The 58,164-nt window shown below is 40.5% G+C and overlaps 1 protein-coding gene and 1 pseudogene across 3 annotated transcripts; one reads left to right on the top strand and one right to left on the bottom strand.

The window, feature by feature from the left end:
- LOC102186942 (dihydrodiol dehydrogenase 3-like) lies at nt 9,992-44,784 on the bottom strand. 2 transcript variants are annotated; one of them, XM_018057314.1, is made up of 10 exons: nt 44,636-44,774; nt 43,523-43,717; nt 40,799-40,966; nt 31,144-31,260; nt 28,708-28,785; nt 28,178-28,300; nt 14,224-14,333; nt 13,129-13,294; nt 12,858-12,940; nt 9,992-10,258 (listed from the first exon to the last, which is right to left on the bottom strand). In XM_018057314.1, the coding sequence occupies exons 2-10, from the start codon at nt 43,613-43,615 to the stop codon at nt 10,216-10,218; spliced, it is 981 nt and encodes a 326-aa protein (XP_017912803.1). In that variant the 5' UTR covers nt 43,616-43,717; nt 44,636-44,774; the 3' UTR covers nt 9,992-10,215. The 2 variants fall into 2 exon arrangements, with proteins under 2 accessions (XP_017912803.1, XP_017912804.1); XM_018057315.1 differs by lacking the exon at nt 40,799-40,966 and having other exon boundaries at nt 44,636-44,784.
- Nucleotides 23,132-24,087, top strand: LOC102186674 (annotated as a pseudogene). Its single transcript, XR_001919015.1, has one exon. The product of XR_001919015.1 is annotated as a 14-3-3 protein zeta/delta pseudogene (transcript).

Raw genomic sequence — 58,164 nt, 5'->3', positions numbered from 1 at the left:
TTTTGTTCCATTGATCTATATGTCTGTCTTTGTGCCAGTACCATACTGTCTTGATGACTGTGGCTTTGTAATAGAGCCTGAAGTCAGGCAAGTTGATACTTCCAGTTCCATTCTTCTTTCTCAAGATTGCTTTGGCTATTCGAGGTTTTTTGTATTTCCATACAAATCTTGAAATTATTTGTCCTAGTTCTGTGAAAAATGTGGCTGGTAGCTTGACAGGGATTGCATTGAATTTGTAAATTGCTTTGGGTAGTATACTCATTTTCACTATATTGATTCTTCCGATCCATGAACATGGTATATTTCTCCATCTATTAGTGTCCTCTTTGATTTCTTTCATCAGTGTTTTATAGTTTTCTATATATAGGTCTTTAGTTTCTTTAGGTAGATATATTCCTAAGTATTTTATTCTTTTCGTTGCAATGGTGAATGGAATTGTTTCCTTAGTTTCTTTTTCTACTTTCTCATTATTCGTGTATAGGAATGCAAGGGATTTCTGTGTGTTGATTTTATATCCTGCAACTTTACTATATTCATTGATTAGCTCTAGTAATTTTCTGGTGGAGTCTTTAGGGTTTTCCATGTAGAGGATCATGTCATCTGCAAACAGTGAGAGTTTTACTTCTTCTTTTCCAATTTGGATTCCATTTATTTCTTTTTCTGCTCTGATTGCTGTGGCCAAAACTTCCAGAACTATGTTGAATAGTAGCGGTGAAAGTGGACACCCTTGTCTTGTTCCTGACTTTAGGGGAAATGCTTTCAATTTTTCACCATTGAGGATAATGTTTGCTGTGGGTTTGTCATATATAGCTTTTATTATGTTGAGGTATGTTCCTTCTATTCCTGCTTTCTGGAGAGTTTTTATCATAAATGGGTGTTGAATTTTGTCAAAGGCCTTCTCTGCATCTATTGAGATAATCATATGGTTTTTATTTTTCAATTTGTTAATGTGGTGAATTACATTGATTGATTTGCGGATATTGAAGAATCCTTGCATCCCTGGGATAAAGCCCACTTGGTCATGGTGTATGATCTTTTTAATGTGTTGTTGGATTCTGATTGCTAGAATTTTGTTGAGGATTTTTGCATCTATGTTCATCAGTGATATTGGCCTGTAGTTTTCCTTTTTTGTGACATCTTTGTCAGGTTTTTGTATTAGGGTGATGGTGGCCTCATAGAATGAGGTTGGAAGTTTACCTTCCTCTGCAATTTTCTGGAAGAGTTTGAGGAGGATAGGTGTTAGGTCTTCTCTAAATTTTTGGTAGAATTCAGCTGTGAAGCCGTCTGGACCTGGGCTTTTGTTTGCTGGAAGATTTCTGATTACCATTTCAATTTCCGTGCTTGTGATGGGTCTGTTAAGATTTTCTATTTCTTCCTGGTTCAGTTTTGGAAAATTGTACTTTTCTAAGAATTTGTCCATTTCTTCCACGTTGTCCATTTTATTGGCATACAACTGCTGATAGTAGTCTCTTATGATCCTTTGTATTTCTGTGTTGTCTGTTGTGATCTCTCCATTTTCATTTCTAATTTTATTGATTTGATTTTTCTCTCTTTGCTTCTTGATGAGTCTGGCTAATGGTTTGTCAATTTTATTTATCCTTTCAAAGAACCAGCTTTTGGCTTTGTTGATTTTTGCTATGGTCTCTTTTGTTTCTTTTGCATTTATTTCTGCCCTAATTTTTAAGATTTCTTTCCTTCTACTAACTCTGGGGTTCTCCAACTCTTCCTTTTCTAGTTGCTTTAGTTGTAGAGTTAGGTTATTTATTTGACTTTTTTCTTGTTTCTTGAGGTATGCCTGTATTGCTATGTACTTTCCTCTTAGCACTGCTTTTATAGTGTCCCACAGGTTTTGGGTTGTTGTGTTTTCATTTTCATTCGTTTCTATGCATATTTTGATTTCTTTTTTGATTTCTTCTATGATTTGTTGGTTATTCAGAAGTGTGTTGTTCAACCTCCATATGTTGGAATTTTTAATAGTTTTTCTCCTGTAATTGAGATCTAATCTTAATGCATTATGGTCAGAAAAGATGCTTGGAGTGATTTTGATTTTTTTGAATTTATCAAGTTTAGTTTTATGGCCCAGGATGTGATCTATCCTGGAGAAGGTTCCATGAGCACTTGAAAAAAAAGTGAAATTCATTGTTTTGGGGTGAAATGTCCTATAGATATCAATTAGGTCTAACTGATCTAATGTATCATTTAAAGTTTGCATTTCTTTGCTAATTTTCTGTTTAGTTGATCTGTCCATAGGTGTGAGTGGGGTATTAAAGTCTCCCACTATTATTGTGTTATTATTGATTTCCCCTTTCATACTTGTTAGCATTTGTCTTACATATTGCAGTGCTCCTATATTGGGGGCATATATATTTATAATTGTTATATCTTCTTCTTGGATTGATCCTTTAATCATTATGTAGTGGCCTTCTTTGTCTCTTTTCACAGCCTTTGTTTTAAAGTCTATTTTATCGGATATGAGTATTGCCACTCCTGCTTTCTTTTGGTCTCTATTTGCGTGGTATATCTTTTTCCAGCCCTTCACTTTCAGTCTGTATGTGTCCCTTGTTTTGAGGTGGGTCTCTTGTAAGCAGCATATAGAGGGGTCTTGTTTTTGTATCCATTCGGCCAGTCTTTGTCTTTTGGTTGGGGCGTTCAACCCATTTACGTTTAAGGTAATTATTGATAAGTATGATCCCGTTACCATTTACTTTATTGTTTTGGGTTCGGGTTTATACACCCTTTTCGTGTTTCCTGTCTAGAGAATATCCTTTAGAATTTGTTGGAGAGCTGGTTTGGTGGTGCTGAATTCTCTCAGCTTTTGCTTGTCTGTAAAGCTTTTGGTTTCTCCTTCGTATTTGAATGAGATCCTTGCTGGGTACAGTAATCTGGGCTGTAGGTTATTGTCTTTCATCACTTTAAGTATGTCTTGCCATTCCCTCCTGGCCTGAAGAGTTTCTATTGAAAGATCAGCTGTTATCCTAATGGGAATTCCCTTGTGTGTTATTTGTTGTTTTTCCCTTGCTGCTTTTAATATTTGTTCTTTGTGTTTGATCTTTGTTAATTTGATTAATATATGTCTTGGGGTGTTTCGCCTTGGGTTTATCCTATTTGGAACTCTCTGGGTTTCTTGGACTTGGGTGATTATTTCCTTCCCCATTTTAGGGAAGTTTTCAACTATTATCTCCTCAAGGATTTTCTCATGATCTTTCTTTCTGTCTTCTTCTTCTGGGACTCCTATAATTCGAATGTTGGAGCATTTCATATTGTCCTGGAGGTCTCTGAGATTGTCCTCATTTCTTTTAATTCGTTTTTCTTGTTTCCTCTCTGATTCATTTATTTCTACCATTCTATCTTCTATTTCACTAATCCTATCTTCTGCCTCCGTTATTCTACTAATTGTTGCCTCCAGAGTGTTTCTGATCTCATTTATTGCATTATTCATTATATTTTGACTCTTTTTTATTTCTTCTAGGTCCTTGTTAAACCTTTCTTGCATCTTCTCAATCCTTGTCTCTAGCCTATTTATCTATGATTCCATTTTGATTTCAAGATTTTGGATCATTTTCACTATCAATATTCGGAATTCCTTCTCCGGTAGATTCCCTACTTCTTCCACTTTTGTTTGGTTTGGTGGGCAACTCTCCTGTTCCTTTACCTGCTGTCTATTCCTCTGTCTCTTCATCTTGGTTATATTGCTGCGTTTGGGGTGGCCTTTTTATATTCTGGGAATTTGTGGAGTTCTCTTTATTATGGAGCTTCCTCACTTTGGGTGGGGTTCTATCAGTGGCTTGTCAAGGTTTCCTGGTTAGGGAGGCTTGTGTTGGAGTTTTGGTGGGTGGAGCTGGGTTTCTTCTCTCTGGAGAGCAATGGAGTGACCCGTAATGTGTTACGAGACATCAAAGGTTTTGGGATAATTTTGAGCTGCCTGTATATTGAAGCTCAGGGGAGTGTTCCTGTGTTGCTGGAGAATTTGCGTGGTATGTCTTGTTTTGGAATTTGTTGGCCCTTGGGTGGAGCTTGGTTTCGGTGTAGGTATGAAGGCATTAGATGGGCTCCTATTGCTTAATGTTCCCTGAATTCAAGAGTTCTCTAATGTTTTCAGGCTTTGGATTTAAGCCTCCAGCTTCTGGTTTTCAGTTTTATTTTTACAGTAGCCTCTAGACTTCTCCATCTATACAGCACCGATGATAAAACATCTAGGTTAAAGATGAAAAGTTTCTCCACATTGAGGGACACTCAGAGAGGTTCACTGAGTTATAAGGAGAAGAGAAGATGGAGGGGGTAGTTAGAGGTAACTGGAATGAGATGCGGTGAGATCAAAAGAGAAGAGAGCAAGCTAGCCAGTAGTCACTTCCTTATGTGCGCTCTATAGTCTGGACCGCTCAGAGGTATTTACAGAGTTATACGGGGAAGAGGAGAGGGAGGAAGTAGACAGAGGTGACCAGGAGGATCAGAGAGAGGAATGAGTAGGAGAGAGACAAATCCTGCCAGTAACCTGTTCCTTAGGTGTTCTCCACCGTCTGGAACACACAGAGATTCACAGAGTTGGATAGAGGAGAGATGGGGGAGACAGAGGCCACCTGGTGGAGAAAAAGGAGAGTTCAGAGGAGGAGAGAGTGGTCAAGCCAGTAATCTCACTCTCAGGTAAACTGGGATAGTGAAGTTTGGGTTTTTAAATGTACAAAATTGACCGCAAAAACCTAAGAGCAAAGATTAAAAATCTGTTTTTGTAGACAATGATCTGCTTTTCTGGTTGCCTGATGTCCTCTGCCAGCCTACAGAAGTTGTTTTGTGAAGTTTGCTCAGCGTTGAAATGTTCTTTTGAGGAATTTGTGAGGGAGAAAGTGGTCTTCCCGTCCTATTCCTCCGCCATCTTTCCCTCTCCCCCGCTTCATGACTTTAGATTTGGATATGTCACCAAAGTAGAGGCGTGCATGTGTGGTAATTTTCATGTTGCAGGCATGTCAGACTCTGTGCGACCCATGGCTCCTCTGTCCATGGGATTCTTCAGGCAAGAATACTGGAGTAGATTGCCATGCCCTTCTCCAGGGGTTCTTCCTGACCCAGGGATTGATCCTGCATCTCTTAATTCTCCTGCATTGGCATGTGGGTTCTTTACCACTAACGCCACCTGGGAAGCCACTAGTGTAACCAGAGCACAAGGAACAGAAGAAAAATAGGTAATCAGTATTCATCAAAACTCATCAAATAAGCTGCCAAGAGAGTGAAAATCAATCCACAGAATGGGAAGAAAAACCTTTGCAAATCATATTTCTGATAAAGATAAATTGACTGGAACTTCCTGGAAACATCCTAAAACTTGATCTGAAATTGCCTGATTCAATTGCCAAGGTCTATAGGTGACCTTTGCTCTTTATTTTGGCTAATATTTCCATAATTAATCTTCTGATTATCCTTGCCTGTTGATGCAAAATTTACAGTTTTTGTATTTCCTCACTCCTTCTGAGTTTTTCTTGACTACCACCATTTCTCTTTCTTACTGCTTTAAAGCATTTTCTAAGAGAGTTTGGATTTAAATCTTGAACTAGTCTTAGTGTTTTCAACTAGCAGAAATGGATATGGTAGAAAGTTTTACACTCTCTATGTGAAGAGCTGACACTCAGGAATGGAAGCATATTGTTCCTCAAACATCACACAAGCACTCTGGTGTATTCTCCCCATACCTCCAGTAGTCACCTCTGTTTCCCTTCTGTTTTTCTTTTGACTCCAGTTTTCTACACAGTGCATCCCAAACCAAAGTAACTGTGTGAAGAGGATGATGCTAAGCTCCAGGTGACAGTGACCCAGGTGCTTTGGTCATGCCCCCTCGTTCTTGCTTCTATTCCATCCTCTCCACGTCTCAGAACCACCACCTGTTCTTCATCTTTGTATTCTTGTGCTTACTGGAACTCAGAGTTTGGGGGAACTCAAAGACCAGTCACAGTCACAGAATAATTGTGATCATATCACAACAGTAATAAAGTGTGATAAGCATCTTTATTATAGAAGGAGTTCATCATAATGTAAAAGAAAAGGTCAATTCTCAAACAAGTTTTCAAGGAGTTCTTCTTATGTAACTTGCATCCTAACATCAGCATGTTCATCTAATCTCAACTTCAATGAGAACAATTTCTTCACGTCTTGGCACAAGCACACCTAGTATTCTTGATCTGATAACTACAAACATGTTTCATCATAATGTTCATGATTTCCATTCACAAATTTAATGAGTAAGAAGAAATCCAAGTTCTTAGTTTTTCTTGGAATTGATTTTATTTGGGCTGTTTCGAAATTGATCTTTCTTGGAAAACATAGCTGAAGAACATACTGCATTCTAGGTAAAAAGGCAAGACTTGAGGGTGACCTTGATCATCGGGGATTAGCTCTGAAACCAGGCACAAGTTTCTGTGTCTTTGTTGTTTGAAGTGAAATGCTGACTCAGGAGTTAATGATTGAGAAATGTGAAGATGCAGAAACAAAGAATAGCTGTAGTGGAGGGAACTGGTAACAAGATAGAGTATAATTCTGCCACATTGCAGATTCACCAACTCTCAGTTCCCTGAAATTTATAGACAGAGGTTTGACATACATTCCTAAATCATTTTTACAGTAAGCAGCCCCCACCAAATGAGAACTGGTGACAGCAAGCATGTAGACCCTAGACTTGTTGAAAGCAGGAGGTTGATAATGCTTGAAACTTCACCTTGAAGCCAACAGTCCAAGGACTGTGCATGAGCTGGTCTTGCCCTGATCCTTAAACACCATGAAGCTCTTCACTAACTGCTCCAGGGAGAGTGACACGATCTTGAGGGCGTTAGTCCTCTGTGGCTCCCTTTGCCTGGTAAAGCAACTCTTTGCTACTTCACCCAATATTCTGTCTCTGTGTTTCTATTTGACACCAGTGAACAAGCGCAGAGTTTTGGTAACAGCTGCGAGAGACATGCATTGTCCCAAGTTATGTGTTCCATTCAGGTACAGCTGCCTGAATGGTGGTCAGCTCAGCTCCAAAGGGAATAACGGGGCTGTGGCTTCAAAGTCTCAATGTCTCAATGTTGACATAAGAGGGAAACAAGCAAAAAGGCTTTACATAATTGCCTATATGAGTGTGAGGATGGAGGACAGCTGGAACCATGCTGGGAGAAAAGACCCCATATCAGAAGACCCTTTTATTATTTTCCAGACCACAGAGAGTCTCACTCAGACAGTATCTAGAAGGTTTCATGTGAATTTTGGCAATCACAGTAAAAGCTATCAAGGACTATTTGCTCAAATGTATAGAAATTCAGTGTTATTGATCTTATTATTTGATCACAAACTTTTTTGGGTTTTATTTTTAGTTGGCGGATAATTGCTTTACAATGTTGTGTTGGTTTCTGCTGTACAACATGTACAATATCAGCCATAATTATACGTAGTCTTCCTCCCCCTTGACCCTCCCTCCCACTCTCTCCCCCACCCACCCCTCTAGGTCCTCACAGAGCGCAGAGCTGAGCTCTCTGTGCTATACAGCAGCTTCCCACTATCTATCTGCTTTACACATATATAATAGATAGTGTATATATGTCAATGCTTCTTCCTCAACTCGTCCCAAACTTTTGAAATTGCTTCCAATCAGGACTGTCTTCCTCATCTCTAAAACATCTTTAGGTCTCCCTTTTGAGAAAGAACCCTGACCTCTTCGATACACAGCACGTCTAGGGTACACAAACGTGCAAGCGGGATCCCAGTGAGACAGCTCATTTCTTATTCACCAGCCAGCAAACACCAGATTTACTCTCACATATACACAGACTCGGCTTTGGGCGAACTAACAGAAAGCTGATTTTGCAACACATGTTGAGTTCCAGAGTCAAAGACACAAAGCCTGCACCTATCCACCCTGTACAGCCCAAAACTATAGTAACATTTTCTTAATTGGTAAGATTTGAACTCATATCAACCCATGAATATTCAAGGGGTGGACTAACAGGAGAAAAACCTTGCGTCTAAGGATCCTGGATCAATGGCAGTAGGCACTCAGGATCCCTCTCATTCTCAGGAGGGAGATGTTTTCTTTACATTACTGCACAGCAAACATGCCCTCCATGTCTCTGCAAGGAGCCAGTGTCTCTGTGTTGCAAGGGTGTTTGTTATACAGACAAGTACTTGTGTGGGATGAACGGTACTTGGTGCCTCTGCCTAATAGATATACAGAAATGGGAGAGATTTTGTAGAAATATCTCCTAGTGGCACTTACCCATTTCTAAGAGCTAAATTCTAACTTCATTCACAGTGTCACCCTCCACTAGACTATCAACTCAAGAATTTATTTTAATTTATTCTTCTCTATTTTATTTATTGATAAAACAATGTCTTCCCTAAAGTGTTCAATAAACTTTTGCTGAATAAATCAAGGAATGAATGGCAAAACATATGAGAACTAATCAAAATGTTTTCCATAAAAAGGCATGAGGTCGCTTCAGTCATATCCAACTTTTTGTGCCCCTTTGGACTGTAGCCTTCCAGGCTTCTCTGTCCATGGGATTCTCCCAGCAAGAATACTGAAGTGGGTTGCCATTTCCAGACATATCTAAATCATTTTCCTGTACAGCAGAAATTAACAGAACATTGTAAACTAACTACAATGGTAGTTGAAGTATTACAACTTCAACAAAAATTTTGAAATAAAAAACTTCTAACAGTTTTAAAAAATTAAATCGATAAGATGCACTGCTTTGTAATATGCGTGCATGCTCAGTGGCTAAGTTGTGTCCACCTCTTGTGACCATGGACTGTAGCCCACAAGGCTTCTCTATCCATGGGCCCTACCAGGCAAAAATCCTGGAGTAGGTTGCCATGTCCTTCTCCAAGGGATGTCCCCGACCCAGGGGTGAACCGGAGTCTCCTTCATTCTTTAGAATTCCTTACCATTGAGCCACCTGGGAAGCATTAAAAGAAACAAAATATAACACTGGAACTATTTCATTGCATTTTTATTGAGATATAGTTGAATTACAATGTGGTGTTAACTACTGCAGTACAGCAAAGTGACTCAGTCATATATATACATATATATGTGTATATATATATATATTCTTTTTCATTTTCTTTTCCATTATGGTTTGCCATAAGATATTGAATATAGTCTGCTGCGCTGTACAGTTGGACTTTGTGTTAATCCAATTTATATACAATAGTATGCATCTGCTAACCCCAACCTCCCAGTCCAACTCTTTCCCAAGCCCTTCCTCCCTGAAAACCATCAGATAATACTTGATAGCTTACAAAAATACTTACACTAAGTAAAAAAAAGTGTAAAACCTGTATATTGAAGATTATTTCAAATTGTAAATAAACATCCAAATATTTTATATAGGACAGTCATGAAAGTATGAAATTAAATTTATATTTTATGGCAAGAAAAATTTAAACATGGAAAACTTTTCTCTACCTTTGCACTCCTTTCCCTCACTGTAAGTTGTGTGTCTGCATGCTGCATGGACCAGACCTCCCACATCAGAGGGAAGACCTGCCTGACCTTGAAGAGCAACGGACTCCTAGCATCAGTAAGCTCCTTAAAAGATAAATTCCTTCTTGACTTTGTAAGGGGTCACATGACCCACCATGATGGTGCTTAGATCTGGATTATGTACACTATCAATAATGTCTTTTCATGCAGAGCCCTCTGTCTCCAAAACTTACATCCCTGTGCCTTGACTTCTAGAGGACAGAACAGTTCTCAGGCTTTCTGAGATGCTCTTCCTGGATTATAGTTCTCAAATCTGACTCAAATAAAATTTTCCATTTCTTTCTCTTACTTTTTCTTTTTTTTTTTCCATTTCACATACGATATTATACATTTATCAATGCCATTCTCCCAAATCATCCCACTCTCACCCTCTCCCACAGGGTCCAAAAGACTGTTCTATACATCTGTGTCTCTTTTCTATCTTTCATACAGGGTTCTCGATAGATCAACTAATTCATTTTTGACAAAAGAAAAGGCACAAGGAGGTTATCTTTATTTTCTATTCTTTTTCTTTTATTTTCCAATTATTTAGTTATCAGAGAAAACTAGAATTCATATTTGAAGTCTTCTTTATTTCATAAAAAAGTTTTAATGATAAACAAGCTTCAAAAGTTCAGACACTTCTTTTAAACATCTCCACCAAGTACAGAAATGCTCTTCACAACCCTAGAAAAGAAGTTCTGGTAGAATGCATGGTGGACAGCTCACAGTCAATATTCTTCAGAATATGGATACTCAGGATGATCGACAAAACTGAAAGAGAAAAAGGAGAAATAATTTATTAAATCTGTCATATTGTCACAGAGAGCATTACTCTGTGGATACAGTCAGGATGGGCCAAAGCTCTAAATCTGTAAACACATCCCATCTTCTCCCCCAACAAGCACACATCAGGTGTCTGCTCCATGAGCACATGGCACGTGCATGTCCAATGCCAACATTCACGTGTGATATTCACCCCACAGTGACAGGTCGTTTGAGTCAGGTTACAATTTATAAGAGGGCACAGACCTAAGGATAACTATGGAGGTCATTTCAGACACAGGTGGAACTTTTGCTGTTTTTCATAAATCCGTTCAACAGAAAAAAAAACATGTCAAGCACCCCTCCAATACAGGGTGCTTCCATTAAGGAATTACTATTAAATTGAAGAAATACCACATACACCTAAACAGTCTTACCTATAAAATGTGATTACTGCTTTCTTAATTTGTATCATATAACTACACTCTTTATTAATTAATATTACTGCTGTTTTCCTTCCTTATAGTCTGATTTTTCTTTCTAAATTTGTTCTTTTGAACTCAGTTCATTAAAGAGTGCATCCTGAGCCATTCCATGTGCCAGGAGCTGTGCTATCGACATAAGCCTACAAGGATGAGTAAGTCTAGGCATTCACAGAATAATGAAGGAGAGCACAGAATATACATAAAGCTCTTGAGGACAGAAAAGTAACTTGCTATCTTTTCTCTTTTTTCAGAATCATAATATACATATACATAAGTAAGCAGGCATACTAAGTCGCTCAGTTGTGTCCAACTCTTAGTGACCCTATGGACTAGAGCCCACAGGCTTCTGTGTCCATGAGATCCTCCAGGCAAGAATACGGGAGTGAGTTGCCTGCATTCCTCCAGGGATCTTCCCACCCAGGGTTCCAGTCTGCATCTCTTATGCCTCCTGCATTGGCAGGCCGGTTCTTTACCACTACCGCCCCCTAGGAAGCCCATGTATATGTGCATGTGTGTTGTGTGCCAAGTCGCTTCAGTCCTGTCTGACTCTGCATCTCCATGGACTGTGGCCCACCAGGTTCCTCTTTCCACAGGATTCTCCAGAAAATACCGGAGTGGGTTGCCATTTCCTTCTCCAGGGGATCTTCGCAACCCAGAGCTCCAACCTGCACCTCTTAGGTCTCCTGCATTGGCAGGTGAGTTTGTCACCATTCGCACCAACTAGAAAGCCTACATGTAAATGTACATATAAACATATATATCTTCTTTACATACAAGGAGGCTTCCCAGTGTCTCAGTGGGTAAAAAACCTGCCTGAAATGCACGAGACACAGCAGACATGGATTCAATCCCCAGGTTGGGATGATCCCCTCAAGATGGGCATGGAAACCCACTCGAGTATTCTCGCCTGGAGAATCCCATGGGCAGAGGAGGCTGGTGGGCTATAGTCCATAGGGTTGCAAAGAGTCAGACACAACAGAAGCAACTGAACACTACAAACAAGGAGAGTTGTAAGATTTTCCGTTTGAAACTAAATCTTCATTTTATCACTAATTTGTGTTCCCTTTTCTCTAAACTCCCTCCCAGCATCTCTCTGTTTGAGTAGTCTTCTGTCTCTTCAGTCCTGACTTCCTCCGGCAGTATTTGGCAGCTGGAATGCCATGGTACTAAGTGAAGTCAAGGAGGTAGGAGCTCCCCAGTGGGTGGACCCCTGAGGGAAAAAGTCTACACTGGGGTGAGTCTTGACTCAAGAAACCAGAGAGACCCAGAAGATCTTACCAGGTGTGTCCAGCTAAGGACAGAAGTCTCTCTCTGGAGGGTCACTCCATGATATACTCAAACTTCATTTGGTGACATTTTAAGGATGAGGAAATGGGAGATGTGTTGGGGAAAAGGTCAATAAAGGGATAAATTTGGAAGAAATAGATGATGCCTTGTTAAAGAAAAGTCCATCAGGGAGAAAATCCACCAGACACTTAGGAGAGGGAGTGGAGCCAGGCTCACTGTGACTTCTCACACTGAAGCATGTTGGCCTTCATGGGGCCCTCCTCCAGAAATATCAACAATGTGGCCACAATTGTGTTAGGATAAGCAGGAATGTAATTCAGCATGGATTCCTTATTACACATCATTGTGTATCATTTCCTCCTGATTCTACAAAGAACTAAAGATGAAACATTTGCATCAGTCCCTGAAAGAAGGAGCCTGGTGGGCTACAGTTGATGGGGTCCAAAGAGTCAGACAAGACTGAGCTACTAACGCTTTCACTTTCCAAAAGAAGAATGGGCTGCAGGTCCTGTGCCCTCTATGTTTCCTGGGTCTCTGGGCCCTGAGAGGAGGTACACCAGGCACAGGCATTAGGGGCACAACATAGTGAATTCACCACAGTCTCAACACTGGGGATTTTACTGATTGGCTGTCCTCGGTCCCAGTCACATTTCTGTTGATCAGAGACAGAAACCTAGAGGAAACCTCTAGTGTGAGGTCTGCAGAAAGCCGCTGGTATACTCCTACACTAGAAACCAGGGCTGTCTCCCTGAAATTAAGCTTTAAGAAAGCTTATTCCTCTGTTGATCTATATGCTAGAGAAAACAGTATTTGTGGAACATATACAAGTCACTTACTGTTGAATATCATAGTATCTTATATTGCTATTGAGGCCTTCGATTGCTTTCATCTCTTCCGTAGTCAGTTCAAAATCAAACACCTGGAAAGAAGGAAGAATCACATTAATCTTTCCCCCAAGGAGCCGGCCTTCCCCTGGGGACTGGAGGACTTTCCAGCTGGATGGGGACAACAAGTGGGGAAAGGGAAGCCATGTCTGTCCTCAGTTAGACAAAGAATGCCCCTCGTGAAGAATATTCTTTAGGAGCCTACAGTAGCCCCACTCATCACCTGTATGTTCTCTTTGATCCGCTTCTTGTTGTAACTCTTGGCCAGAACCACAACCCCACGTTGTATCTGGTACCGAAGGGCGACCAGAGCTGGGGTTTGCTTGTGCTTTTCAGCAATGTCAGAGAGAACTGGGTCCTCCAAGAGAAAGGGGAAGTTTGGGTTCATCCTGGAAGGAAATTCAGAAATGCCGACGAGCTAAGACTAAGTGCTCAGTTTATGAAGAGGCTTCCCAAACAGATCAGGTATGTCACCTCTAGACCAGTGCTTCTCAAAGTGTGGTCCATGAATCAGCATCATCAGCATCACCTCGGATCTTGTTAGAAACACAAAATTCCATGGCTTAGCTGAAGACAAACTGATACAGAACCTCAAGTATGTCACCTGCCATTCTATGATTACAGATCTCTGCGGGTGATTCAGATGCATTATTGAGTTGAAACCAGGACAGCCAAACTCATGGGTATTGTTTCATTTTTTACTTCTCTATGGTTATTTTTCTTCTCCAATCAATGCTCAAAAGCAAAGACAATGGTATGAAAGGAGAACATGATGGGAAACATTTTGTTTTTCATTTTTTTCTAATTTTCACTAGTCTCGGGTGTTGATAAAAGCTGAGTAGTCTGAAAATGAAGTCTGTGCATTTCATAATTATTTACATTGTGTTGTTCTCCTACAAATGTTTACAAAAATGGTTCAACTTATACTTATTTTTCAATCATGATAAGCCTAGAAATTATGTACTATTATCCTGATTTTAGACATAAGATGAGGGAGCCTTGGTAAGTCTATTATAGTAATGTGCTCATAAGTCCATAAATAAGTAAATTATGACAAAGCTTATGTCTTAGTTATAAACTGGGGGATTATATAGAGATTTTAACACAGACACTTGTGTTAAAATCTATATACAAGACACATGTAATGTAAGAAATCTAGCTGGGTGATGAAAGGACAAAAGAGTATTTCTCCCATCTGTCTTCTGTCTCCTCTACCCTTTGAGAGTTATCTCCAAAGCACTGAGTACAGAATAATAATATTTTCATCAAAAAATGAATTTTAGATAAATTCCTCGTGGCCATCCATAATGTTCATTACCACTGCAATGTTCGTTGGGCTCCCAGAGCACCATAGGCAACCAGGACAATATCGTGTGACTTGCAGAATTCCAGCAGTTTGCTCTGGTTGAGATAAGGGTGACATTCCACCTGTAGAAGCCAACAGAGAAGAGTGTCAGATTATATGAAAAGGTAACACACCAGAGAAAGCTTGAAAGGAAGAATTATATATGCTAAAGAAAACCTGTGTCACATCAAATCACAACTGGAAATATCAAGGAAAGATTTTTTTTAGTTATATTTCTGTCCCCTGAAAAGGTAAAAAATAATGACATTACCGAGAACAAGTAATTCTACGGACCAGATCTTGGTTGCTGAACACCACTGAACAGACCAAGACACAAGCTTAATTCCAGACCTGGGACAGGAAAAGAGCTGTCTAAGCTTTGGACATCAAACAACTCCAGAAAGAAAGAAATTGTACAGTCTTTTGAAGAAATATCTGAAGGACAAAAGAACCAGTGTGATGAATTCCCATTGGTGACATTTCGGTAGATCTGAGCACCAAAGGGAATCATGAGTGAAAGCAAATGTAGCACACAGAGGCAAAATAAATCCCTGAGAGAGGAAGAAAGAGCAAAAACGCTTCTCTCCACAGATGGTGATTATTACAATACATCTTTTCTCAGAAACTGACAGCTAATGTGAAGGAGTGCAGTGTATTCCCCTGTCTGATAGGAATAGATGTATTTTATCCTGAATAATGAGGGATTCTACTTTTACAATAAAATGTCAGGTCAGAAGATTAAAAAGAGCGTTTAAAATGGAAAATAATGAAAAACGTTCCAATGAAATAATTAATTCAGTTGAAAGTCATCAATGGATTTTCAACCTTTACATGAAAACTTGGGGGAAATCAGACTTCCCCTGATGATGGTTATCATCCAACAGATGACTAGATAATTTCAAGAGGGAAAATACACATTTCCAAATAAAATATCCAGCTACTAATAGCTTTACCAGAAAAACAAAAGTACTGTCACTCACAGTGGGACAACTTGTCACCATGCACTTCCCACCGATTCATTTAGGGACAAAGCATGAACTAACATTGTCTTGTCAAAATATTTAGACTTGATGTAGCAGGAGTTCAGATTTAACTACTAATTTACATAATCTAGGGTTACAGAAACAAGTTAATTAGCATCACAAAATAACAATGATAAATACAGTGTATTTCTGAAAACCTTGCCTGGATATCTTGGTAACACAATGACTGAGTGATCGTTTTACATTAAAAGAGCTTAAGATGACTCAAAATTACATGTGAACCACAATCGACTCAGGTCACCAAAATACTGTTGCAGCCTGGCAGAGTAGACACCAGAACCTGCCCCATGGCTCGAGGGTGCGGCAAACGGTGCCCTCATGATTGTGCTAGTAAGCATGTTAAATGGACAGACTTGGGGCTGGGCTTCACTGCCAGCCCCTGTGTCCATCCCCGTGGAAACGAAACAAATGTTCCTGATCAACAGCAGAGCCTCACCTTTACTCCCTCTTTATGGTGTACTGATCAAACTCCCCAGTATAGCTCTTTCCTAGTGATCTCATGACTTCTGCCCATAAAAGTGCGGGCTGAAAGGAGACGTCTTGGCTTCCTGCCATGGAGAGCAGGAGGGTCCCCTGATCCCCTGCTTGCAAATTAGATGTGTCTGTCTTTTCATTACGCGCTCACCCCTGGTTCAGGTCTTTCTCACCCTCTGTGCTGGCCATGGTAGGTGGGCCCTGAACAGGGACCTGAAGTCGGGAAGGATTCCCCCGAGGGAAAAAACTCAAAGTGAAGACAGTGAGCGGTAGCTGAGGTGCCTGGATCGCAACCAGGCCCTCAAACTCTAAGGGTGGGAAGCCCCTGTTGTCCACATCAGGGTGTCCATGGGGAAGGCCTTGAGTAAAGCTGAGAAACATCATCTCCAGCTTTTGAGGCACCTCCTCCAGACTGCAGGAGGGCAGGTGAAAGAGGAGCCGTTGACACAATTGCTAAGAGAGGTGGTGAAATAGAATCTTTAGTTTCCAGAAGAAGGCACTCTAGATATTGAAAATTGGGATCCAGTGGAAGAAAATTTGAAATCAGCACACAGGAGAGGGGATCGCATACCTGTGATGGTATTCGACACCTGGGGGCTAGTGCGACTGGTCCTATACCCTTGACAGACTGAGAAATAATGTGAGAAGACGGTGTCCTCAAACGTCTTGTTAACCCTTCCACCCCTTTGCCACCCAAGCTCAATTTTCCACCACTGCCACCACCACTGGGTCCAGAAATGTCTCTGGAGGACAACTGATGACATGGTTTCAGCAGGCCATGGCCTCCGGCCTTCCTATGGGTGCTTTAGACATTGAAGACCATCTTTCTTTCCCTATCGATTACAGGCCCAACCCCAATAATCCCACTCAGGTTATTGCAACCCATGAAACTTTTGACCTCAGGTTTTAAAGGAACTAATCTAGTGTTAGACTGAACGGGGTCAATTCTCCGTATCCATACATAGAAGCTGTTGGAAATTTGTTTGCATGGGAGATGCTCTCCTTATGATGTTAATATGCTAGCCGAAACAACTTTAAGTGGTCCCCAAAATTTACAGATTTTTGTCTCTTATACTGAGTTGTGCCAAGAGCAAGTCTGTATTAATTTGGCCAATGGAGATAATCTTACTTTTGAAATGCTCATAGGCACAGGGCAATTTACCAGTCCAATAGCCCAATTGACTTATTAAGGTATACTGGTGGGAGCATATGTACAGATTGAAAATGCTACTGAAATGGCGGCAATCAGTATGAGACTCAGCGAGCCTACTGGTTCATTTGTTAAAATATTACAGAGACCCAGAAAAGAATTCACTGAATTTTAGACCAGCTCTCATCTGCTCTCTGCTGTCAAATTAATAGTCCTAGAGCAGAGGACATTTAGTTAATTTGTATGGAAATACAAAAAACCTCGAATAGCCAAAGCAATCTTGAGAAAGAAGAATGGAACTGGAGGAATCAACCTGCCTGACTTAGGCTCTACTACAAAGCCACAGTCATCAAGACAGTATGGTACTGGCACAAAGACAGAAATATAGATCAACGGAACAAAATAGAAAGCCCAGAGATAAATCCACACACCTATGGACACCTTATCTTCGACAAAGGAGGCAAGAATATACAATGGAGTAAAGACAGACTCTTTAACAAGTGGTGCTGAGAAAACTGGTCCACCACTTGTAAAAGACTGAAACTAGATCACTTTCTAGACAAACACAAAAATAAACTCAAAATGGATTAAAGATCTAAATGTAAGGCCAGAACTATAAAGCTCCTAGAGGAGAACATAGGCAAAACACTCTCCAACATACATCACAGCAGTATCCTCTATGACCCACCTTCCAGAATACTGGAAATAAAAGCAAAAATAAACAAATGGGATCTAATTAAAATTAAAAGCTTCTGCACAACAAAGGAAACTATAAGCAAGGTGAAAAGATATGGGAGAAAACAATGGCAAATGAAGCAACTGAAAAACAACTAATCTCAAAAATATACAAGCAACTTATGCAGCTCAATTCCAGAAAAATTAATGACCCCATCAAAAAATGGGCCAAAGAACTAAATAGGCATTTCTCCAAAGAAGACATACGGATGGCTAACAAACACATGAAAAGATGCTCAACATCACTCATTATCAGAGAAATGTAAATCAAGACCACAATGAGGTACCATTTCACACCAGTCAGAATGGCTGCGATCCAAAAGTCTCCAAGCAATAAATGCTGGAGAGGGTGTGGAGAAAAGGGAACCCTCTTACACTGTTGGTGGGAATGCAAACTAGTACAGCCACTATGGAGAACAGTGTGGAGATTCCTTAAAAATTGCAAATAGAACTGCCTTATGACCCAGCAATCCCACTGCTAGGCATACACATCAAGGAAACTAGAATTGAAAGAGACACATGTACCCCAATGTTCATCGCAGCACTGTTTATAATAGCCAGGACATGGAAACAACCTAGATGTCCATCAGCAGATGAATGGATAAGAAAGCTGTGGTACATATACACAATAGAGTATTACTCAGCCATTTAAAAGAAAAATTTGAATCAGTTCTATTGAGGTGGATGAAACTGGAGCCGATTATACAGAGTGAAGTAAGCCAGAAAGAAAAACACCAGCACAGTATACTAACACATATATATGGAATTTAGAAAGATGGTAATGATAACCCTGTATGCGAGACAGCAAAAAAGACACAGATGTATAGAACTGACTTTTGGACTCTGAGGGAGAGGGAGAGGGTGGGATGATTTGGGAGAATGGCATTGAAACACATATACTATCATGTAAGAAACAAATTGCCAGTCTATGTTCGATACAGGATACAGGATGCTTGGGGCTGGTGCACAGGGATGATCCAGAGAGATGATATGGGGTGGAAGATGGGAGGGGGCTTCAGGATTGGGAACTCATGTACACCCATGGTGGATTCATGTTAATGTATGGCAAAACCAATACAGTACTGTAAAGTAAAATAAAGTAAAGATAAAAATTTTAAAAAATAAAATAAAATAAATGAGCAAAAAAAAAAAAAAAAAAAACAATTAGCCTATAAAAATGCCAAAAAAGATTTCAAGGCCTCCCTTAACTCTATTCGTCAAAATGGCAGCCTTGCCGATTATGTTCGAAAGTGTCAAAATGGTACACAGGCTCACAAACAAATCAAGCTAGCCCAAGCAATTTGTGCTGCGTTTAAAAATAATTTTAGCTCTTCTCATGCCAAATGCTTTCAATGTGGAAAACCCGGACACATGAAAAAGGTTTGCTGTTCTGGGCCCAAAATAGATGTTATAATAGTTCCACCTACTGGTGAAAATAAAACACCTGTGTCCTAGCTACCAAAAAGGCAATCATTGGGCTAATCAATGCAGATCAAAATTCCATAAAAACAGTTCCCCTTTGCAGCCCAGAAACCACCCCAGGCCCCACAAACAGTGTGGGCATACACTGTGAGGACCTCCAGCACATCCTTCAGCCTATCTCCAGCCTCTCAGTCTCTACCAGTGGAAGTGCTGGGTTGGACCTCCCAAGCTGAGTAACTGTCTGAATTAATGAATTGGATCCCCACCACCACCACCACCCAGTAGCAATCCCTACTAGGATCCAAGATCCCATTCCACCAGGGACCATAAGACTCATTCTGGACAGAAGTGGCCTTACCCTTAAGGGCTTCCAAATTCTTCCTGGGCTTATTGACCCAGCTATTCAGGAGAAATTAAAGTAATGGCTCTCTCTCATTAATTCCATGTCATTCCTCAAGCTCAACAAATTGCTAAACTCCTTCTCTTGCCTTACCATGCCCCTAACAACTATAATCCTGTCACCAGAGGAGAACAAGGATTTGGGAGCACAGGTGATCAAGTAGTGTGCTTTACTCAACAAATATTCTCAGATCAGCCCACATGTAAGGCTAAAATCCAAGCAAAACGTTCTCTGAAATCGTAGATTCTAGGGCTGACATTTCCATCATTACTTCTCCTCAATGGCCAGCTGATTGGCCCCTGACTGAACCCCAGGAAAAGATAATCAGGCTTGGGGGAACCTCAACAATTTGCTCAAAGTGCAACAGTTCTTCCCTGCCTAGGGCCCAAAAAACAACTTGCTCACTTTCAACCTTTTAGTGCAGACATTCCCTGTAATTTATGGGGCACAGCTCTGCTTGCCCATTGGCACCTAGTTCCCTCCAATGAGGAAAAGGCAGATCATATGATGGCAAGAATGGGATGCCAACCAGCAAAAGAGCTAGGAAAGAATTTATAAAGAGATCCGTCTCCTTTATCTGTTCGGCTGAAACTGGACAGAAAAAGGCTAATTGAGGGCCATTGAGTGACTTCACTTTCACTTTTCACTTTCATGCATTGGAGAGGGAAATGGCAACCCACTCCAGTGTTCTTGCCTGGAGAATCCCAGGGATGGAGGAGCCTGGTAGCCTGCCATCTATGGGGTCGCACAGAGTCAGACATGACTGAAGCGACTTAGCAGCAGCAGCAGCAGCAGCAGCAAAGTTTCTCTGGGCTTCCCTCGTAGCTCAGTTGGTAAAGATCTGCCTGCAGTGCAGGAGACCTGGGTTTGATTCCTGGGTCAGGAAGATCCCCTGGAGAAGGCAATGGCAACCCACTCCCGATTTCTTGCCTGGAGAATCCCATGGACAGAGGAGCCTGGCAGGCTACAGTCCATGGGGTCACATGTGTCAGACATGACCTAGTGACTAAAACACCACTAAAGTTCTCTGCTACCACACGCCACATCTCTAACGTGGCTTACATCTAAACCTGTTTGGGTGGATCAATGGCCTCTAGCAAGGAAGAAACTTATAGAATTACAAGCCTTGATAGAAGAACAGTTTCAAGCAGGACACATAGAGAGTATTAGTCCTTGGAATACTCCAGTTTTCACAGTCCATAAAAAATCAGGCAAATGGAGGCTGCTTCATGAGCCTTGAGCTATTAATGCAGTAATGAAACTCATGGGGACCTTGCAGCCTGGACTCCCACCCCTTCGGCAATACCACAGAATTGGCCAATTATAGTTCTGGATCTTAAATGTTGTTTTCAACAATTCCCTTAGCTCCACAAGACAAAGAAAAATTTGCATTTTCGGTACCCAATATTAACCAAAAAGCCCCCATGAAACAGTACCAGTGAAAAATGTTGCCTCAGGGGATGATGAATCTGCAAGTCTTCAAGATGGCAAAGTAGAAGGACATGTGCCCGTCTTCTCCTGTGAGAACTCCAGAATTACAACTTGCTGCTGAACAACTGTCAACAGGAGAATGTTGGATCTCACCAAAACAAGATACCTCACATCCAAGGGCGAAAAAGAAACCCCAGGAAGACACTTCAGTTCAGTTCAGTTCATTTCAGTTGCTCAGTCATGTCTGACTCCTTGTGACCCCATGAATTGCATCACGTCAGGCCTCCCTGTCCATCACTAACTCCCAGAGTTCACTCAAACTCATGTCCATCGAGTTGGTGATGCCATCCGTCCATCTATCTTCTGATGTCCCCTTCTCCTCTTGCCCCCAATCCCTCCCAGCATAAGAGTCTTTTCCAATGAGCAAATTCTTCACATAAGGTGGCCAAAGGATTGGAGTTTCAGCTTCAGCATCAGTCCTCCCAATGAACACCCAGGACTGATCTCATTTAGGATGGACTGGTTGGACCTCCCTGAAGTCCAAGGGACTCTCAAGAGTCTTCTCCAATACCATAGTTCAAAAGCATCAATTCTTCAGTGCTCAGCTTTCTTCACAGTCCAACTCTCACATATATACATGACCTCTGGAAAAACCATAGCCTTGACTAGATGGACCTTTGTTGGCAAAGTAATATCTCTGCTTTTCAATATGCTATTTAGGTTGGTCATAACTTTCCTTCCTTGCTATTCTTTGGAGCTCTGCATTCAGATGTCTATATCTTTCCTTTTCTCCTTTGCTTTTCACTTCTCTTCTTTTCACAGCTATTTGTAAGGCCTCCTCAGACAGCCATTTTGTTTTTTTGCATTTCTTTTCCATGGGGCTGGTCTTGATCCCTGTCTCCTGCACAATGTCAAGATCTCAGTCTATAGCTCATCAGGCACTCTGTCTATCAGATCTAGTCCCTTAAATCTATTCCTCACTTCCACTGTATAATCATAAAGGCTTTGATTTAGGTCACACATGAGTAGTCTAGTGGTTTTCCCTACTTTCTTCAATTTAAGTATGAATTTGGCAATAAGGAGCTCATGATCTTAGCCACAGTCAGCTCCCGGTCTTGTTTTTGCTGACTGTATAGAACTTATCCATCTTTGGAGGGGCAAACTCACATTTAGAATAAAACCTCATCCCCGCCAGGGACCTCGGAGGGCTCAAACAAACCTTTTCTGCACCAGGACACAGAGACTGAGCTAGAACTATGTTTGAGTCTCTCCTACAGAGGTACCGGTCAGCAGTGACCTGCCATATCCCTCAGTCAGTCTCTCCCATCAGGAAGTTTCCATAAGCCTCTTATCCTTATCCATCAGAGGACAGACATACGAAAACCACAATAACAGAAAACTAACCAAACTGATTGCATAGACCATAGCCTTGTCTAACTCAATAACTATCAGCCATGCTGTGTAGGGCCACCCAAGATGGACAGGTCGTGCTGGAGAGTTCTGACAAAACATGATACACTGGAGAACGACTTTTTCCTTTGAGAACCCCATGAAAAGGCAAAAAGATAGGACACTGAAAGATGAACTCTCCATGTCAGTAGGTGCCCAATATGCTACTGGAGATCAGTGGAGAAATAACTCCAGAAAAAATGAAAAGACAGAGCCAAAGCAAAAAACAATGCCCAGTTGTGGATGTGACTGGTGATGGAAGCAAAGTCCATTGCTGTAAAGAACAATATTGTATAGGAACCTGGAATATAGGTCCATGAATCAAGGCAAATTGGAAGCGGTCAAACAGGAGATGGCAATAGTGAACATCAACATTTTAGGAATCATGATTGGATTGGATGGGTGGGCTGGATGGACTGGAATGGGTAAATTCAACTCAGATGAGCATTAATTGTATCTATTACTGTGGGCAATAATCCCTTAGAAGAAATGGAGTAGCCATCATAGTCACCAAAAGAGTCTGATATGCAGTACTTGGATGCAATCTCCAAAAAAACAGAATGATCTCTGTTTGTTTACAAGGCAAAACATTCAGTCTCACAATAATCCAACTCTGTGCTGTGAGCAGTAATGCTGAAGAAGCTGAAGTTGAACGGTTCTATGAAGACCTACAAGATCTTCTAGAACTAACACCCAAAAAAGATGTCCTTTTCATTATAGGGAACTGGAATGCAAAAGTAGGAAGTCAAGAGACATCTGGAGTAACAGGAAACTTTAGTTTTGGAGTAAAAAATGAAGCAGGAGCCTGTGAGCAGCGAGATCCAGGGACAGAGTCTCAGCCTCGCCACTGCCACCCAGAGACTGCTGAGCCCCATCCGTCCGTCGCCACCTACTCCGGGCACAGAACATCCAGTCATGGATAAAAATGAGCTGGTACAGAAGGCCAAACTGGCCGAGCAGGCTGAGCCATATGATGACATGGCAGCCTGCATGAAGTCTGTAACTGAACAAGGAGCTGAATTATCCAATGAGGAGAGGAATCTTCTCTCAGTTGCTTATAAAAATGTTGTAGGAGCCCGTAGGTCATCTTGGAGGGTCGTCTCCAGTATTGAGCAAAAGACGGAAGGTGCTGAGAAAAAACAGCAGATGGCTCGAGAATACAGAGAGAAAATAGAGACCGAGCTAAGAGATATCTGCAATGATGTACTGTCTCTTTTGGAAAAGTTCTTGATCCCCAACGCTTCACAAGCAGAAAGCAAAGTCTTCTATTTGAAAATGAAAGGAGACTACTACTGCTCCTTGGCTGAGGTTGCAGCTGGTGATGACAAGAAAGGGATTGTGGATCAGTCACAGTAAGCATACCAAGAAGCTTTTGAAATCAGCAAAAAGGAAATGCAACCAACACATCCTATCAGACTGGGTCTGGCCCTAAACTTCTCTGTGTTCTATTATGAGATTCTGAACTCCCCTGAGAAAGCCTGCTCTCTTGCAAAGACAGCATGTGATGAAGCCATTGCTGAACTTGATACATTAAGTGAAGAGTCATACAAAGACAGCACGCTAATAATGCAGTTACTGAGAGATAACTTGACATTGTGGACATCGGATACCCAAGGAGACGAAGCTGAAGCAGGAGAAGGAGGGGAAAATTAACCTGCCTTCCACCTTTTGTCTGCCTCATTCTAAAATTTACACAGTAGACCATTTGTCATCCATGCTGTCCCACAAATAGTTTTTTGTTTACGATTTATGACAGGTTTATGTTACTTCTATTTGAATTTCTATATTTCCCATGTGGTTTTTATGTTTAATATTAGGGGAGTAGAGCCAGTTAACATTTAGGAAGTTATCTGTTTTCATCTTGAGGTGGCCAATATGGGGATGTGGAATTTTTATACAAGTTATAAATGTTTGGCATCGTACTTTTGGTACATTGTGGCTTCATGAGGGCCAGTGTTAAAACTGCTTCCATGTCTAAGCAAAGAAAATTGCCTGCATATTGGTATGTCTTGGTGGGGAATAAAAGGGATAATTGGTTCCAATCACAGGTGTAGTTGTGGGTGCTTTTTAGGTTTGGAGCATTTACAAAGCTGTAGTAGAAATGGATATCCCATGGATATTTCATGTTAAACCATGTGTTATCTGTGGAATACTCAGACTCAGTGTGCACACCGCTGACTGCAGCTACAGAAGTGTTCCTTTAGTTGTGACCCAGTTCACTCTAGATAAGGGCAGAAACGGTTCACATTCCATTATTTGCAAAGTTACCTGCTGTTTGCTTTCATTATTTTTGCTACACTCATTTTATTTGTATTTAAATGTTTTAGGCAACCTAAGAACAAAAGTACAAGTAAAGATGCAGTAAAAATGAATTGCTTGATATTCATTACTTCATGTGTATCAAGCACAGCAGTAAAACAAAAACCCATGTATTTAACTTTTTTTAGTTGTTTTTTTTTTTTTTTGCTTTTGTGATTTTTTTTTTTTGATACTTGCCTAACATGCATGTGCTGTAAAAAATAGTTAACAGGAAAATAACTTGAGATGATGGCTAGCTTTGTTTAATGTCTTATGACATTTTCATGAACAATCCAAGCATAATTGTTAAGAACACGTGTATTAAGTTCATGTAAGTGGAATAAAATTTTATGAATGGAAAAAAAAAATGAAGCAGGGCAAAGGCTAACAAAGTTTGGCCAAGAGACACAATGGTCATAGCAAACACCCTCTTTAATGACACAAGGAAAGATTCTACATATGAACATCATCAGATGACCAATACCAAAACCAGATTGATTATATTCTTTGCAGCCAAAGATGGAGAAGTTGTATACAGTCAGCAAAAACAAGAATGGGAGCTGACTGTGGATCTGATCATGAACTCCTTATTGCCAAACTCAGACTTAAATTGAACAAAGTATGGAAAACCACTCGACCATTTAGATATGACCCGGATCAAATCCCTTACGATTATACAGTGGAAGTGAGAAATAGATTGAAGGGATTATATCTGGTAGACAGAGTGCCTGAAGAACTATGGACAGAGATTCATGACATTGTGCAGGAGACAGGGATCAAGACCATCCTTAAGAAAAAGAAATGCAAAAAGGCAAAATGGTTGTCTGAGGAGGCCTTACAAATAGCTATGAAAAGAAGAGAAGCAAAATGCCAAGGAGAAAAAGAAAGATATACTCCTTTGAATGCAGAGTTCTAAAGAATAGCAAGGAGAGATAAGAAAGCCTCCTTCAAGGATCAGTGCAAAGAAATAGAGGAAACCATAGAATGGGAAAGACTAGAGATTTCGTCAAGAAAATTACAGATACCAAGGGAACATTTCATGCAAAGATGGGCTCGAAAAAGGACAGAAATTATATGGACTTAACAGAAGCAGAAGATATAAAGAAGAGGTGGCAAAGTTAGAGAAGAATTATACAAAAAAGACCTTGACGACCCAGATAATCATGATGGTGTGATCACTCATCTAGAGTCAGACATTCTGGAATGGGAAGTCAAGTGGGCCTTAGGAAGTATCACTAGGAACAAAGCTATTGGAAGGATGGAATTCCAGTTGAGCTATTTCAAATCCTGAAAGATGATGCTGAAAGTGCTGCACTCAATATGCCAGCAAATTTGGAAAACTCAGCAGTAGCCACAGGACTGGAAAAGGTCAGTTTTCATTTCAATCCCAAAGAAAGGCAATGCCAAAGAATGCTGAAACTACCACACAGTTGCATTCATTTCACACGCTAGTAAAGTAATGCTCAAAATTCTCCAAGCCAGGCTTCAACAGTACATGAACCATGAACTTCCAGATATTCAAGTTAGATTTAGAAATGGCAGAGGAAACAGAGATCAAATTGGCAACATCTGCTGGATCATTGCAAAAGTAAGAGAGTTCCAGAAAAACATCTACTTCTGCTTTATTGAGTGTGCCAAAGCCTTTGACTGTGTGGATCACAACAAACTGGAAAATTCTTCAAGAAATGAGAATACGAGACCACCTTACCTGCCTGAGAAATCTGTATGCAGATCAAGAAGCAACAGTTAGAACTGGATATGGAACAACAGGAAAGGAAAAAGAAGCTGCTCATTCGTGTTAAACTTGTTGCAACCCTACGGACTGTAGCCTACCAGGCTCCTCTGTCCATGGGGTTTTTCAGGTAAAGGTTCTGGAGTGGGTTGCCATTTCCAGCTCCAGGGGATCTTCCCAACCCAAGAATCAAACCCAGATCTCCTACATTGCAGGCAGACACTTTACCATCTGAGCCACCAGGGAAGCATGGAACAACAGACAGGTTCCAAATGGGAAATGAATAAGTCAAGGCTGTATGTTTTTTCCCTGCTAATTTAACTCATATGCAGAGTATATCTTGCAAAATGCCTGGATGGATGAAGCACATACTGGAATCAAGATTGCTGGGAGAAATATCAATAGCCTCAGATATCCAGATGATACCGCCCTCATGGCAGAAAGTGAAAATGAACCAAGAGCCTCTTGATGAAAGTGAAACAGAGTGAAAAAGTTGATTTAAAATTCTACATTCAAAAAATGAAGATGCTGGCATCCTGTCCCACCACTTCATGACAAATAGTTGGGAAACAATGGAAACAGTGTGAGACTTTATTTATGGGGGCTCCAGAATCACTGCAGATGGTGACTGAAGCCATGAAATTAAGATATGATTGCTCCTTGGAAGAAAAAATTGACCAACCCAGAAAGCATATTAAAAAGTAGACATGTTACTTTGCCGACAAAGGAACGTCTAGTCAAAGCTATGCTTTTTGCAGTAGTCATGTATGGATGTGAGAATTGGACCATAAAAAAGCAGAGGGCTGAAGAATGGATGCTTTTGAACTGTGGTGTTGGAAAAGATTCTTGAGAGTCCCTTAGACTGCAAGGAGATCCAACCAGTCAATCTTAAAGGAAATCATTCCTGAATGATCATAGTAAGGACTGATGCTGAGGCTGAAACTCCAATATTTTGGCCACCTGATGCAAAGAACTGACTCATTGGAAAAGACTCTGATGCTGGGAGAGATTGAAGGCAGGAAAAAAGGGGGACAATAGAGGATAGGATTGGTGGATGGCCTCAATGACTCGATGGACTTGAGTTTGAATAAGCTCTGGCAGTTGGTGATGGATAGGGAGGCCTGGCGTGCTGCAGTCCATGGGGTTGCAAAGGAGTCAGACATAACTAAGGGACTGAACTGAACTGAACTGAAATCACAAGGTCTGCTCTAATTCCAGAGTAACTCTTCTGTCACCTGTTAGGATCAACATAAGTGTTTAACTTCATGCTCTAACCTGGGTGACTCTCATAGTCTCCAGCACATTTCTCTGTACTGTGCTCCCTGTTGAAGCTGGGACACCAAGACTAAGGATTCAGGCATCTAAAGCACACACAAACAACTCCTGTCTCACCTGGTTTTTTCTGTATTTACTTCCCTCTCCACGTTTTCATGGTCTTCCTTCATGTACACAGTTTCATCCAAGCACTTTCACACCGGACTTCTGGTCATGCTTTCAACTCAGGGAAATGCCTCCTTCCTCTAAGTTCTGGAGGAATTTCACCTCCTTCACCTCTGTTACCTTCCCTCAGTCCCCACCATGATTGAGCAGGAAGCCATCCCCAAGTTTTCCACCCAGAGTTTATCAAAGATACTGTTATAGATTCTATTCACACAGTCCAGACACAGGCTCAGCTCTGTAGAATCTTCGTCCACAAATGTCAGATGAGCAAGAGGGAAGGACAGACAGACATCAGGCTCCAGTGCAAGAAGGAGGTTGTGAAGAGCAGGAGGGAGAGGAGCCAAGCTGCTCACCTGGTTGCAGACGGGCTTGTACTTGAGCCCTGGCTTGTTCAGGATCCTCTCCAGCTGCTTGTGGTTGAAGTTGGACACCCCGATGGACTTGGTCAGCCCTGCGTCCTTACACTTCTCCAGGGCCTGGGAGGGAGGGGTGGTGAGCAGTCACTTGGCATGGGTAATATAGCAATAAGAAATGTTGAAAAATTGTTAAGAGGGTCTCTGGTCAAGAATTAGCATTGCTTATCAAGGAGATAAAGGGGGAAAAGGTCATGACACAAGAAGTAGCATCTCCTCCTTAGAAAACCCTGGAGAAGAAGGTCACATATAAGGAAAGAGATGCCTATCTACACTGTCCAAATTCTCCATTTCATTCCTCTCTGTGAACATTTCAGCAATGATTCCCTCCCCACAACCCCAGCATCCCAGCCCTTAGATTCATGAACTGCTGAGTGTGATGGTCCACAGCCCATTCTCACAGGTGGAAGAGATGAAGGAGATTCCCCTTCTCCAGGCTCCTCCCCCAGTTCTCTCCTCCCCAGACTCACCTCCCACGTGCGACAGAGATCCACGGAGTCAAATATCGGTTTTCCATTTTCATCTGTTGGGAAAACTGCCTCCCCTGGCTGGAATAGAAGCAGTCATTTCAGAGATGTCACAACATAATTTCTCCACATTTAGCCAGCCTGCCAGGCACATCTGGGTCTAGGATGCTAAACCTCCATGAGGTTCATTTACTTTCTGCATACTAATATTTGCAAAGGGATTTGCAAATGGAGTTATCAGCAATGTCTTTAGAAGGCAGTTTTCCAGTATTCTCTTATACAAACTATATATTTTGATAGATATAATTTTCCTACATTTTCCTGGGAACTCTCAGTGCCTTAAGTGAAATTTTTTCTGCCCCTTATACTTTCCTCTTGCAAAATGCCTCTATTGTGCAGGGAGTGACAGTAAGTTATGCCTTACTGCTGGCAGAAATATTGCAATCTTGATCTGGACTAAATATCAGAATTCCTTTTCACTCTGAACAACTGATAGCTTCAGGGCATTCACATGAACCAGCAAGGTTCTCTTTAGGTTGATAAGTTATGTGGAAGAAGCAGACATACTCTCAAATATTCTGGACAATGAGGCTTGAACAGATCAAGGTCATCCTGCCACCCATGGAAAATGCTGAGATAAAAATAAAAGAAACCATGAGTGATGTCATTATAACGAATAGAAAAACAGAGAAATTTCTGTCAAGTATTAGTGAACTGGAATCGCTCAGTCATGTCCGAGTCTTTGCGACCCCATGGACTGTAGCCTACCAGGCTCTTCTGTCCATGAGATTTTCCAGGCAATAGTGCTGGAGTGGGTTGACATTTCCTTCTCCAGGGGATCTTCCCAACCCAGGGATTGAGCCCAGGTCTCCCGCATTGTAGACAGATGCTTTACCGTCTGAGCCACCAGGGAAGCATGTCTGTCAAGTACTCGGAATCCTTAAATCTATGTAGATGGGAATTGCCATCTACATAGTCCAATAAACTCTTTGGCAAAGGATGGCTTGAGCAGAATTCTGTATTCTAAAAACGAATTCTGCATAATAAACTTTGTTCTTGTTACTTTGTTTTGCCTGTGCCATGGGTTCACTGTATCTTATTTCCCAGAATAGAAATTGAACCCTCTCCTTCAAAACACCCTGACTCGGCACTGAAAGCACACAGTCTTAACCACTGAAACAACTGGAAAAACTCCCCTCTGCTTAGTACAGTTCTTAATGGCTAAGCGCAGTCTGCAAACATCACCATGAACACAGACAACAGCGGAGGCAAGTTCTCTGGAGTCCTGAGAAGACTGTGAGGTTTAGACCCACCCATAAGGACACCACCAAATCCATGAAACATTATTGGGGGAGAGATGAGACGACCTTATTCTGTTCAGGTGTGAGGCTGTGTCAGAACTCAGCACTCTGCATCGAACTCTGTAGTGAGATCCCCAGATTCTGAGTCCTAATCAGCACCATGCACATAACTTGCCTATTTCTACTTCCTCCACTCAGATTATTTCACACATTTCTCTTGGAGGCAGGTAAGAGATTCAAAGAACCTCCCTAAAATGATGATCACAAATGATTATTTACTACTCTAGTGTACTCCAAGGCCAAGTGGAGTGAAAGAGGAGAGTGAAAATGTTGGCTTAAAGTTCAACATTCAGAAAACGAAGATCATGGCATCTGGTCCCATCACTTCATGGCAGATAGATGGGGAAACAGTGGAAACAGTGTCAGACTATTTTCTCGGGCTCCAAAATCATTGCAGGTGGTGATTGTAGCCATGAAATTAAAGACACTTACTCCTTGGAAGGAAAGTTATGACCAACCTAGACAGCATATTGAAAAGCAGAAATATTACTTTGCCAACAAAGGTCCGTCTAGTCAAGGCTATGGTTTTTCCAGTGGTCATGTATGGATATGAGAGTTGGACTGTGAAGAAAGCTGAGCACCAAAGAATTGATGCTTTTGAACTGTGGCATTGGAGAAGACTCTTGAGAGTCCCTTGGACTGCAAGGAGATCCAACCAGTCCATCCTAAAGGAGATCAGTCCTGGGTGTTCATTGGGAGGACTGATGCTGAAGCTGAAACTCCAGTCCTTTGGCCACCTCATGCAAAGTGTTGACTCACTGGAAAACACCCTGATGCTGGGAGGGATTGGGGGCAGGAAGAGAAGGGGATGACAGAGGATGAGATGGCTGGATGGCATCACCAACTCGATGGACATGAGTTTGAGTGAACTCCGAGAGTTGGTGATGGACAGGGAGGCCTGGCGTGCTGTGATTTATGGGGTTGCAAAGGGTTGGACACGACTGAGCGACTGAACTGAACTGAACTCTAGTGTAATCATTCCTTCAACTTAGTAAGAAAAATCTTGTCAACCATCCATGCAAGTTATAGACATTCTGACCCAAGAAATAAAACAGAGCTGATCACACAAATCACCTACCACCAGAGCCACTGGATGATGAATAATATAGAGATCAACATATTCCAGTTGAAGATCTTTCAGTGACTTTTCCAAGGCTGGTCGGACCAACTCTGGTCGAAGGAAAGTGGACCAAACCTGTAGAGATTAAACAAAGGAAGCTGTGGGAAATGATTGCTATACGTAATGGTATTTGTCTTCTTTCACTTAATAATTAGGCAGTATTATCTGTTAGAAAGAGATGACCATGGGAAAAACCATTCCCTTTCTTCTTGAGTTCCATTCTTTATCTAACTTAGCCATGTAAATTTCATTATTTGATTGAATTTGTCATCAGTGTATCTTTCACAATGGAATGAAATGAATCAAGATATAAATAACATTATCAAATAATTACAATGCCCATCAACTGAACTATGCTTGATAGAGTGTAAAAGCACAAACTTAGTCTGATTTGATCAAACAATTCATCTTCTCAAAGTAAATTGCTATCTTGTTTACATAACTGTAGGGAAAAGTGGTTTGAACATATTAATGTGAGAAGAACATAATTCAAGACACTTTGGCTAGATTTTGTGTAATGCACAAAGTGCCTCTCAAATGCTCTCTTGCTCTTGGAGCTGAGAACTGAGATTCAGAATGTGTAGAAATTCGAGAAGTTTCCCAGATGGTAAGAAAAGCTATATCTGCACCCAGGTTGTCTGATTCATTAAGTAAATATAGTATAGTTTTGGCCACTCAGTTGTGTCTGACTCTTTGGGACCCCTGGAGTGTAGCCCACAAGGCTCGTTTGTCCATTGGATTCCCAGGCAAGAATACTGGAATGGGTAGCTATTTCTTTCTCCCGTGGATCTTCATGATCCAGGGATTGAACTCATGTCTCCCACAATTCAGACAGATTCTTAACCATCTGAGCTATCAAGGAAGCCCTGATTCATTAGCCCATACTAAATCACATTGCTCTGCTCTAGGTTCGAAGAAGTAAAGTGACTTTAATTTAAAATTAAAATTTGAACACACCAATGATGAGAAAGTTATAATTATTCTGTTTGAGGGGACATAGTGAAAGGAGAAGGATACTAGATTTAAGATACAAATGTGGGGCGGTCCTAAGATGGCAGAGGAATTGGACAGGGAGACCACTTTCTCCCTCAAAAATTCATCAAAAGAACATTTCAATGCTGAGTAAATTCCACAAAACAACTTCTGAATGCTGGCAGAGGACATCAGGCACCCAGAAAAGCAGATCATTGGCTTCAAAAACAGATAGGAAAAAATATAAAAGATGAAAAAAGAGACAAAAGAGGCAGGGAGGGAGCTCTGTCCTGGGAAGGGAATCCCGTCCCGGGAAGAGACTCTTAAAAAGAGAGGTTTCCAAACACCAGGAAACATTCTCACAGCTGAGTCTGTGGCGAGCTTTGGAAGCACAGAGGGCAACATAACAGAAAGGGAAAATAAATAAATAATTAAAACCAACAGATTACGAGCCCAATAGTAACTCCCCCAGCGGAAAAGCAGTGCAGACGCCTGCATCTGCCACTAGCAAGTGGGGGCTGGGCAGGGAGGAGCGGGAGATGCAGCTGGCAGTGCTTTTTAAGAATAGGGCCACGGGAGGCGCGGGCTACAGTGCTTTTTTGAGAATCGGGCCGGAACGGCCCACGCGTGGCCAGAGCGAACTAACTTGGGCTAGCAAACCAGACTGTGGGATAGCTACCATGCAAAATGATCAAACATAAGACACCACCAGGACCACGCACAGAACAAAGGACGGAACGGAAATGGCCGGCTGCAGACCATCCCCCTCCGGTGACGGGCAGCCAGAGCCTAAAGGGCTGGAAGGGGTCAATTGCAGCCCAAGAGAGACATTACCTACCAAAATGCTAGCAGGCTTCTTTGTTAACTAAGACTTCTGGGGGTTCTGGACAGTCATCATTCATCTGAGAAGAATGCCAGTGGTACACCCAGAAAACTGAGCAGCAAGGAAAGGCCATAAGTCACAGCGATTGCGCTCGCCAAACTCCTGAGCTGCTCAGACCTGGGAAGGGCACAAAATGCAGGCCCAACCAAATCTGCACCTCTGAGGGCTTCCTGAGCACCGAGCCTGAGCGTCTTAGACCGGGGAGGTGCATGAAGCCTAGGGCCAGCCTCGGACGGTTTCCCAGCAGAGCTACATAGAGCCTGAGCGGTGTGCGCCACTAGCAGGGGCAAGCCCAGCATGGATGAGACACTGCAAGCACATGCCAGTAATATTTGTTTGCAGCATCCCTCCCTCCCCACAGCGCGACTGAATAGTGAGCCTAGAAAAAATAAAATAAAATAAATGTGTCCACCACCGCCCTCCCTGTGTCAAGACAGAAATCAGACACTGAAGAGACCAGCAAACCGAGAAAGTTAAACAGAGGGCACCGCCTTGGAAGTGACCCCACACAACCCACAACACCAAAGAAAAGGCCAGATATACCTTTACTACTTTTACAATCATCCTTTTTTTTTTTTTTGAGTTGATGTGGTTGCGTGATTGTTTTTTCTTCTTTTTGTTTAACTTTCTTTAATTTTTAAGTACTCTATTTCTCTAATTATTAATTTTATAACCTATTATTACTTTTCAAAAAAAAGACCCTATTTTTAAAGCAAACGCTGTATATAGTCTTTTTATGGTTGATGTTGCTGTTTTTTAATAATTCTTGTGGCTTTGTTTTTTGTGTGTTTTTTGTTTGTTTGTTTTGTTTGTTTGTTTTTTCTTTTTTTCCTCTTCTTCTTCTTCTTTTCTTTATTATATTTTTGAAAATCCAATCTCTACTCCAGATTTTTAATCTTTGCTTTTTGGTATTTGTTGTCAATTTTGTACATGTAAAAACCCAATCTTCAGTACCCAATTTTACCTGAGAGTGAGATTAATGGCTTGACCACTCTCTCCTCCTTTGGACTCTCCTTTTTCTCCACCAAGTGGCCTCTGTCTCCTCCCTCCCCCTTCTCTTCTCTACCCAACCCTGTGAATCTCTGTGTATTCCAGACGGTGGAGAACACTCAGGGAACTGGTTACTGGCCGGATCTCTCTCTCTCCTTTTCATTCCCCTCTTTTATCTTCCTGGCCACCTCTGTCTACTTCCTCCCTCTCTTCTTCCCTGTATAACTCCGTGAACACCTCTGAGTGGTCCAGACTGTGGAGTGCACATAAGGAAGTGATTACTGACTAGCTTGCTCTCTCCTCTTTTGATCCCACCTCATCTCATTCCAGTCACCTCTAACTACCCCCTCCCTCTTCTCTTCTCCATGTACCTCAGTGAACCTCTATGGGTGACCCTCAATGTGGAGAAACCTTTCATCTTTAACCTAGATGCTTTATCATCAGTGCTGTATAGGTGGAGAAGTCCTGAGGCTAGGGTAAAAATAAAACTGAAAACCAGAAACAGGAGGCTTAAGGCCAAATCCTGAGAACATCAGGGAAATCTTGAATCCAGGGAACATTAATCAATAGGAGTTCATCAAATGCCTCCATACCTACACTGAAACCAAGCACCACCCAAGGGCCAACAAGTTCCAGAGCAAGACATACCACGCAAATTCTCCAGCGACACAGGAACACACCCCTGAGGTTCAATATACAGGCAGCTCAAAACTACTCCAAAACAATTGATATCTCATAACCCATTACTGGACACTTCATAGCACTCCAGAGAGAAGAAATCCAGCTCCACCCACCAGAACTCCAACACAAGCCTCCCTAACCAGGAAACCTTGACAAGCCACTGATACAACCCCACCCACAATGAGGAAACACCATAATAAAGAGAACTCCACAAATTCCGAGAATATAGAAAGGCCACCCCAAATGCAGCAATATAACCAAGATGAAGAGACAGAGGAATAGACAGCAGGTAAAGGAACAGGAGAGTTGCCCACCAAACCAAACAAAAGAGGAAGAGATAGGGAATCTACCTGATAAAGAATTCCGAATATTGATAGTGAAAATGATCCAAAATCTTGAAATCAAAATGGAATCACAGATAAATAGCCTGGAGACAAGGATTGAGAAGATGCAAGAAAGGTTCAACAAGGACCTAGAAGAAATAATAAAGAGTCAATATATAATGAATAATGCAATAAATGAGATCAGAAACACTTTGGAGGCAACAAATAGTAGAATAACAGAGGCAGAAGATAGAATTAGTGAAATAGAAGATAGAATGGTAGAAATAAATGAATCAGTGAGGAAAAAAGAAAAACGAATTAAAAGAAATGGGGACAACCTCAGAGACCTCCAGGACAATATGAAATGCTCCAACATTCGAATTATAGGAGTCCGAGAAGAAGAAGACAAAAAGAAAGACCATGAGAAAATCCTTGAGGAGATAATAGTTGAAAACTTCCCTAAAATGGGGAAGGAAATAATCACCCAAGTCCAAGAAACCCAGAGAGTTCCAAATAGGATAAACCCAAGGCGAAACACCCCAAGACATATATTAATCAAATTAACAAAGACCAAACACAAAGAACACATATTAAAAGCAGCAAGGGAAAAACAACAAATAACACACAAGGGGATTCCCATAAGGATAATTGCAGATCTTTCAACAGAAACTCTTCAGGCCAGGAGGGAATAGCAAGACATACTTAGAGTGATGAAAGAAAATAACCTACAGCCCAGATTACTGTACCCAGCAAGGATCTTATTCAAATATGAAGGAGAAATAAAAAGCTTTACAGACAAGCAAAAGCAGAGAGAATTCAGCACCGCCAAACCAGCTCTCCCACAAATACTAAAGTATATTCTTTAGACAGGAAACACAAAAAGGGCGTATAAACCCGAACCCAAAACAATAAAGTAAATGGCAACGGGATCATACTTATCAATAATTACTTTAAATGTAAATGGGTTGAATGCCCCAACCAAAAGGCAAGGACTGGATGAATGGATACAAAAACAAGATCCCTATATATGCTGCCTACAAGAGACCCACCTCAAAACAACGGACACATACGGACTGAAAGTGAAGGGCTGAAAAAAGATATTCCACACAAATAGAGACCAAAAGAAAGCAGGAGTAGCAATACTCATCTCCGATAAAATAGACTTTAAAACAAAGGCTGTGAAAAGAGACAAAGAAGGCCACTTCATAATGATCAAAGGATCAATCCAAGAAGAAGATATAATAATTATAAATATATATGCACCCAATATAGGAGTACCGCAATATGTAAGACAAATGCTAACAAGCATGAAAGGGGAAATTAACAATAACACAATAATAGTGGGAGAATTTAATACCCCACTCACACCTATGGACAGATCAACTAAGCAGAAAATTAACAAAGAAATGCAAACTCTAAATGATACAATAGACCAGTTAGACCAAATTGATATCTATAGGACATTTCACCCCAAAACAATGAATTTCATCTTTTTCTCAAGTGCTCACGGAACCTTTTCCAGGATAGATCACATCCTGGGCCATAAATCTAAACTTGATAAATTCAAAAAAAAAAATCATTCCAAGCATCTTTTCTGACTATAATGCGTTAAGATTAGATCTCTGTTACAGGAGAAAAACTATTAAAAATTCCAACATATGGAGGCTGAACAACACACTTCTGAATAACCAACAAATCACAGAGGAAATCAAAAAAGAAATCAAAATATGCATAGAAATGAATGAAAATGAAAACACAACAACCCAAAACCTGTGGGACACTATAAAAGCAGTGCTAAGAGGAAAGTTCATAGCAATACAGGCATACCTCAAGAAACAAGAAAAAAATCAAATAAATAACCTAACTCTACAACTAAAGCAACTAGAAAAGGAAGAAATGGAGAACCCCAGAGTTAGTAGAAGGAAAGAAATCTTAAAAATTAGGGCAGAAATAAATGTAAAAGAAACAAAAGAGACCATAGCAAAAATCAACAAAGCCAAAAGCTGGTTCTTTGAAAGGATAAATAAAATTGACAAACAATTAGCCAGACTCATCAAGAAGCAAAGAGAGAAAAATCAAATCAACAAAATTAGAAATGAAAATGGAGAGATCATAACAGACAACACAGAAATACAAATGATCATAAGAGACTACTATCAGCAATTATATGCCAATAAAATGGACAACGTGGAAGAAATGGACAAATTCTTAGAGAAGTACAACTTTCCAAAACTGAACCAGGAAGAAATAGAAAATCTTAACAGACCCATCACAAGCATGGAAATTGAAACCATAATCAGAAATCTTCCAGCAAACAAAAGCTCAGGTCCAGAAGGCTTCACAGCTGAAGTCTACCAAAAATTTAGAGAAGAGCTAACACCTATCCTACTGAAGCTCTTCCAGAAAATTGCAGAGGAAGGTAAACTTCCAAACTCATTCTATGAGGCCACCATCACCCTAATACCAGAACCTGACAAAGATGCCACAAAAAAAGAAAACTACAGGCCAATATCACTGATGAACATAGATGCAAAAATTCTCAACAAAATTCTAGCAATCAGAATCCAACAACACATTAAAAAGATCATACACCATAACCAAGTGGGCTTTATCCCAGGGAGGCTAGGATTCTTCAGTATCTGCAAATCAATCAATGTCATTCACCACATCAACAAACTGAAAAATAAAAACCATATGATAATCTCGATAGATGCAGAGAAGGCCTTTGACAAAATTCAACATCCATTTATGATTTAAAAAAACTCTCCAGAAAGCAGGAATAGAAGGAACATACCTCAACATAATAAAAGCTATATATGACAAACCCACAGCAAACATTATCCTCAATGGTGAAAAATTGAAAGCATTTCCCCTAAAGTCAGGAACAAGACAAGGATGCCCACTTTCACTGCTACTATTTAACATAGTTCTGGAAGTTTTGGCCACAGCAATCAGAGCAGAAAAAGAAATAAATGGAATCCAAATTGGAAAAGAAGAAGTAAAACTCTCACTGTTTGCAGATGACATGATCCTCTACATAGAAAATCCTAAAGACTCCACCAGAAAATTACTAGAGCTAATCAATGAATATAGTAAAGTTGCAGGATATAAAATCAACACTCAGAAATCCCTTGCATTCCTATACACTAATAATGAGAAAGTAGAAAAAGAAATTAAGGAAACAATTCCATTCACCATTGCAACGAAAAGAATAAAATAGCTAGGAATATACCTACCTAAAGAAACTAAAGACCTATATATAGAAAACTATAAAACACTGATGAAAGAAATCAAAGAGGACACTAATAGATGGAGAAATATACCGTGTTCATGGATTGGAAGAATCAATATAGTGAAAATGAGTATACTACCCAAAGCAATCTACAGATTCAATGCAATCCCTATCAAGCTACCAGCGGTATTTTTCACAGAACTAGGACAAATAATTTCAAGATTTGTATGGAAATACAAAAAACCTCGAATAGCCAAAGCAATCTTGAGAAAGAAGAATGGAACTGGAGGAATCAACCTGCCTGACTTAGGCTCTACTACAAAGCCACAGTCATTAAGACAGAATGGTACTGGCACAAAGATGGAAATATAAATCAATGGAACAAAATAGAAAGCCCAGAGATAAATCCATACACCTATGGACACCTTATCTTCGACAAAGGAGGCAAGAATATACAATGGAGTAAAGACAATCTCTTTAACAAGTGGTGCTGGGAAAACTGGTCAACCACTTGTAAAAGAATGAAACTAGATCACTTTCTAACACCACACACAAAAATAAACTCAAAATGGATTAAAGATCTAAACGTAAGACCAGAAACTATAAAACTCCTAGAGGAGAACATAGGCAAAACACTCTCCAACATGCATCACAGCAGGATCCTCTCTGATCCACCTCCCAGAATTCTGGAAATAAAAGCAAAAATAAACAAATGGGATCTAATTAAAATTAAAAGCTTCTGCACAACAAAGGAAACTATAAGTAAGGTGAAAAGACAGCCTTCTGAATGGGAGAAAACAATAGCAAATGACGCAACTGACAAACAACTAATCTCAAAAATATACAAGCAACTTATGCAGCTCAATTCCAGAAAAATTAATGACCCCATCAAAAATTGGGCCAAAGAACTAAATAGGCATTTCTCCAAAGAAGACATACGGATGGCTAACAAACACATGAAAAGATGCTCAACATCACTCATTATCAGAGAAATGCAAATCAAGACCACAATGAGGTACCATTTCACACCAGTCAGAATGGCTGCGATCCAAAAGTCTACAAGCAATAAATGCTGGAGAGGGCGTGGAGAAAAGGGAACCCTCTTACACTGTTGGTGGGAATGCAATCTAGTACAGTCACTATGGAGAACAGTGTGGAGATTCCTTAAAAGTTGCAAATAGAACTGCCATACGACCCAGCAATCCCACTGCTAGGCATACACACTGAGGAAACTAGAATTGAAAGAGACACATGTACCCCAATGTTCATCGCTGCACTGTTTATAATAGCCAGGACATGGAAACAACCTAGATGTCCATCAGCAGATGAATGGATAAGGCAGCTGTGGTACATATACACAATGGAGTATTACTCAGCCGTTTAAAAGAATAAATTTGAATCAGTTCTAATGAGATGGATGAAACTGGAGCTGATTATACAGAGTGAAGTAAGCCAGAAAGAAAAACAGCCATATAGTTATATATGGAATTTTAAAAGATGGTAATAATGACCCTATATGCAAGACAGCAAAAGAGACACAGATGTATAGAACAGACTTTTGGACTGTGAGGGAGATGGAGAGGGTGGGATGAATTGGGAGAATGGCATTGAAACATGTATACTATCATGCAAGAAATGAAGTGCCAGTCTATGTTCGATACAGGATACAGGATGCTTGGGGCTGGTGCAAGGGGATGATCCAGAGAGATGATATGGGGTGGGAGGTGGGAGGGGGATTCAGGATTGGGAGCTCATATACACCCGTGGTAGAGTCATGTCAATGTATGGCAAAACCAATACAGTATTGTAAAGTAAAGTAAAGATGAAATTAAAAAAATAAATAAATAAAATAAAGTACACTCTCATTACTAAAAAAAAAAAAAAAAAAAAAAGTAGTGCTTTTGATTCTTACCAGAACTGTGTTAGCAGAACAATCATTTCTCAGCATGGAAATGTATCATAATTGGTCTATATAGTAGCAATACTGAAAATGAGTATGCTTCAGAGAAAGCTAATATGACTGTACTTAATAATTTCCTTCAAGAGCCTGAATTTGAATGTATATTCCACCCAGTGAGGCAAACAATTTGTTCCTATAAGTTCTAGTGGAAGTTACCAGGGGGTCATGCAATTTATTCTTGTCTTGAAGTTTTCAAAACTGTGTAACTAAATGTATATTCACTTGCCTTGTTCCACTAGTAATTTGATCCAATTGGCAATGCTGCTCTCTCTTCTCCCCAATTCTATTATGTTGGAAGGGGAGAAGCATTCATAACATATTGTGACAAAAAATTCTTCCTGGAGATGTTTCCTCTTTGTGTTTGAACCTCTGGTTCACTTGTGAATGTTTGCATTCTTGCTGCTGATCAGAATAGACTCACTTTTTGTTGTTGTTAAAAAAAAAATGATACAAATATGTGTGAAATGGGGGTACCAATAAGCACTGTTCAGCAAACGACTGGTCCTATTAAGTAATTGTCATCTGCCCCCAGTCACTTGCACACATGTGCACACACACAACACATACAGCACCTTTGAAGTGTAGAATATGTCTTCTCTCTTCACAGTGCCATCTGCAATCTTGCTTCGAATGGCCTGACCAACCTGCTCTTCATTTTGGTACAAATAAGCACAGTCAATATGGCGAAATCCGACCTCTATAGCAAATTTGGTGACCTCCAGAGCTTCACTCTTAGGAACCTACGTAAGCAAGGAAAGCAGTTGTTGAATATCCACATGATTAAGAGATTGCAAAGACACAAGCTTGATCTTACTAAGAACCAACATTTCTTCATGTCTTTGTTTAGCTCTGTATGTATGGTGACGGACCCATGACAGTTTCCCTGAACGTTCCTGGTCAGTGATTAAATGGGCACCCAGAAACCCTTCAACCCCATGTGATCAGTGGTTGATCACAGGCATCAGAGGACCCCAAGCCCACCACCAGTTTCAGTGATTTGCTGGAAGAATCCAAAGGACTCAGAATAAACTTGTAGTCGTGGATAGGATTTATACTGTGAGATGTCTGAAGCAAAATCAACAAAGGTACAAGAGGTATAATAAAAGCATCAAGACTGGACTGTATCCCATGAGACTCCTCCATCCGTGGGGTTCCCACGCAAGAATACTGGAGTGGGTTGCCAGTTCCCTCTCCAGGGGATCTTCCCAACCCAGGGATCAAAGTCAGGTCTCCCACATTTCAGGCAGATTCTTTACCATCTGAGCCACTAGGGAAGCTCTGATTCATTAGCCCGTATTAATTCACACTGCTCTGGTCTAGGTTCAAAGATGTAAAGTGACTTTAATTTAAAATTAAAATTTGCACACACCAATGATGAGAAAGTTACAATTATTCTCTTTGACGGGGGCATGGTGAGAGGAGACATGTACCAGATTTCAGATAGAAATATGTGAGGAAGAAAGAGGTACCAATAAGCACCATTCACCAAACTACTGATCCTATTACCTAAAGGTGGTATCAATAAGCATCTATGGCAAATAGATGAGGAAACAATTGAAACAGTGACAGACTTTATTTTCTTGGGCTCCAAGATCACTGCAGTTGGTGACTGCAGCCATGAAGGCATAAAAGACGCTTGCTCCTTGGAAGAAAATCTAGGACCAACAACCTAGACAGCATATTAAAAAACAGAGACATTACTTTGCAAACAAATGACTGTCTAGTCAAAGCTATGATTTTTCCAGTGTCATGTATGGATGTGAGAATTGGACCATAAAGAAAGCTGAGCACCAAAGAACTGCTGCTTTTGAACCGTGGTGTTGCAGAAGATTCTCAAAGGTCCCTTGGACTGTAAGGAGATCAAACCAGTCAATTCTAAAGGAAATCAGTCCTGAATATTCATTGGAAAGACTGATGCTGAAGCTGAAGCTCCAACTTTGGGCCACCTGATGTGAAGAACTGACTCACTGGAAAAGACCCTGATGCTGGGAAAGATTGAAGGCAGGAGGAGAAGGTGATAACAGAGGACGAGATCATTGGATGACATCACCGGCTCGATAGACATGAGTTAGAGCAGGCTCTGGGAGATGGGTGATGGACAGGGAAGCCTGGTGTGCTGCAGTCCCTGGGGTCAAAGAGTTTGGACATGACTGAGCAACTAAACTGAACTGAAATGCATCAAGAAACCAGGTGAAAGCTTCTAAGATCCATGTGTACCAGCATATTATAGAGAAAACACCAAAGAAAAACTGTATCTATTCTATCTATACAAAGTGACATTCTCATGTAACTAATTATTGTTCATGATTAACACAATCAAGACAGTTAACAGATCCATCATCTCACATAGCTAACTTTGGGGAGTGTTTGTGAGGATACTTAATTTATATTCTCTTATAAAATTTTAATAACAAACCAGTATATTCAAGTATAGTCACCATGCTGTACATCAGGTCTCTAGACATTCATCGCATTACAAGAGGTCTGGACCTTTGACCAACATTTATCCATACTTCCCAACCGTGTCCCCAGCTTCTGGTCACCATTCCTCTACACTCTGCTTCTCTGAGTTCAATGTTTTAGATTCTACCTATGAAGAGAACATGCAGTATTTGTCTTTCTATTTCTGGCTTATTTCACTTTGCTTACTATTCTCCAGGTTCACCTGTATGGTTGCAAATGGTGGAATTAACTTCCCCTTTTCAAGCTGAATACTGTTTCAATATGTTTTTGCAATCCAGGATCTTTCATGTTTCAAGGAGGCAGATGCTTGGTCCAAGTTCCCCCTGTTGGGTCTAGTCCTGGTTTTCCTGACGATCACGTGCCTTGTGGAATGTATAGAGTTCAGTATTAGGCTGGACCCTTCCCTCCACTCATCATATTTTGCAAAGTGAAAAATCCCTGTCTTTTATCTGCAAAATGTCTCTGAATAGTTTCTTTTATTCTATAAATTAGAAAAGTGAGATTCAAAGTTTAAAGAGCAGTCCGTTATCACAACAGCTGACAGTCAGTGTTCTCAACAGCCGAGTCTCACCTCTTCTGCCAAGCTGGGAAAGAGACGGAAACTGAAGGGGAACCCACAGTAATCTGCAGGTGAGCACAGCCTCAAACCCTGATGCAGAGTGGAGACTGGATGCTCTCTTCCCTTTTACAGGGCATGGTTCTAACCTGGTTAGTGGAACCACGATATCCTCCCAGAGTCCCACAGGAGCTCAGTGTTTGGCAACTGAAGTTCTCTTCCACTTATGTTATAGCCACTTACTATTTTTATCTCAACCCCAAGTCACTACTCTTACCTCTGGAGGTGCAAAAGTGCCAAATCCCAGAACAGGAATGAAGTGGCCATCATTAAGCTTCACTTTCTTCTGGTATTTGGGATCCATTGTCATTTCTTTGACTAAGCAGACTCAGATTTTTCCCTTCTGCCTTCACAATTGATAAACACCAGGATGGTCACGCCCCAGCAGCACTATCCAATGTTAGCAGATACACTGTAGGAGGGGCAAGGTGAAACCAATCCCAGGGCGTAAGAAGAGGGTTGAAGCCAATTAACTTGTTTGCTTCTTTATAGATGCAATCTTAAATTATATAATGATGAGATTGAACAATTATTGACCATATGTTAGACTAGAAACTTCCACACAATGTTTTTCATTTTCCCAATATTAAGCTTAATATTTATCCAACATCAATTGAAAAAATTTAACTATTTTACCATACATACATACACACATTCACAGAATCACACAATTTAAGGGAGTGACTAATAAATATTTTAGAAAATCTTATTTCTTAATAAAGAAAACCAAAGCAAAATAAATTTGCCTTTTGACTTTTCCCACCAGCATTATTATCTTGCTATCCAGACCCAACAGTGGTGAGATCCTGAAAAGAATATTAAAACCACACATTCTGACAAAGTATGTATTGGAGATCAATTATTAATAGTTTTTGGATACCATATGCAGTGTGCAAACAGACCCTTACAGGGGTTAATCCTTGGACTTAGTTACATAACTTTTAGAAAGATATCATAATGGAAATGATAATGAGTTCATGCACTTTATTATCTTGCTCAATGGTTAGTCATAAATGAAGAAGCTGTACACAAGTTAAATTGTAACAAATAAGGGAAGAGTTAGGGAGATCAAGATGCATTGATACAATGGGATGTTGTGAAGTCAAATAAAATTTAACACGTGGAGTGAGGTCAGCAAAATGGTGAGCTAGGAAGTGTTGAATTCTCCCTTGTAAATGTGAGAAATCAATCAGAAACCAGATGAAAACCCTCACAGGAGCTCTGAAATTAGTCAAATAGTCAAAATCTATAGGAACACATTGAACACACAATCAGGAAAATTCCAGAACTGAGAGGAAGGACATTTTACCGTGTTTTTCCTCACACTTACCTCTTCCCTGACTTGAAGAGTGAAGTCTTGATCTATAATGGGTGGCAGCACTCTTCCCAGCTGCCTCCAGCAAACAAGACTGATCACAAAAACCTTAATGCAATGTTCCAACCTGTTTGGGGCTGCCCAAAGACTGATGTCTGTTTCACCTAAGCCTAGGCTTAAACTGAAGAGCAGCCAAAATAGCTCATTACTTTTGCAGGGGAGATATATATATGGTGCTAGGGACACGGGAGTAAGAGTGGGGACATAGACTAGAACATATAAAACCCTGAGTAGACCTGGGGTTGGATTTTGGGGACAAAGGACATTTTAAAACAGCCATACATTCAGGGGAACCAAAGAGGCACACCTCCTCCAGGCAAGATGCTGACTCACTCAGAAATGAACTGAGTGCCCTCAGCTTGACTATTGGGCTAATCCCAGGACTAAAGCATGCCAAGTTAACTAGTGAAGGCCAGTCAGGACATGGCACAAATCTGCAAAGAGTGGGTATTTTGCACTTGTTTCAGGTGCCCAATTGTGAACACACTCGCTCCCCACAGACATAAACCTCACTATGCATCAAAGATTCACACATACAAGACACAAATATGGACCCCTTAGAAGACTAGAAGGGAAGTTCATGCCGCTAGATTTGGATATGTCACCAAAGCACAGGCAAGAGAAAAAAAAATAAGTAAATCAGTATTCATCAAAACTCAGAATGCTTTTGCATTGGAGGAAACAACACAAAGGTTATGAAAACTCAATCCACAGAAAGGGAAAAAACCTGCAAATCACATTTATGATAAAGCTTAATGGAGTGGAACTTTCTGGAAACACCCTAATACTTTATCTCAAATCTCTTGGCTCAACTGCCAATTCTCTTGGTGACCTTTATTCTTTAATGCTTTCAGTACAGTTCATTTCAGTCACTCAGTTGTGCCCAATTCTTTGTGACCCCAAGGACTGCAGCACACCAGGCTTCCCTGCCCATCATCAACTCCCAGAGTTTACTCAAACTCATGTCCATTGAGTCGGTGATGCTATCTAACCATCTTGTCCTCTGTCATCCCCTTTTCCTCCTGCCTTCAGTCTTTCCCAGCATCACGGTGTTTTCAAATGAATCAGCTCTTCGCATCAGGTGGCCAAAGTATTGGAGTTTCAGTTTCAACATCAGTCCTTCCAATGAATACTCAGGACTGATTTCCTTTAGCATGGATTGGTTGGATCTACTTGCTGTCTATTTCCATAATTAACCTTCTGAATTTCCCTACCAATTGAAGAATAATGTAAAGTTTTAATTTCTTCACTCTTTCTGAGTTTGTGATGACTACCACCATTTCTCTTCCCTACTGAATTCAAAGCATTTTCTAGGAGCATTTGGATTTACACCTTGATCTAGTCCTGGTTTTCCCACCAGCAGACATGGATATGGTAGAAATTGTGTCAGTCTTTATGTGAACAGCTGACACTCAAGAATGGAAACACATTGTTCCACAAACATCACACCAAGCACTCTGGCGTATTCTCTCCACACCCTCCAGTAGGCATTTCTGTTTCTCTTTAACTCCAGTTTTCTACACAGTGCATCCCAAACCATAGTAACTGTGGACAGGATGATGGTAAGCTCCAGGTGACGGTGGCCCTGGTGCTGCGGTCATGTTCCCTGGCTCCTGCTTCTGTTCCCTCCCCTCCACGTCTCAGAACCACTGCCTGTTCTTCTTCATCTTTATATTCTTGCACTTACTGGATCTCAGAGTTTGAGGAAACTTGAAAGCCAGTCACAATCAGAGGATAAGTGTGATCAGATCACAACAGGAATAAAGTGCTACACCATTAAGCATCTTTATTATAGAAGGAGCTGATAATAATATAAAAGAAATCTCAGATTCTCAAGGAAGTGTTCAAGGAGCTCTTCTTCAGTTCAGTTCAGTTGCTCAACTGTGTCTGATTCCTTGTGACCCCATCAATTGCAGCCCACGAGGCTTCCCTGTCCATCACCAACTCCCGGAGCTTACTCAAACTCATGTCCATAGAGTCAGTGATGCCATCAAGCCATCTTATCCTCTGTCATCCGCTTCTCCTCCTGCCTTCACAGAATAAGTGTGATCAGATCACAACAGGAATAAAGTGTTACATCAATAAACATCTTTATTATAGAAGGGGTTGATAATAGTGTACAAGAAATGCTCATATATGCGAGCAAGCATTCAAAGATCTCTTCTTAGGTAATGTGCATTTCAACATCTGCTGGGTGTTCGTCCATTCCATCTTCAATGAGAACTATTTCTTCATGTCCTGGAGCAAGCACACCTATTGATCTTGTTCTGATAACTAGAAAATTCTCCTCAGTATAGTGTTCATGATTTCCACCCACAAATTCAAATGAATAAGAAGAAAATACAGTTATTCATTTTTCTTGGAATTGATCTTTCTTGCAAAATTGTAGCTGAAGAACATCCTCTCTTCTAGATACAGAGCCAAGACTTGGGAGTACCCCCATCTTCAGGGACTAGCTTCACAGAGACACTCATTGTCCCAAGTCCTTTGTGCATCCAGGTCCAGCTGCATGCGTGGTGGTCAGCCCAGCTACAGAGGGAAAAGAGAGGGTTACTGCTTTGGGGTCTCAATGTCTAATTGTTGATACAAAACAGAAACAAGAAAAAAGTCTTAATACAATCACCTAAGATCATGTGGCTATAAGACAACTTCGGACCATGCTGGGAGAAAAGATCCCACATCAGGTCACAGAAAGTCTCTCTCAGACAGTATCTGGAAGGTTTCATGTTTGAATTTTGGCATTCACAGTAGAAACATATCAAGGTCTACTCCTCAAATATACAGAAATTCAGGGTCATTCATCTTATTATTTGGTCACAAACTTTTTAAGTTGCTTTCAATCAAGTCTGTGTTCCTCATCTCTAACGCATCTTTAGTTTCCTTTTTGGGGGAGAACCCTGACCTGGTGGACACAACACATTTAAGGTACGCAACACATCTAGTGGGTCCAAGGAAGAGAGCTCATTACTCGCCACCCAGGTAACACTAGATTCCCTGTCACACGTACACAGACATGGCTTTGGCAAACTGATGCAAAACTGCCCTTGCAATTCTTGTTCAGTTCCAGGGTCAAAGACACAAAGCCTGCCCCTATTAAGTAAAATTCACTCATCCATTCCCTATAGCCCAGAACTATACAGCATTTTCTTTTTTTATGTATTAAAATTTTTATTTAGTTGGAGGAAAATTGCTTTACAATGTTATGTAGGTTGCTGCCATACAACAATGTGATTCAGCAATAATTATATTTTCTTAATTATTAAGATTTGAACTTATATCAACCCATGCTTCATTTCTATGTTTACTTAGAGATTAGAACAGTCAGAATGCAGTATGACTGGAGCAAAGGTTAGAACACAAGAATGTTCTCTTGTAAGAGCACCCAACCCTCCCACCTCCCAGCATGACCCATTCCTATATTTTCTTAATTATTAAGATTTGAACTTATATCAACCCGTGCTTCATTTCTATGTTTACTTAGAGATTAGAACAGTCAGAATGCAGTATGACTGGAGCAAAGGTTAGAACACAAGAATGTTCTCTTGTAAGAGCACCCAACCCTCCCACCTCCCAGCATGACCCATTCCCTTCCCTGCTTTCTCTCTCTCCATATCACTGTTAGAAGTCATGAAGAATATAAAATTTTGCAGGCCTTCAAATCACCTTGCCACAGTTTCATGGATGCTGGTAAAAGACAGAATGTTTATCACCCACAACAAATGCCACAGCCAATGTAAGAATATTGTTTTTCAGCTTTTCTGAGACATAGTTGACATGTCTCAGTGTGTAGTCTTAAAGGTTACCATGTGATCTGGTGTACATAAATATTGTGAAAATGTTCACCACAGCAAGGTTCATCCTTGACTCCTCATTTCTAAAGGTTGAGGTGGTGGGACCAGATAACATCTAAACAGGCAATGGATTGGATTATAGGAGGAAAAGGTTAAGTCTAGGGGCCCTGGACCAACAACACGAAGCACTCAGCATGCCTGCCCTTTCTCTGGATGGAGATGTTTTCTTCATATTACTGGCCAGTAAGGACACCCTCTATTTCTCTGGAGGGAGCCAGTTTCTATGTGGCAAGACTGTTCCCTGTACAAATAAGAATTAGTGTGGCAAGAAGGTTAGTCAGTGTCTCTGCATCTCAGGTGTCAGAAATGCAAGATTCTGCAGACAGTCATTTCCCAAAGGGCATTGATCCATTTCTAACAGCTAAAGACTTGTGATTTCATTCACCATCCTCACACTCCATTAGACTGTCACCTCAAGACACTTCTTACTTTCATTTCATTCTTGTCTGCTTTATGTATTGACAAAACACTGTCTTATTAAAAGTGTTTGATAAAGTTTTGTTGAGTAAATTAATGAATGAAGAATTCATCAAAACGCTGACCATGGGAGAACAAGATGGCAGAGGAGTAGGTAGACGTGGAGTACATCCCTCTCCTCGGATACATCAGGAATACACCTTCAGACACAGAAGTGCATGCAGAACACCAGCTGAGAGCAGACAGGCATACCTGACCAGTGGAAAAGAACATACAGAAACACGCAAAACTCAGTAGGACAGAGGAACGAGAGGGAAAAACAGGAGTGTCAGTAGGACTGGCCCTGCCCTCGCTGGGTGTGGGAACTGAAGCAGGGGTCTGATCCCCAGAGCAGGGCAATTGTCTGAGTCAGAGGAGAAACATTTAAGGCTGAGAGTGAAACAGCTGCTCTGTGGCAGCCTAAATGGAATGAGAATCAGACAGTCCTTGACACAGACATATATACGTGGGCAGGAACATGGGTCTCCTGGAAGGGACAGTGGCTGGGAGCTGGAGTTTAGGGATTGTGGAGCAATCCCAGTGAGAGGGCTACTCTTGATTGTGGACAGACAGATCGAGGGGATGTGTGGGAGGAGACTGTGGTGGGAAATGCCTGTGGAGGAAAACCTGGCAGCTATGGAAGCAAGGTGATACTGCTGAGTCATGCATGAGGGGTGGAACCATCACTATAGCCTCTCTCTCCCCACACACCAGCATTGGCATTTGAACAGCAGAGAGGCTGGCCCATCAAACCCATGGGACACTGAACTACAGAGTAGGGCCCAAGGTGCCCCTTTAAGTGCCTGATGTGCCAAATAACAAAGAAGGACCCCAGGCAAGGGAGCCCTCTAAGTGCCTGAACAGTCAGAGCTATGGACAAAGACTGGCCAAAGAGGTCTTCTGATCGCGAGCTACAAGAGACTCAAAAAAAGACTCTGATAGGGCCGTAACCCCTGCCACGGAGGCAGTCCGTGTCCCTGTACACCTGGTGCCTCCAGGGTCCCCGCAAGCCAGCAGCTGCACCACCTCCACACCTGGCCCTCTCAGGGGCAAACCCAAGCCCTCCAGGACAGCCTCAGGAGCTAAACCCCAGTGGACGACCCATATGTAGAGGTGGAAATAAAACCACAATTGAAACCCAGGGGCAGTGTGGCTAAGGAAGTAGACAAAACCTTCCCACCAGCTATACAAGCTGCAGATTAAATCTACATGATCAACTAAGCAGACTCTGTGTCTATGGAGTACATAAAAGGCCATTGAGAGCTCCCACAAAAGAAAACGCACTAGCTCTGATAGCTGTGGACATTGGAGGCAAGAACCCACAGGGGTAGGACCAGATTAGAATCTGAGCAGCCCCCACAGCAGGTCCAGAGATCAGTACAGTGTTGGAGGTGAGGTGGACCGTGATTTCCAGCAAGGAGAAGGCTTCTGACAGCAGTGACTCAAGAAAAGCATTTATTAGTCTTATTTTTTAACTTGTTCTGTAGATTCTCTTGGATTTTCTTTTTTCTTATTTTCCTTTTTTGCCCCCTCTGTTGTTTTTGTCAGTTTTATTGGCACTAAGAAATTTAATTAAACTTTTGAGCTCTTTTATTCTTTTTCCTCAGTCACTTTTTTTTATTGTTGTCATAAACCTCTGCCTCTACGTTGGGCTTTTGCTGTTCTGTGGCGTTTTCCTCTTTTATTTTCTTTTCTTTTTTTTAAATTTTAATGTTTAACTCTTTAAACCTACTACTATTTTTTCTACATTTATTCCTTTGTTTGCTTTTCCTACTTTTTTTCCCCCTTGCAGTTAACCTTTAATGTATAAAAGTCTTTATCTACCTCTATTTAACTTTGCATGTCTATTCTTTCTTTCTTTTCTTTCTCTCCTTTCCTCTCAACATATTAGTCTTATTTTCATTGCTTTATTCCCCGATTGGCAACTTGCTTTAGTTTTGTTTTCCAGTTTGTGCTTTAATTAGTTTTGTTCTGATAGATATAATTTTTGGTTTCTTTTGTTCACCAGGTCAATCTATTATTGTACTTAATTTTTGTTGTACTGTTTTGATTTTGCTTATGAGTGTCTATGTATATGTGTATATTCAATCACATCTATTGTTGTTATAAACCTCTGCCTCTACATTAGGCTTTTGCAGTTCTGTGGAGTTTTCCTTTTTTGCCCCTTTTTTCTTTCTTCTTCCATTTTTTTCTCTTTTCTCTTTTTTATAATCATAATTTTCAATTTTTTAAACCTATCATATTTTTTCTACATTTATTCCTTCGTTTGCCTTTCCTACTGTTCTTTTCCACTTATAGTTAATCTTTAATGTGTATAAATCTTCTTCATCTATATCTATTTAACTTTGCATATCCTTTCTTTTCTTTCTTTCTTTCTTTTCTTTTCAACATATTTGCTAGTTTTGTTTTCATTGCTTTATTCTCCACTTGGCACCTTGTTTTAGTTTTGTTTTCCAGTTGGTGCTTAAGTTAGCTTTGTTCTTAATGGGTAAATACAGTTTTTGATTTCCTTTGTTTGCCAGATCAATGTACTGTACTTTAATTTTGCTGGACTGATTTCACTTTGCTCATGGGTGTATATGTTTATGTATATATTCCATTATTTTAATTGTTATTTGCCTGATTTTGTAATTGCCATTTGTCTTGGGTTCATCTTTGGTTTCTTGCTTTTGGATATTTATTTTACTCTCCCTTAATGCCATAACAAACCACCTGTGGAATCTTCATTCCTGACCAGAGATCAAACCCTGAGCCTTTAGAGTGGGAGCACTGACTCCAAGCCCTGGACTGCCAGAGAACTAACCCTAGGGAGTATCAAACAGTGAGAACTCACAAAAAGGAAACCACTTGAATACAAGACCTGGCATCACCCAACCAGAAGTAGCACCCTGGGCAGGACGCCTCATCTAAACAACAAACAAAGAAAAACAAGCTCAGTCATCAACAGGCAAGAGTACCACTTCACACAGCCTTGCCCATCAGAGGAAAACCAACTAACCAAACAAAAATTCAGCTCAAATCTCACCCTATACGAAGCTCACACAAACAACTGGACCAACCTCAGGAGGGCAGAAACCAAAAGGATGAAATAATTCAACTTTCTTCAAGGGAAGAATTCAACTTTCCTTGAAGCATGGGAAAAGGAGACTTCAAACACAATACCCTAAGAAAAATGAAAAGGCAGAGAACTGCTGCACAAATGAGGGAACAAACTAGAAACACAGAAGTCCAAAAAAAAAAAAAAATCAAGAGGAAATAGGAAAATTACCTTAAAAAGAATACAGAATAATGATAGTAAAGATGATAAAAAACCTTGAAAACAAAATGGAGAAAATGCAAGAATCATTTAACAAAGACCTAGAACTAAAGAATATAACAGAAGAAAAAAGATCTACAAAATCAACCTCAAACAATTAGAAAATGCCAATAGGAACATATATATCAATAATTACTTTAAACATAAATGGATTAAATGCTCCAACCGAAAGATATAGATTGGATGAAGGGATACAAAAATGGGGCCCATATATATTCTGTCTACAAAAAACCCAGTTCAGACCTCAAGACACATATAGACTGAAAGTGAGAAGATGGAAAAATATATTCCTTGCAAATGGAAAGGAAAAGAAAGCTGGAGAAGCAATCCTCATATCAGACAAAATAGACCTTAAAATAAAGATTACAAGAGATAAGGAAGGACTCTAAATAATGAGTAAGGGATCAATCCAAGAGGAAAACATAACAATTGTAAATATATATGCACCCAACATGGAGCACTTCAATACATAAACACTAACAGACATAAAAGGAGAACTTAATAGTAACACAATAATAGTAGGAGACTTTAACACCCCACCCATACCAATGGACAGATCATCAAAGCAGAAAATTAATAAGGAAACACAAGTCTTAAATGATACATTAGATGAGATGGATCTCATTGATAACTTCAGGACATTCCATCCAAATGCAGAAGAATACACCTTCTTCTCAAGTGCACATGGAACATTCTCCAGGATAGACCACGTCTTGGGTCACAAATCATGTCTCAGTAAACTTAAGAAAATTGAAATTGTATCAAGCATCTCTTCCAACCACAATGCTATGAGACTAGATATCAATTATATTAAAAAAAACTTCAAGAAACACAAACATATGGAGATTAAACAACACATCTCTAAATAACCTACAGTTTAGTGAAGAAATCAGAAGAGAAATCGAAAGATTTCAAGAAACAAATGAAAATGAAAACATGACAACTCAAAACCTATGGGATGCAACAGAAGCAGTTCTAAGAGGGAAGTTTATAGCAATGCAATCCTACCTCAAGAAACAAGAACAGCATCAAATAGACAACCTAAGTCTATACCTAAAGCAATTGGAAAAAGAAGAAGAAAAAAGCCCAAAATTAGTAGAAGGAAAGAAATCATAAAGATCTGAGCAGAAATAAATGAAAAAGAAATGAAAGAAACAATAGTAAAGATTAATAAAACCAAAGGTTGGTTCTTTGAGAAGATAAACAAAATTGACAAACCCTTAGCCAGACTATCAAGGAGAAAAGAGAGAACCAAATCAACAAAATTAGAAGGAGAGGTTAGAACAGACAATGCAGAAATACAAAGGATTTTAAGAGACTATTATGAACAACTATAAGGCAATAAAATAGATAACCTAGAAGTAATGGACAGATTCTTAGAAAATTTCAATCTTCCAAGACTGAACCAGGAAGAAATAGAAATTATAAACAACCCAAATACAAGCACTGAAATTGAAGCTGTGATTAAAAATCTCCCAAAAAACAAAAGCCCAGAACCTGATGGCTTCACAGGAGAATTCTGTCAAACATTTAGAGAAGAGCTAATGCCTATGCTTCTAAAACTCTTTCAAAAAATTGTAGAGGACCAAACACTTCCATACTCATTCTACAAGGCCACCATCACCCTAATACCAAAACCAGACAAAGACAACACAGAGAAAGAAAACTATAAGCCAATATCACTGATGAACATAGATGTAAAAATCCTCAACAATAGTTTAGCAGAGTTCAGCAACACATGGAACAGCTCATACCCTATGACCAAGTAGGGTTTATTCCAGGGATGGAAGGATTCTTCAATATATGGAAATCAATCAATTCTTCAATATATGGAAATCAATCAAATCATATTAACAAGTTGAAAGGATAAAAACCATCTGATAATCTCAATAGATGCAGAAAAACCTTTGAAAAAATCCAGCACCTATTTATGATTAAAACTCTTCCAAAAATGGGCACAGAAGGAACCTACCTCAACATAGTAAAGGCCATAAATGATAAGCCTACAGCAAACATTATTCTCAGGGGTGAGAAACTGAAAGCATTCCCCCTAAGATCCTCTGATCTTAAGATCCCCAAGACAGGGTGTCCACTTCCTTCACTATTGTTCAGCATAGTTCTGGAAGTCCTACCTACAACAATCAGAGAAGAAAAAGATATAAAAGGAATCCAGATCAGAAAAGAAGTACAGCTCTCACTGTTTGCAGATGACATGATACTGTATATAGAAAACCCTAAAGATAGTATCAGAAAATTACTAGAGCTAAGGCTATGGTTTCTCCAGTAGTTATGTATGGATGTGAGAGTTGGATTATAAAGAAAGCTGAGCACTGAAGAATTAATGCTTTTGAACTGTGATGTTGGAGAAGACTCTTGAGAGTTTCTTGGACTACAAGGAGATCCAACCAGTCCATGCTAAAGGAGATCAGTCCTGGGTGTTCACTGGAAGGATTGATGCTGAAGCTGAAGCTCCAATACTTTGGCCCCCTGATGCAAAGAGCTGACTCATTTGAAAAGATGCTGATGCTGGGAAAGATTGAGAGCAGGAGGAGAAGGGGACTAAGGGATTAAGGGTGGAGACATAGACTAGAACTTGTAAAACCCTGAGTAAAACTGGGGTGTGGATTTAGTGGACACTAGGCATTCAAATATAGCCACATATTTTGGAGAATCAAATAGGTACATGTATGCCAGGCGAGAGCTGACTCAGAAATGAACTGAGTTGCCTTTAGCTGAACTGTTGGGCTGACCCCAGGACTAGGAACATGCCAAGTTAACCAGTGAAGGCCAGTCAGTGGCATGGCACAAATCTGCAAAGAGTGGGTATTTGCATTTGTTTTAAGTACAGAATAATGAACACACACACACACAAACAAATGCATCAAAGACCTTCACATACAGATATAAATATGGAACTCTTTGAAGAAAAACTGGAGGGAAAGCTTCATGACTTTAGATTTGAATATGTCACCAAAGTAGAGGCGTGCATGTGTGGTAATTTTCATGTTTCAGGCATGTTAGACTCTGTGCAACCCATGGCTCCTCTGTCCATGGGATTCTCCAGGCAAGAATACTGGAGTAGATTGCCATGCCCTTCTCCAGGGGTTCTTCCTGACCCAGGGATTGATCCTGCATCTCTTAATTCTCCTGCATTGGCATGTGGGTTCTTTACCACTAACGCCACCTGGGAAGCCACTTGTGTAACCAAAGCGCAAGGAACAGAAGAAAAATAGGTAAATCAGTATTCATCAAAACTCATCAAATAAGCTGCCAAGAGAGTGAAAATAAATCCACAGAATGGGAAGAAAAACCTTTGCAAATCATATTTCTGATAAAGATAAATTGACTGGAACTTCCTGGAAACATCCTAAAACTTGATCTGAAATTGCCTGATTCAAATGCCAAGGTCTGTTGGTGACTTTTGCTCTTTATTTTGGCTAATATTTCCATAATTAATCTTCTGATTATCCTTGCCTGTTGATGCAAAGTTTGCAGTTTTTGTATTTCCTCACTCCTTCCGAGTGTGTCCTGACTACCACCATTTCTCTTTCTGACTGCTTTAAAGCATTTTCTAAGAGAGTTTGGATTTAAACCTTGAACTAGTCTTAGTGTTTCCAACTAGCAGAAATGGATATGGTAGAAAGTTTTACACTCTCTATGTGAAGAGCTGACACTCAGGAATGGAAGCATATTGTTCCTCAAACATCACACAAGCACTCTGGTGTATTCTCCCCATACCTCCAGTAGTCACCTGTTTCCCTTCTGTTTTTCTTTTGACTCCAGTTTTCTACACAGTGCATCCCAAACCAAAGTAACGGTGTGAACAGGATGATGCTAAGCTCCAGGTGACAGTGACCCAGGTGCTTTGGTCTTGTCTCCTGGTTCTTGCTTCTATTCCATCCTCTCCACATCTCAGAACCAGCACCTGTTCTTCATCTTTGTATTCTTGCGCTTTCTGGAACTCAGAGTTTGGAGGAACTCGAAGACCAGTCACAGTCACAGAATAACTGTGATCATATCACAACAGTAATAAAGTGTTGTGATAAGCATCTTTATTATAGAAGGAGTTGGTCATAATGTAAAAGAAAAGGTCAATTCTCAAACAAGTTTTCAAGGAGTTCTTTTTTTTTTTTCCAAGGAGTTCTTCTTATGTAACTTGCATCCTAACATCAGCTGGATGTTCATCTAATCTCTACTTCAATAAGAAAAATTTCTTCACGTCTTGGCACAAGTACACCTAGTATTCTTGATCTGATAACTACAAACATCTTTCATCATAATGTTCATGATTTCCACTCACAAATTTAATGAGTAAGAGGAAATCCAAGTTCTTAGTTTTTCTTGGAATTGATTTTATTTGGGCTGTTTCGAAATTGATCTTTCTTGGAAAACATAGCTGAAGAACATACTGCATTCTAGGTAAAAAGGCAAGACTTGAGGGTGACCTTGATCATCAGGGACTAGCTCTGAAACCAGGCACAAGTTTCTGTGTCTTTGTTGTTTGAAGTAAAATGCTGACTCAGGAGTTAATGATTGAGAAATGTGAAGATGCAGAAACAAAGAATAGCTGTACTGGAGGGAACTGGTAACAAGATAGAGTATAATTCTGCTACATTGCAGATTCACCAACTCTCAGTTCCCTGAAATTTATAGACAGAGGTTTGACATACATTCCTAAGTCATTTTTACAATAAGCAGCCCCCACCAAATGAGAACTGGTGACAGCAAGCATGTAGACCCTAGACTTGTTGAAAGCAGGAGGTTGATAATGCTTGAAACTTCACCTTGAAGCCAACAGTCCAAGGACTGTGCATGAGCTGGTCTTGCCCTGATCCTTAAACACCATGAAGCTCTTCACTAACTGCTCCAGGGAGAGTTACACGATCTTGAGGGCGTTAGTCCTCTGTGGCTCCCTTTGCCTGGTAAAGCAACTCTTTGCTACTTCACCCAATATTCTGTCTCTGTGTTTCTATTTGACACCAGTGAACAAGGGCAGTTTTGGTAACAGCTGCGAGAGACATGCATTGGCCCAAGTCGTGTGTTCCACTGAGGTACAGCTGCCTGAATGGTGGTCAGCTCAGCTCCAAAGGGAATAACGGGGCTGTGGTTTCAAAGTCTCAATGTCTCAATGTTGACATAAGAGGGAAACAAGCAAAAAGGCTTTACATAATTGCCTATATGAGTGTGAGGATGGAGGACAGCTGGAACCATGCTGGGAGAAAAGACCCCATATCAGAAGACCCTTTTATTATTTTCCAGACCACAGAGAGTCTCACTCAGACATTATCTAGGAGGTTTCATGTGAATTTTGGCAATCACAGTAAAAGCTATCAAGGACTATTTGCTCAAAGGTATAGAAATTCAGTGTTATTGATCTTATTATTTGATCACAAACTTTTTTGGATTTTATTTTTAGTTGGAGGATAATTTCTTTACAATGTTGTTTTGGTTTCTGCTGTTCAACATTGAATATCAGCCATAATTATATGTAGTCTTCCTTCCCCTTGACCCTCCCTCCCACTCTCTCCCCCACCCACCCCTCTAGGTCCTCACAGAGCGCAGAGCTGAGCTCTCTGTGCTATACAGCAGCTTCCCACTATCTATCTGCTTTACACATATATAATAGATAGTGTATATATGTCAATGCTTCTTCCTCAACTCGTCCCAAACTTTTGAAATTGCTTCCAATCAGGACTGTCTTCCTCATCTCTAAAACATCTTTAGGTCTCCCTTTTGGGAAAGAACCCTGACCTCTTCGATACACAGCACGTCTAGGGTACACAAATGTGCTAGCGGGATCCCAGTGAGACAGCTCATTTCTTATTCGCCAACCAGCAAACACCAGATTTACTCTCACATAT

This window comes from Capra hircus, chromosome 13 (genome assembly GCF_001704415.2).
Source record: "Capra hircus breed San Clemente chromosome 13, ASM170441v1, whole genome shotgun sequence".
Taxonomy (NCBI): Eukaryota; Metazoa; Chordata; class Mammalia; order Artiodactyla; family Bovidae; genus Capra; species Capra hircus.
This window is presented reverse-complemented; position numbering and strand designations above follow the sequence as displayed.

Excerpts from the sequence above, each read along its gene's own strand:
- LOC102186942 (XM_018057314.1), bottom strand. The coding sequence starts at position 43,615 with ATGACAATGGATCCCAAATACCAGAAGAAAGTGAAGCTTAATGATGGC. Across the intron at positions 40,967-43,522 it reads GCACTTTTGCACCTCCAGAG|GTTCCTAAGAGTGAAGCTCT; the intron begins GTAAGAGTAGTG and ends TTGCTTACGTAG. Across the intron at positions 10,259-12,857 it reads AGATACTATGATATTCAACA|TTTTGTCGATCATCCTGAGT; the intron begins GTAAGTGACTTG and ends TTTCTCTTTCAG.